At 45.8% G+C, this 72,089-nt stretch overlaps 1 long non-coding RNA gene across 1 annotated transcript; it reads left to right on the top strand.

The window, feature by feature from the left end:
- The first annotated feature begins 16,709 nt into the window (after window positions 1-16,709).
- On the top strand, window positions 16,710-57,667 carry LOC119968737. The gene is made up of 4 exons (XR_005461194.1): window positions 16,710-16,863; window positions 17,758-17,855; window positions 57,202-57,368; window positions 57,479-57,667. It is a non-coding gene; the product is annotated as an uncharacterized LOC119968737 (long non-coding RNA).
- The last annotated feature ends 14,422 nt before the right edge of the window (window positions 57,668-72,089 follow it).

Raw genomic sequence — 72,089 nt, 5'->3', positions numbered from 1 at the left:
GCGGTCAATTCCAGCCCCACAGACCCAACATAAGTGAATTAACTAATACCTTTGACCCTTGAGTTACAGGCACCAGATTTGTAAGTAAAATATTTTAAAACTGTTAATTTTAACAAGGGAAAAGAATGGAACAATGATCTGCTAATCTAACTATTCCCCAAACCCAGTCCCAACACCACCATAACTGGTATTCCAAAATCAGGCACCCTTAACTAGTGAAGTTAAAGACCCCCTTCCATCCCACACATCTGCCCGCCCCCCCCCGGGACATCGGGACCCCCAGCAGAGGGCCAACCTTTCCAACCAACCCCACCAACCACACCCCCTGCCACTCAATGGTCGGGTCACCCCCTCCCCAAACCATGCAGGCAACAGGGTGACTTGACCTCTGCCCCTCCCCGCCCCCCAATCCTTGTCGGCATTGATGCAGCCCCCATTCTAAGTGTCCGTTCCCTCGCATGCAGGCTCAACAACTCCTCACCCACCTGGGAGCTCCCTGGAGGCCATGCGTCTGACCCCACCTCCTGGATCTGCCTACCTGGCAAAGCCCCTTGGCATTACCAACCTGGCATTGCCACTGCCAGGTTGGAACTGGCAGGGGAAGTACCAGGGTGCCAGAGGGCTGTGCCAGGACACTGCCTGGCCATGTCCCTCACCACCCAGGGGCTATATTCACCTCTGCACCTCCGGCGTGGTCATCATGACTGTTTTCCGTTTTTAGAAACCAGTAGTGATTCCTACCGACATTGTGTCACACCGGGGGGGGGGGGGGGGACGGGGGGGACACACACCTGATGACCCTGGAGCAAGGGTGTTAAGCCCATTATGAATATTAAAATGAATTCCAATTCATGGTAACCGGGTTCACGCTGTCGCTGCCGTAAATTCCGTTACGGCCCTTTCGAGAGAGTGCGTCCACGGTGAACAGGTGCTGAAAATCGCAGCCCATGTTGCTGAAAGTAAGTTATTATGAGGGCATGGAAGCAGAGCTGCCTGAAGAGAATTGGCGAATTAGATTAAGGAATAGGTCAATAATATGCAGTGGCAAACATCTAAGAGGATAGTTTCAAAAGCACAGAATAGATACACACCAATGACTAGTAAGAAAAAGTCCAAGGGACGGGCACACCATCCGTGGTTAACTAGAAATGTTAAAGATAGAATCAAACTTAAAGATGAATCACACAATTGTGTAAATGGGTGGAAGGTCAGAGGAATGGGCAGAATATAAGGAATAGCAAAGGGTGATTAAAACATTAATAAGGGAGGAAGCATAGTATGAGAGAAAGCTAGCCATAATATAAAAACAGATAGTAAGGGCGAGATTCTTGGACCTCCTCACAGCATGTTTCCCGGCTGTGGGTGGCGCCCCCTTGTTGGCCAGTGGCGGGATCTTCTGGTTGGGCTGCTGTCAATGGAATTTCCCACGCTGCCGGGAAACTGGCGGGGTACGCTCTCGGCAGAACCGAAAGATCCCGCCAGCGTGAACAGCTGGAAGATCTCGCCCTAAGGGTTTCTAAAGAAAGGAGTTATCAAAATGAATGTCGGTCCTATACAAGGTATGGCGTCTGGAGAATTGATAATGGATCACAAAGAGAGGGCAGATTAATTTAACAGACATTTTGCGTCAGTTTTCACCATAGAAGATGGAAGTAACAGTCCAGAAGAAGCTATAAATGGAAGGGAGGGAGGAACTCAAGAAAATGACAGTCACCAGAGAATTGGTACTGAGTAAATTGTTGGAGCTGCGAACTGACAAGAGCCCGGATCCTGAAACTTCATCCGAGGATCTTCAAATAAGTGGCTAATCTGATAGCTAATGCCTTGGTTTTACTTTTCCCAAACTCCTGAGATTCGAGAAAATACTCCATTCAATTGGAAGACTGCAAGTCTAACTGCATTATTCTAAAAGGGAAGGAGACAGGAAGTAGAAACTATAGGCTAGTTAGCTTAACATCTGTCATAGGGAAAATGTGAGAAGCTATTATTAAAGAAGGTATAACAGGGCATTTGGCTAAGTTTAAGATAATCAGACAGAGGCAACATGCTTTTGTGAAATAGAAACCATGTTTAACCATCTTATTGGAGTTCTTTGAGGAAGTGACATGCTGTGGATAAAGGGGAACCAGTGGATATACTGTACTTAGATGTTATTACACAAAATAAAAATTCATGGTATAGGGAGTTACATATTGGCATGGATTGAAGTTAGGTAGCACGAAGCGACAATCCTTCAAAACAGAGATGAGGATGAATTTCTTCAGCCAGCGGATGCTGAATCTGTGGAACTCTTTACCGCAGAAGGCTATGAAGGTCAAGTCACTGAGTGTCTTTAAGACAGAGATAGATAGGTTCTCGGTTAATAAGGGGATCGGGGTTATGGGGAGGAGTCAGGAAAATGGAGATGAAAAAGATATCAGCCATGATTGAATGGAGGAACAGACTCGATGGGCTAGTGTGAAGCAGAGAGAAGGCATAAATTGTTTTCTTTCAGGTCGGCAGGATGTAACAGGTGGTGTGCCACAGGGACTAGTGCTGGGACCTCAACTATTTACAATTTATATAAATGACTCGAGTGAAGGGGTGGGTGGGATGGTTGTCAAATTTGCTGATGACACAAAGATATGTAGGAAAGGAAATTGTGAAGTGGACATAAGTAGGCTACAAAAAGAGACAGATAGGTTATGTAAGTGGGCAAAGAGCTGACAAGTGGAGTACAATGTGGAACAATGTGAAACTGTCCAATTCGGCAGGAAGAATAAAATATAAGCATATTACCTAAATGGAAAGAGATTGTAGAGCTCTGAGATGTAGAGGGATCTGGGTAGCCAAGTGCTTGAATTGCCAAAGGCTAGTTTGCAGGTACAGCAGGAAAGCTAATAGAATGTTATCATTTATTGCGAGGGCAATTGATTATAAAAGTAGGGAAGTTATATTTCAGTTGTACAGAGCCCTAGTGAGGCCACATTTGGAGGATTGTGTACAGCACTGGTCAACTTATTTAAGGAGAGATGTAAATGTGTTGGAAGCCGTTCAGAGAAGGTTTTACCAGAACTAATGCCTGGAATGGGCCTGTCAACTTCTGAGGAAAGGTTGGACAGACTAACCTTATATCCATTAGAATTTAGAAGAGTAAGGGGCGACTTGATAGAAACAGATAAGATCGTGAGGGGTCCATAAGACCATAAGACATAGGAGCAGAATTAGGCCACTCGGCCCATCGAGTCTGCCCCACCATTCAATCATGGCTGATATTTTTCTCATCCCTTTTTTTCTGCCTTCTCCCCATAACCCTGATCCCCTTATTAACCGAGAACCTATCTATCTCTGTCTCAAAGACACTCAGTGACTTGGCCTTCACAGCCTTCTGCGGCAAAAATTCCACAGATTCACCATCCTCTGGCTGAAGAAATTCCTCCTCATCTCTGTTTTGAAGGATTGTCTCTTCAGTCTGAGATTGCGTCCTCTGGTTCTAGATATTCCTACAAGTGGAAAGATCCTCTCCATATCCACTCTATCCAGGACTCATCCCTCATCAGAATACATCCCTGGCTTGCAGTCATATTTCATCTTCTCCCCCCTTATTATTTTTTAAGTTGTCCTCTGCTCACTTTTAAAGGCTTCCCAACCTTCTGGTTTCCCACTAATCCTCGCCACTTTGTATGCTTTTTCTTTTGCTTTTATGCTGTCCTTGACATCCCTCGTCACCATGGATGCCTTGTCCTCCCCTTAATATGTTTCCTCCTCCTTGGGATGAATTTCTGCTGAGCCTCCCGAATAACCCCCCAAAATTCCTGCCATTGTTGTTCCACTGTCTTCCCTGCTAGGCTCCTTTTCCAATCAACTCTGGCCAGCTCCTCCCTCATGTCTTTGTAGTTACTCTTATTTAACTGTAATACCGTTACATCTGATTGCAGCTTCTCCCTCTCAAATTGCAGGGTAAATTCTATCATATTGTGGTCACTGCTCCCTAAGGGTTCCTTCACCTCAAGATCCTAATTAAGTCTGCCTCATTAAACATCGCCAAATCCAGAATTGCCTGTTCCCTAGTAGGCTCTGTCTCAAGCTGCTCCAAAAAACCATCTCAAAGACATTCCACAAATTCCTTTTCTTGGGATCCACTACCAACCTGAGTTTCCCAATTCACCTGCATAGTGAAGTCCCCCATGATTATTGTAATATTGTCTTTTTTACATGCCTTTTCTACCTACTGATTTATTTGATGCCCCACATCCTGACTGTTGCTAGGGGGCCTGTAAATAACTACCATCAGGGTCTTTTTACCTTTGCGATTCCTCAAGTCTACCCACACTATGCCTTCTGATCCTATATTGCTCCTTGCTATCGATCTAACTTCATTCCTTACTAGCAATGCAACCCTGCCCCCTTTTCAAATCTGCCTGTCCTTTTGATAGCATGCATATCCTTGTATATTTAGATCCCAGCTCTGATCCCCTTGCAGCCATGTCTCTGAGATGCCCACATCGTACCGCCCAATTTCAATGTGCGCAACAAGCTCATTTACCTTGTTCCGTATACGAAGCGCATTTAGGTACAACACCCTCAATCCTGCACTGACCACCTCCCTTTTCACACGTCCCCTGTTTTGCTCTGCCTGAGGGTGATGTTGTTCTTTTATTTTGGTTCTCTATTTCCCCTTCAGTTATTACACCTTCTAAGCTCTCATTCTGGTTCCCACCCCCCTGTTATACTGGTGTAATTCCTCCCGAGTAAATTTAGCAAACCCCCCCGGCCAGGATATCAGTGCCCCTCCAGTTTAGATGCAACCCGTCTTTCTTGTACAGGCCCCACCTGCCCCGGAAGAGATCCCAAAAATCTGAAATCCTCCCTCCTGCACCGCCAGTTTCGCCACATGTTTACCTGCACTATCCTCCTATTTCGAGCCTCACTGACACTTGGCACAGGGAGCAATCCTGAGATTACAACTCCAGAGGTCCTGCTTTTTAGCTTCCTGCCTGACTTCCTGAACTCCTTCTGCAGGACCTCATCACTCTTCCTGCCTATGTCTTTAGTACCTATATGTCCTATGGCCTCTGGCTGTTCACCTCCCCCTCAAGATGCCCCGTGTTCGTTCAGAGACATCCTTGACCCGGCACCAGGGAGGCAACATACCATCCTGGAGTATCTTTCACATCCACAGAAGCGCCTGTCTGTGCCCTTTACTATAGAGTCCCCTATAACTATCGCTCTCCTGCACTTTGCTCTCCCTTGCTGAGCAACAGAGCCAGTTGTGGTGCCACTGTTCTGGCTGCTATTGTTTTCCCCTGATAGGCTATCCCCCTCAACAGTATCCAAAACGGTATACCTATTAAGTCTTTTCAGTGTGGATGTGGAAAGGATGTTTCCTCTTGTGGGAGAATCTAGAACTAGCATCAGTCCATCACGAGAATCTGCCTCCCATCCAGTGACTCTTTCTACACCTCCCGCTGCCTGGGGAAAGCGGGCAGCATAATCAAAGACCCCTCCCACCCGGGTTATTCGCTCTTCCAACGACTTCTATCGGTAGGACATACAAAAGTTTCAGAACAGGCACTAACAGCTTCTTCCCTACTGTTACCAGACTCCCAAATGACCCTCTGATGGACTGATCTGATCTCTTCTCCACTGAGTAGTACTACACTCCTGTATGCTTCACCTGATGCCTGTGCCTATATATGTATTTATGTTGCTATGAGTTATGCCCTATGATTTCTTTTCATGTATGGAATGATCTGCCTGGACTGTGTAAAAATAAGCGGTCGTCCATTTAAAATGAGGCAAAATTCGTTCTCTCAGAAGGTCATGAGACTTTGGAACTTACTTCCTCAAAAAGCGGCGGAAGCAGTCTTTGAATATTTGTAAGTCAGAACTGGATAGATTCTCAGGAAGCAAGGGGGTGATGGGTTATTTGGGGGAGACAGGATGCAGATTTGAGGTTACTATCAGATCAACATGATTGATTGACTGACTGATTGATTTTTTGATATTTATTGTCACATGTACCGAAGTACAGTGGAAAGTATTATTCTGCAGCCCAGGGAACATGCACAGTACGTACATAATAGACAAAAGAATAATCGACAGAGGACATTGACAAATGGTACTTCAATAAACAGAGATTGGTTACAAAGAAACAAAGAAAAGTACAGCATAGGAACAGGCCCTTCGGCCCTCCAAGCCTGCAGCGACCATGCTGTCTGTATAAACTAAAATCTTCTACACTTCTGGGGACTTTTGTCCGGATTAAACTCCATCTGCCATCTCTCTGCCCAAGTCTCCAAACAATCTAAATCCTGCTGTATCCTCTGACAGTCCTCATCGCTAATCGCAATTCCAACAGCCTTTCAGTCGTCTGCAAACTTACTAATCAGACCAGTTACATTTTCCTCCAAATCATCTACATATACTACAAACAGCAAAGGTCCCAGCACTGCACCCTGCGGAACACCTGTATCCCGCTATTCCCATCCTATTCATGTATTTGTCAAGATGCCCCTTAAACGCCACTGTCGTCCCTGCTTCCACCACCTCCTCTGGCAGCGAGTTCCAGGCACCCACTACCCTCTTTGTAAAAAACGTGCCTCGTACATCTCCTCTAAACCTTGCCCCTCGCATCTTAAACCTATGCCCCCTAGTAATACCCCCTAATAGTGCCCCCTAGATGGATCCAAATCCATCCAAAATCCAAATCCAATTGACCCCTCTACCTTGGAAAAAAGTCTCTGACTATCCACTTTGTCTATGCCCCTCATAACTTTGTAGGTCTCTATCAGGTCGCCCCTCAACCTCCTTCCTTCTAGTGAGAACAAACCAAGTTTATTCAACATCCCATAGCTAATGCCCTCCATGCCAGGCAACAAGCTGGTAAATCTCTTCTGCACCCTCTCTAAAGCCTCCACATCCTTCTGGTAGTGTGGCAACCAGAATTCAACACTGTACTCCAAGTGTGGCCTAACTAAGGTTCAGTACAGCTGTAACATGACTTGCCAATTGTTATACTCTATGCCCCGGCCAATGAAGGCAAGCATGCCGTATGCCTTCTTGATTACCTTCTCCACCTTTGTTGCCCCTTTCAGTAACCTGTGGACCTGTACACCTAGATCTCACTGCCTATCAATACTCTTGAGGGTTCTAACATTCACTGTATATTCCCTACCTGTATTCGACCCTCCAAAATGCATTACCTCACTTTTGTCCAAATTAAACTCCATCTGCCATCTCTCTGCCCAAGTTTCCAAACAATCTAAATCCTGCTGTATCCTCTGACAGTCCTCATTGCTATCCGCAAACTTACTAATCAGACCAGTTATATTTTCCTCCAAATCATTTACATATACTACGAACAGCAAAGGTCCTAGCACTGCACCCTGCGGAACACCACTAGTCACAGCCCTCCAATCAAAAAAGCACCCTTCCATTGCTACTCTCTGCCTTCTATGACCTAGCCAGTTCTGTATCCATCTTGCCAGCTCACCTCTGATCCCGTGTGATTTCACCTTTTGTACCAGTCTGCCATGAGGGACCTTGTCAAAGGCCTTACTGAAGTCCATACAGACAACATCCACTGCCCTACCTGCATCAATCATCTTTGTGACCTCCTCGAAAAACTCTATCAAGTTATTGAGACATGACCTCCCCTTCACAAAACCGCTGCCTCTCGCACGTTCACTTGCTTCCAAATGGGAGTAGATCCTGTCTCGAAGAATTCTCTCCAGTAATTTCCCTACCATTGACGTAAGGCCCACCGGCCTTAGTTCCCTGGATTATCCTTGCTACCCTTCTTAAACAAAGGAACAGGATTGGCTATTCTCTAGTCCTCCGGGACGTCACCTGAAGAAAGGGAGGAACAAGTGCCAAACAAGAGCAGCATATGGCGTTGTGATCTTATTAAATGGCGGAGCAGGCTTGAAGGGTTGAATGGGATATTTCTGCTCCTTCTTGGTATGTTTGTATGAGTTGATTCAGAGATGACTGACTAGCTTTAAAGGGGAGCTGGGTGGATATTGCTGAGAAATTGATTTTTTGACAGATTTTTAATGAGCACGTTTATTAAGGTTTTTGGAAGCAAGGTGGTAAATGGTTAAAATACAGATTAACAATGGTGGGAGCAGGATGGAGATGCTAAATGATGTCCTCCCCTCACTTGTTCTGATCATCATGTGTAGATTCTGGGTTTGATTGAGCTGGGCAAGACAAATTGTCTTTTTGTCATCCGGAATCTCTTACCCCAGTCGAAACCTTTGTGTCTGAAAAGTCACAGATGCAGTGAAAATGCTGGTTTTTCAATGGATCTCACTGACACCATGCCACTTTACTTGTCAACAGATGACTTACCAGCCGACCATGCACAGAAGATTTGACTGCCACATGCTGCGTTAAGGTGTGCTTTGAACAATAGATCTCCAAGGTCTCCGCCAACAATCATCAATAGCAAAATGCCAAATGCATGAAGGCTGGGGCTGGGGGAGGGGATGTAGACTTAAATTCAGCATTGTGGAGAGGAAGGTATTGACCCAACTGCTTTCCTTTGACAAGAAGCATCAGCTGTTCCTTTTTTTCATAGATATCATAGAATTTACAGTGCAGAAGGAGGCCATTCGGCCCATCGAGTCTGCACCGGCTCTTGGAAAGAGCACCCCACCCAAGGTCAACACCTCCACCCTATCCCCATAACCCAGTAACCCCACCCAACACTAAGGGCAATTTTGGACACTAAGGGCAATTTATCATGGCCAATCCACCTAACCTGCACATCTTTGGACTGTGGGAGGAAACCGGAGCACCCGGAGGAAACCCACGCACACATGGGGAGGATGTGCAGACTCCACACAGACAGTGACCAAAGCCGGAATTGAACCTCGGACACTGGAGCTGTGAAGCAATGGTGCTATCCACAAGGCTACCGTGCTGCCCTTTTGATTGATTGGCATTTGTCTTCCTCCATCCCTCTATATTTGTTTTTATTTAATTCGAAGTGCCCAATTTGTTCTTTTCCAATTAAGGGCAATTTAACATCGCCAACTCACCTACCCTGCACATCTTTGAGTTGTGGGGGTGAAATCCACGCAGACAAGGGAAGAATGTGAAAACTCCACGCGGACTGTGACCCGGGGCCGGGATCAAACCCAGGTCCTCGGCGCTATGAGGCAGTAGAGCTAACCACTGCACCACCATGCTGCCCTATCCTTCTACATTTGAATGGGGGTTGGGGAAGAGGACATACTTTTCACTTCTTTTCCATGACTAAAGCACATCAGAGTCGAATCACATTTGAAATAAAATGAAATGAAATGAAAATGAAATGAAAATCGCTTATTGTCACAAGTAGGCTTCAAATGAAGTTACTGTGAAAAGCCCCTCGTCGCCACATTCTGGTGCCTGTTCGGGGAGGCTGGTACAGGAATTGAACCGTGCTGCTGGCCTGCCTTGGTCTGCTTTAAAAGCCAGCTATTTAGCCCAGTGTGCTAAACCATTTAATTTAATGCCAAAGTGAGCATTGCGCATTGCTTTATTTTCATCCTGAGGTCTGTTAACCTCAAATGCACCTCAACTTTCCCCGTGAAATCACGAGAGATGACAGCCCACCTGCATTTCAAGTAGGTGTTCATCTCATCTTTTATACACGGGTGCCAACGAGTCTTTTATTTTCAACATAGACCCCCCCCTTGTCGTGCCTGCATGTTTCCTGTGTGGTGGCCGAGCACTGTTCCCAGAAACTCTGATTCATTGCTTTCCACCCAGTCCTCTCACTTGGTCTCCGTGTGACTTCCCCCACCTCCATCAGCAAACACCTGTCGACCACAGTCACATCACAGAGCTAATGCTAATATGTAGGAGCTCATCAGAACTCAAAACCCCTATCACAATTAGCATTAAGTCCATAAAGACTTCAGTAGGAAGAATTAGCCGCCTGACTCACTCCTCGAAAGTGCAGTGCCTGTAGAAAAAGAGAAAGACATGTGCGATGAATCCAGTGTCGGCAATTTTGATTGACGCTGCATGATTCTTCCCTATTTTCTAGCCTACAACTCACCATCAGCCATTAAACCTCTCGGTTTGGATTGTAAATCCAACAGGATTAAAGATTGGGTGGAGCATGAGGCGAGGCTCCAGCTTCACGCTATTGTGTAATGACAATGCTGCCAGATAGCCTCTGGATGTTGAGCCATTTAAGTCCAGGGTTCAGCTTTCAGTCTGCCCAGCATTAATTGCCTAGGCTCTCACTGGTGGATGGCTTCAGGGGGGAGTGGGCCGAGGTATGGCGCTCTTTCAGAGGGTTGGTACAGACTCGATTGGCTGAATGGGCCAACTGTGAATAGAACTGTCGGGGTTCTATGAAACTATTTGAGTAGAGAGGACATCCTGAGGATGTACAATTCTACCCTGTCGTGATCTTCATACACGTACACCAGCTGCCAGCAGGAACCAGTGCTGATTTTCTCCCCTGACTCACCAATTTTATTTTTTACCTCCCCCACCGTTGAGACAGGTGTGCCTTCCACCTACAAGATTTGGATCACTTTTGTGGCATAGAAACTGTTTCAGGCATGACAAGCCCATTGGTCCATAGCAATTGCCAGATGGAACCCGAACGGGCATCTAGGCCGTCGCCTTGTACCGCAACGCAGGAGTTGTTGACTAACGATAACTATCAATCTCTAAAGATTAGTCTACGCAGTCCCAGACATGAAGTGAGGAAGTCGCCAGTGGTGGCGAACTTTACAAACCAAGGTCCAAAGTTGTATTTTTATTATTTGTTCAGATGATGTGGGCATTTATTGCCCATCCCTAATTGCCCTGGAACTGATTGGTTTGCTGGGCCATTTCAGGGGTCAATTGAGAGTAAACCACATTGCTGTGGGGCAGGTATCACACGTAGACCAGACCAGAGGGAGGCAGATTTCCTTCCCTGCAGGATTATTCATGAACCCCATGGGTTTTTCCGACAACGGTTTCATGGCCATCATTTCGATTTCAGATTTCGATTGAATTTAAATATCACCATTTGCCCTGGCGGGATTCGAGCCTGATCCTCAGAGAATTGCCCTGGGTCTCTGGGTTACTAGTCCAGTGACAATACCACTACACCATTGCAAAATTACCCGTTCTAAAGCTGCCAAGCTTACCATGATGCCACAAACTATCCATACACCGTATGAGTTTTTAATGAAAGCAAATGGATGTAATCATTCACAGTGATCTTTATGAATTTCGAAGAACTATAAATCCCATTTAGAACATAGAACATAGAACAGTACAGCACAGAACAGGCCCTTCGGCCCTCAATGTTGTGCCGTGCCATGATCACCCTACTCAAACCCACGTATCCACCCTATACCCGTAACCCAACAACCCCCCCTTAACCTTACTTTTATTAGGACACTACGGGCAATTTAGCATGGCCAATCCATTTTGTGGACTAAAACTCAGAATTATTTAGTTCCTTCTTAAAAGCCTTGAAGTGTTTAGTTCCTCTCACAGCGCTGATAATCTGTTCAACATACTTACAACCCTTTTAGTAAAAGCTAAGTTCCGCCTCCAGTTCTTGCACTTTGAAAGTATTGTTCGCACAAGGCCTCCAGGCAACAAGCATTGCAGAGTAGAATCGTACATCCTCAGGATGTCCTGGGTATGAGCGTGCGGCTGGAAATGCCCCTGTTGGAAGTTAGAAGCCCTCCCTTTATAAATCAGAGGGAGTGACGGCCTGCAGTAATGGCAGGGATTCAACTATTGGGAATGCACCATGGAGTTCCCCATGAGCTGTCTGCGGTGTGCTGATTCACAGTATCGTTCGAAGAAAACAAATGTCAGCCAGCCTCTGTGTACTCGTTCCCCCACCCCCCCCCCCCTCTCTCTCTCGCTGACACATGTTTAAAATTAGCCAATTGATATTAATGATAGATATTTAAGTGGACGAGCAAATTGGGTGAGAGAGAGAGAGAGAGAGAGAAAGCGAGAAAGGGAGAGGATGTCTCCAACTTTAGCACTCCTCACAAGGCATCGACATGGTCCACTTTCAACAGATGTTTCTGTGATATAATTGCAGGAGCAGCAGGTACGTGGCGGGAAATGAAAAGGGAAATCATCGCCCCCACGTTTCGTGTGCAGTCAGGTTTTTAAAATGAGAAATCGATCTTAAAGATTCTAATACTTGAGTCATTGCGAGAGTAAAAATATGTAACCTGACAGCAAGGGGAATTTCTTTTGACTATAATGCTTGTTTCTAATGTCGGATTTAATGGTTTGAACTTTTCCTGGAGGCAGTAGGAAGAATGGAGAGATTTAGCTCTTTTTCTCTTCAGAATGACTGAATAAACAACATTTGTATGTGAGTGTGTTTGTTTTCCTTTGATTGTTGAAGCAGGTGTTAGCTGTTATTTATGAACTGCCACTCCAATAAACACACCGCAATATTGTGCTTGGTACTTTATCTGCTTCAATCTGGCAGGTGGCATTTCATGGTGGTGTACGGTTTCACTGGCAGTGGTTGGCACCACTGCCGTGCCAACCACACCCACCCCCACCAACTAGATCCTTCAACTACCTGGAAACCTAACTCTTCACTTCAATCCTCCCACGCCTCCCCTTCCCCCTCCCTGTTCCTTGGGGGCAATTGTTATGCCTAGTGACTGCCATTACTGGAGACTAGCTCAGTCATTGTAGACTTGGGTGCAAATCTTTCCGAAGCTGTGTGGCCCAGCATGTGGCTGCTTAACCATTTCAGCTCCAATAGTTATGGAGTCTTGCAGTAGACAAGAAGCCCTTCGGCTCATCGAGTCTGCACCGACAAAACTACACTAAGTCTACACGAATCCCAGTTTTCAGCACTTGGATGTTGCGACGTTTCCAGTGCTTATCTATGCAGAAGTCATAGAATTCCTACAGTACAGAAGGAGGCCATTCGGCCCATCGAGCCTGCACCAACCCTCTGAAAGAGCAGCAGACCAAGGCCCACACCCCCGTTCTAGCCCTGTAACCAATGCATAGTCAATGCAGCTAACCTGCACAGCGATGGACTGTGGAAGGAAGCTGGAGCATCCGGAGGAAACCCAGGTAGTCACGGGGTTGTGTGGGGGGGGGGGGGGGGGGGGGGTGGAATTGCAAACTCCACACAATCACCTGAAGACGGAATTTAGCCTGGGTCCCTGGCACCATGAGGCAGCAGTGCTAACCACTGTGCCATCCTTTTAAACATTTGTGAGGTTTTCGCCTCTAGTGAATAGTGAATAAAATAAATCTTCCTGCCCTATTTACACTGCCACCAATACCAACCAGGGAACGTCTCCCGGCCCCCACCTCAAGGCATTGAAAGGAACGGTAGCGACCCAGCCAATGGTCACTTCACTCAGTACACTGAGACCTGGGACAAACTTGGGACCCTCCAAAATCGCATTTATAGAGCTGCTTCCATTACCTCCAGCCATCCCAAAACCTTTTACAGTCAATGAAGTACTTCTGTTACTGTTGGAACATTGGAAACACAGCAGCCAATTTGTGGATAGAGTCTGCCACAAAGAACAATGTGACACTGACCAGATAATCTGTTTTCAGTGTCGTAGGTAGAAGGATAAATATTGACCAGGCCATTGCCAAGAAATACCCAGTTCTTCTTCCGAACTATGCCAAGGGATCTAACTGAGAGGAGGCTTCAGTTTAATGTCCCAAAGACGAGAGACAGCACCTCCATCAGTGCAGCATTCCCTGAGTGTATTGATTCAGGAACTTCTACCCGTACCCAGGACTTGAGCGCACAATCTTCGGCCTCAAAGGCAGGTGTGTAGCCCCCGGAGTCATAGCTCAGTCTAACGACTCCGCAGCACAGCGTAATTACTCACAGAACTAGCTCGTAAGTCTTTACTGTAGTTTTATTTTTGTTACAGTTTTTTTTAAATGCGGGGAGAAATGTTCAGACTTTATCCGTTTTCTATTCTCGTACAACAGGAAGTACAGCCTGAGCTCATTGATGATTGGAAAGAAACAAAGCACTGCACAGGAAGTGAGGCCCAGGATGCACCTGCTTTCACCTTACCATAGTAACCAACTAACAATGAATCCACACCAACATGAGAAGTAAATTGTTTCTTGCCAAATGCATCGTGGAAATTGTGAGGTGAATTGAAACGGTTCTGTGCGTAGGAAAAATAGCGTGGTTTCTCTTATTGGGAAGTGGGTAGTTCTACAAATAGAAAGTTATATATAGTATCAGAATGATTCTATTTTAATTTTTACATAAGCATTTTTCTAAAAACGTGTTTTCTTCAGCTCTCATCCCTTTGGGAAATCCACCATTACGTTCTCAGTTTCATTGTGTGACTGCGCCCTTGGGTTAGTGAACAGGGGACGTTCTCCCCTTCTCTGCCCACATCCCGCACTCCCGCCTTCCCCAGATTCTGTCAGGTTGCACAAGCGGTCAGACACCTGCTCTGTGGATTTTGACTATTTGTTATGGAGTGTTAGCCAGTTGCTCCAGAACTGATCCTCCCTTTGGACTCCAGTTATTCTCCCCTCCAACTGGACAGAGGTACACGGCAGCCCTCTGCCATCTCTGTGTGCCGGCTGGATGCATCTGGGGGATTGACAGAGGCTTTGCCCTCTCTACCAGTTTATGCTTGGCTTGTGCAGAGTATTACAATGAAAGGAAGCACAACAAAGTCAGCTGGAAGCCAAGGCATATCCAATACCTGGGAGCAGGACAAAGAGTCAAAGGCGACCGAGCTAGATGAAGAGAAAAGGCCCACTGAGCACGACAAAGTATCAAGATTCGAAGAGTCAGAGACCATCAAGGTTGATAAGAGTAAGAAAAGGGGAATTATGTAAAATCAAGAAGTGATGGATTGTGATTACAAGGGGGTGATTTTCTATGGTGTTTTCATGACTGGTCACTAGAACTTTGGAGAACAGAGCTATTGTGTAAATTCAACCAACCTCCTCACCCCTTCCAAGTTCAGTCTCTTTTCCAGCTGGAAAGGTGTGTGTCCTGTTATTATCCAATTTGTTCCATTTAACTTTATTTTTCCACACCTCTAACAATCTCACATCCCTCAATATGAATAATTCCCAGATTATTTCCTTGCCAAGCTGTAAAGTTCAAGCTTCACCAGGCATTCCGCATTTCCCATCCCCCTGCGAGTAGGGATCAGATTACAACAGAACCACGCATGAGGAGATGTCGCCTCTCTGATTGGCCTGCTCTGGAATTACAGTCAAAGACGCTCATGACATGAGCTACAAAAGTGACCCAGCAAACTGATGCCACGCCGATTGTTACATTTTCAATTCCAACCTCTTGAGCATTGTTCGACCTCAGCAAAAATTGCTTGTAACCCAGTCTTCAAAAGTAGGACATGTGCACAAGAAAGGGGAGCATGAGTGGGCCATGCAGCCTCCCGTTCAGGCATACTCTGCTTTTCATCAAGCACAGGGTTGATCATCCAACTCAACTCTACTTTCCTGCGCTGTCACCATATTCACTCGCCTATCAATCCTCTGCCCTGAATATACTCAACCACCGAACGTCCCCTGGGGTAGAGAATTCCAAAGATGCACACCCCTCTGAGTGAAGAAATTCCTCCTCATCTCAGCCCAAGTGGATGACCTCTAATCCTGACACGATGCGACTTAGTTCTGGGCGTGGCCGAACATGGGGAAACAACCCTCTAAGCAACCTCCCTGCCAAAGTCGCACATGGGACTGTACTGGGAATTCCTTATTATTTTTGTTGCTTAAACTAATTTTTCTTCCAGCCGCCCCATCCACCGTAATGCCACCCTGTTTTTTTTAATGCACCGTTTCATTAATTCTTCCGAAAGGATGATGTTTGAACTTGGAGAGTCAAACACTTTCCCATTTTGGCCTATATCACTACCTGGAGAGACGTAAAACTTTACACTCTTTCAAGTCTCGATCAACACTCCTCCCAACCTGAGTTACTCCTTACAACAACTTAAACAGTTAGAATGCGACAAGGAATGAGTAAAACTCTTACATAGTCTTTAAGGTTAGGAACGGGTTTGACGGGGTAGACTAAAAAGAGAACATTTCCACGTGGGGACAAGTTCAGAACTAGGGGCCGTGAATATACGCTAACCACGAATAATTCCAATTCAGGAGCAGTTTTTCTCTCTGAGAGTGGTTAGAAAGTGGAACTCTTTACCACATCGAGTCATTGAGGCAAAGAGTGTAGATGCATTTAAGAGGAAACTAGATAAACACATGAGAGAGAAAGGAACAGAAGAAAATGCATAAAGGGTTCAATAAAAGGTTGGAGAAGGTTGTGCAGAACATTAATAAAGCTGTTGATTGGCCTGTTCCTGTACATTGTAATACTTTACAAAAGTTAAATAAGGATATTTTCTAAAATCTTTATGAAATAGCAGCAGTAGGGCGATTTTGCTCTCTTGCAGTTGCAAAATACACTTTCGTGAAAAGGTGGCCTTTATACATATACGTTTATTATTGCGCCTTCGAACCGTTTCTTCTTAACTTTGTCAGTGTGTCTTTCAGACAAATGTGTCAGGAAGCACCACAGTAACCGCACTATTTCCTACTGCAGCACATAAAAGTTAAGAGAAACATTTTAAGCGGAGCCACAGTGCTGGGTGCCTGTAAAGCTTCAATTGCGTCAGTGCACCCCCCCTCCCCCCTCTCTCCCCCCCCCCCCCCCCCCCCCCCCCCCCCCCCCCCCCCCACCAACCCAACCTGCAGCGTGCTGCTTCCTGCGTGGACCCCGAATGCTCGTCAGTCTCTCTCTCCTCTCAATTGCCAATGACAGCCTGAAACAACTTAAAATACAGTTCTAGCAGGTTGGAGAGACTGCGATCGCACCCCACAACGTTCTGTCCAAAAAAAGCGTTCACAGAACATGTGAGTAGATTCATTCTTTCGGCACGACCTCTGTCGATAAATCTTGGTTCAATTTCCACCCAAACCAACCGCACCCTCTGCAACGCTAGACTTACCTCTTCTGATCAACGCGTTCGCTTCCTGCCAGCCGCTTCACTTGCTTAAGTGATGGGACGGGAATCTCGCTTTGGCGCACGGAATCACCGCAGTCAGCAGGCAGCGGTAAAGTTGTCCCCATGCAATCGCTGCCAGTTGCAGTTAAAGGGGAGAGCGAGGGGAGCAGCAGCGAACTAGCAAAGCTTCTCCCAGATGACTGTCCTCTCTTTATATGATTCTCAGTGATGAGTCATTCTTGAAGACGGAGAGGATTCTCAGAATCACCAGGGGAGTGGGCTTTATCGAGAAACATATTGCACCTGTGAGCCGAGCGCGTGAATTCCATTTCAATTTCCTATATATTTTTTGGGTCCCGTAACAACATTAAAGTAAATGACAATGTTGCCAGCGTGGCCTTTTTTTAAAGGGCAACTTTAAAAGTTTGAGGTGTAATAAATTCCTTTCTCTTGGCGAAGGGGGCACTGAAAATCGGGAACTCTCATCCACTGAAAAACTGTGCAACCTGTGGGCGAATGGAAAATTCTTACAGTTCTTTTAGGCAAGGGCATGAAAGTGCAACAGGACCAAGACAGGTAAATGGAGTTAGGAGACAGGTCAGCCATGATTTAACAGAATGATGGAACAGACCCGAAGGGCCGAATGGCGTACTTGAGAAGCCTTCCCAAATGTGGTCGACAGAAATGTAATACAAGTGACTTTGCGTCAGCAATTTCTTAGCCTAAACTCATTTATTTTAATTTGCGTGAAAGTAAGAGATGTGTCACCATGGATTTTCGTTTTTCTCTCCCATATATCTAGGTACAAGCAGCAAGAAACATCCTGGGTTCGATCCCCCGACCTTAGTCTCATCCAGATCAAGGGTCAGCGTGGCAACTGACCTCAGCACTGTGGGCTGGGTAAGGCTAAGGGTAGAGTGGGGGGTGGGGGGAGTTGGTTGGTCAAAACAATGACTTCCCCTTCTGGTTGCGGATCAGGGACTCCTGGATGGGAGCTGATGGGGTGTCAGATGCAGGAAGCATCGGTTTGGCTGTGAGGTGCTGTGTGGCCAAATAGCCCTCCTGGGCTCGTGACCTCGGGTCCAGACATGACCCTGGACAAGAAGCCAGGGACATCTTGGAAAGATTGGTAAAACTGAAAGGAGATTGGAAGTTGAGCCTGTAGGACATGAGCATCGCTGGCAAGAGCGGAATCTACTATCATCCCTAATTGCCCTTGAGAAGGAGATGGTGAGCTACCTTCTCGAATGCATTAGTCTATGAGGCTATTTCAGAGGGTAATTAAGAATCAATCACATTGCTGTGGAGTCACACATAGGCCAGACCAAGTAAGAACCAAGGGCATTAACAAATCAGATGCATCTCATGTAGATACATAGAAGAAGATAGGAGCAGGAGGAGGCCTTTTGGCCCTTCGAGCCTGCTCCGCCATTTATCACGATCATGGCTGATCATCCAACTCAATAGCCTAATCCTGCTTTCTCCCCATAACCTTTGATCCCGTTCCCTCCAAATGCTATATCTGGCCACCTCTTCCAACAGTCTGATTTCTTTAATTCCAAATTTAATTAATTGAATTTTCAGTTTCCCAGCTGCTCTGGTGGGATTTGAACCTACAGCTTCTGGCCCTTAGTCTGGGCTATGGGCTACCAATCCAGTAACATAACCCCTGTCCTCTCATACTCTCCAATTCTACAAACCCAGTGGAAACCTATTTGTGATATGATATCAGCTTACTTTTACTTTTTGCTGGTTTCACCTTGCACCTTTTGTGAAACAATAGACTCTCACAGTAACTTCTTGCCTTTTGTGTGTTGCTATAATCTTCACAATTCCCTGCTTGCCCTTTCTCTCACTATCTGTTCAGAGTGCTGGGCGTCTGCCTTGGGGACTTGAGCATCAAATCCAGGCTGATACCCCAACGCGTAATGAGAGAGTTTTGCTTCCTCAGTAAACTGAGGCCCTCAGATGGATGTCGAGGATGCCATGCTTCGAAGATGAGCAGCGGATTTCTCCCCGCCATCCTAGATAAATATCTAGACAGACAGAAGATAGATGGACATCGAGACAGATAGACAGACTGATAGCTAAGTATCTAGATAGATAGACAGATGGGTGACAAATAGACAGACAGACCGTCAGACAGACCGTCAGACAGATGGACAGACTGATAGCTAAGTATCTAGATAGATAGACAGATGGGTGACAAATAGACAGACAGACCGTCAGACAGACCATCAGACAGATGGACAGACAGAAGGACAGATAGATAATTGGTTTAATTAAAAATTGTCATAGTGGTGAGTCATGATGATGAAACAAATACCGGTGACACATTGGTTAACACTGCTGTCTCATAGCGCTAGTGACCTGGGTTCTATTCTGTTTTCGGATGACCGTGTGTGTGGTGTTTGCACATTTTCCCTGTGCCGACATGGATTTCATCCGGGTGCTCTGGTTTTCTCCCACAGTCCAAAGATGTGCAGGTTAGGTGAATTGGCCATGCTAAATTTGCCCAATGGTTAGGTGGGGTTACGGGAATAGGAGCAGGGGATTGGGTCTAGGTAGTGTGTTCTATCGGAGCAGGGGCTGGTGCAGACTCGATGGGCCGAATGGCCTCCTTCTGGACTGTATGGATTCTATGATTTCTATGAAGCAATTATAATTCATAAGATAGTTGTAGCTAATCATCAAACTATGAATAAAATCAAAAATAATAAAAGGATTGCGCAATTACAAACCTTTCAGTATACAAATCATTACAATACATTGCGCAATGCAGGTCTCCTTAATTTACACAATAAAAGTGAACGGTCTGCATTCTGCATTTTGTACTGAAGTCCATATGTTGTCAGGCTGAGTTTATTGAATTCTCAATCATTCACATGCTATTTCTTTAAACTGGCCAATTATCCCTCCGCGCACTTCACTAAAAAGGTATCTGGTCAAACACTCTTAGCTCTTTGTGGGATCTTGCTGTGTGCAAATTGGCTGCTGCGTTTCCTACATTTCAACATTGACTGTACTTCAAAAGAACCTTAATTGACTCTAACGGGCTTTGGAGACATCCTGAGGTTGTGAAAGGTGCTAACTAATTGCAAGTTGTCTGCTCCTCTGATTGTTGCTCTTCAATTCATTTTCCTTCCAAACTTTCTCTGGTCAGGGTTACAGTTCTGCTGGGCAATTTGTCAAACACTGATAATCTCCCCACCCTACCTCAGTGACGAACCTTCAGGTGTGAACATAAAAGTGGCAAATGCCTGAAGGCTATAAGTCTGCAAGAGGGCTTCACCCCATCATCTTTGCGCTTGTATTTTGCAACAGAGTGCAGGAACGGGAACTCCATCACCCCCAAGTTCTCCTCCAAGTCATGTGCCCCCCTGACTTGGAAATACATGGTCATTCCATCATTGTCGCTGGGCTGAAATGCTGACATTTTTTAGCTGATGGCATTAAGGGAGTATCTTCATGTCAACTGCAGAGGTTACAAAGAAGACCCACTAGCACCTTCTCAAGAGCAGCTAATCAATAGGCAATAAATGCTAACCTGGCTAACAGAACCTGAGTACTAATTATGTGCACTAATTATTAGTCGTTTGGTAGTGGCGAACCGACGTATTGCTGAAAAATTATATTTTGTCGAAGCTTTTTGTCTTACACCCATCAGGCATTCACAAGAATACTAAAGTCAGGAGAAACAACCACTTTATGTAACTCTCCTCCTCTCCTACAGTATAAACGTTGTTTCCCCTGACATTGGTATACTTATGATTGTCCTGATGAGTGTAAGACAAAAAGCTTCGACAAAATAATAATACTCTGTAAATGAACAAGAATGTTTTTTATGACTAGTCGATGGTAGTGTTCTTCGGACAACTGGCAAACCCTAAGGAAACCCCATCTAGACCCTGAACTTAAGCTGAAACAGATAGACAAGGGGGAAAATTAGAAAAGGTGGCAGTAGTGATCAATATGCTGTTACAGCACCAGAAGGGTGTAGGCTGGTTGAGGATGGAATCTATTTGGTTAGAATTAATGAATAATAGAGGACTTGTTACACTGCTGTATATTAGAACATAAGAACATAAGAACTAGGAGCAGGAGTAGGCCATCTGGCCCCTCGAGCCTACTCCGCCATTCAATTCGATCATGGCTGATCTTTTGTGGACTCAGCTCCACTATTATAGGCCATCAAACGATGGGGAGGAGAAGGGGAAGCAAATTTACAGATAAATTGCAAAAAGGTGAAGGAAATTAAATGTGGATGATGTGAGGCTTCAATTACCCTGATAAAGACTGGGACAGTAACAGTGTAATGGAACAGGTAGGGGAAGAATTCCTGAAATGAGTACAATAGAACTTTCTTGATCAGTTCCCATCTTTAGTCACCCAAGGAACCTTAGTTGCCCCTGGCAGGAACATGTCTATTCTGTATCCAAATCATCTACACTTGGAAGGACTCTGATTGTACTATTTCCTTCTGTACTTTTTTGCCTAGCAATTTTGGATTCCGCTCCACCTGCGCCAGGTCCCTTTTCCTTCCTTCTCCAAAGTATTTGATGCCTGATTTTTCCTTTTTTCCTATATTTACTCTAAACCTGATGATATTGTGATCCCTTTATTCCAAATGCCCTCCATTGAAAATGCCCCGCTTCATTCTCCAGAACGAGGTCCACCATTGCTTCCTTCCTCGTTGGCCTGGGAACACAGTGATCAAGGAAATTCTCTTTGATTCATTTCAATAATTCCTCTCCAGCTTTGACAGTCTATATCAGACTAATGAAATTCCCCATTGTTGCAATTTTGTAGTTCTTGCACCTCCCTGTAACTCCTGCAAATTAGGTTCTCTTCTCCCTTCTCATTATTTGGAGGTCCAATTAATTCACTCTGCACCTAAATGATCCTATGCGTTATGGTCTTGTGTGAATCAAGGGTTATGGGGATAAGGCGGGAAAGAGGAGTTGAGGATTATCATATCAGATCAGTCATGTCTCATTGAATGGCGGAGCAGGCTTGCTGGGCCAAATGCACTACTTCTGCCCCTATGTCTTATGTTCTTATGGCTAACCAAATGAGATTCTTTCTTTGATCCCTCAACAACACTAATCTTTTCCAGAGCTACTGTAGTTTATCAAATCATTACTTTAACTTCTTCCCTTTATATCCTTCTCTATCTTTCCTGAACACCCTGCATTCAGGAATATGAAGTTACCAATCCTCTAATTCTTTCAGCCAGCTTTCTGTTATTTCTACTATTTCAGAGTCCCATGTGACAAACTCATGTGGCACCTCACCAACCTTATCTATCACTACGCACATGCATTTCAAACTCACCTTTGGCTGCCTCTCATTTACCCCACAGGATGTTGGCATCACTGGCTAGGCCAGCATTTATTGTTCACCTATAATTGTTCTTGAGAAGGACTCATCTCTTTCTGAACTATTCCACTAGCATATGATCAACTATGGTTTAATGTAACAGCACAGTAGCACAGTGGTTAGCACTGTTGCTTCACAGTGCCAGCGTCCCAGGTTCGATTTCCAGCTTGGGTCAAAGAACAAAGAATAACGAAAAGTACAGCATAGGAACAGGCCCTTCAGCCCTCCAAGCCTGCACTGACCATGCTGCTCGTCTAAACTAAAATCTTCTACACTTTCGGGGTCTGTATCCCTCTATTCCCATCCTATTCATGTATTTGTCAAGATGTCCCTTAAACGTCACTATCGTCCCTGCTTCCACCACCTCCTCCGGCAGCGAGTTCCAGGCACCCACTACCCTCTGTGTAAAAAACTTGCCTCATACCTTGCCTCTCAACTTTGCCCCTCGCACATTTAACCTATGCCCCCTAGTAATTGACCCCTCTACCCTGGGAAAAACTCTCTGACGATCCACTGTGTCTATGCCCCTCATAACCTTGTAGACCTCTATCAGGTCGCCCCTCAACCTCCTTTGTTCCAGTGAGAACAAACCAAGTTTATTCAACCTCTCTGTCTGTCACTGTCTGTGCTGAGTCTGCACGTTCTCCCCGTGTCTGTGTGGGTTTCCTCCGGGTGCTCCGATTTCCTCCCATAAGTCCTGAAGGAAGTGCTTGTTAGGTGAGTTGGACATTCTGAATTCTCCCTGTGTGTACCCGAACAGGCGCCGGAATGTGGCGACTAGGGGCTTTTCACAGTAACTTCATTGCAATGTTAATGTAAGCCTACTTGTGACAATAAATATTATTATTATTCAAGAATTTGTTAATAGATAGAAACTGTATATATTGAACAATAACTCACAGCGGTGATCTATAACAAATGTAGTGCTATGATGGAATAAAATATCCATTGTCCAGCATTTTGTAATTTAGGAGTAGTGATCTGGCTTAAGAATTGACATGTTATTATTCAGAAACCAGAATTGTGCCTGCTTCTGGGATTTTGAAACAAATTTTCTTATTAACATGGATGTGACCAGGTAGCAGGTTTGATTGTTACATTGTGTTTTGCAAGTTCAGCAATTCCCAATAGAATGTGATAGAGAGCGGGGAAGAAACCAAGGACATCATCCTGGGGAACGTCATTGTGAGGGACTAATTGGTACTAAGTGGTTAGACTTGTTTAGAAATCCAGCTGGGAAGGGTGGTACGGGAAACGATGCAGTAATGGTAGGGTGTCCTCCCTTGTTGGGGTATAAAACGTGCAGATAGTTTAGGGTGTGTGTGGGTAGCATCCTTATCTTTGAGCCAGAGGCTCTGGGTTTGTGACCCACTGTAGGACTTGATGGCCACATAAGGTGCATTCTTGACATGACCAAACAGTTTGTTATCAACCTGCAAATCGTTCCAATACACCAATGACAGATGATAAGAATGGGAGACTCTCCTCAGTCAGCCAGAACCCGCAGAAGGCAACAGAAAACCACTGGAGTACCTTGCCAAGCATAACCATGGACAAACACCTGGAAGCCGATGGTCGTCATTGCCCTCTTAGGAGATGGCACCTGATGAGAGAAAGAGATGGTGTAGAGTTTGGGGACGTTTACTTAGAGTCACAGAGTTATTATGACAAAAAAGGAGACCATTCAGTCCATTGAGTTCATGCTGGGTTTCTGTAGAGCAAACCAGTCGATCCCAATTTGCTGTGCTATCCCTGTAGCCCTGAAATTCTATTTCCCTCAAGTGCCCATATAACTTTCTTTGAAATAATTTAACATCTCCACTTCCATCACCATTGGAGGCAATACGTTCCAGGTCATTGCCACTCGCTGTGAAAGGAAGTTCCTCCGAATGCTACCCTTACACCTCTCACCACAAACCACAAATCTGTGTCCCCTATCCTTATAGAAATCATAGAAATCATAGAATTTACAGTTCAGAAGGACACCATTCGGCCCATCAAGTCTGCACCAGCCCTTACAAAGAGCACCCTACTCAAGCCCACGTCTCTACCCTATCCCTGTAACCCAGTTAACCTTTTTTTGGACACTAAGGGCAATTTAGCATGGCCAATCTACCTAACCCACACGTCTTTGGACTGTGGGAGGAAACTGGAGCACCCGGAGGAAACCCACGCAGACACGGGGAGAATGTGCAGACTCCACACAGACAGTGACCCAAGTCGTAAATCGAACCTGGAACCCTGGAGCTGTGAAGCCACTGTGCTAACCACTATGCTACCGTGCTGCCCCACTATGCTACCGTGCTGCCTCACTATACTACTGTGCTGCCACACTATGCTACTATGCTGCCACACTATACTACCGTGCTGCCACACTATACTACCGTGCTGCCACACTATGCTACTATGCTGCCACACTATACTACTATGCTGCCCCACTATGCTACCGTGCTGCCACACTATGCTACTATGCTGCCACACTATACTACTATGCTGCCCCACTATACTACCGTGCTGCCACACTATACTACCGTGCTGCCACACTATACTACTGTGCTGCCACACTATACTACCATGCTGCCACACCATGCTACCGTGCTGCCACACTATACTACTATGCTGCCACACTATGCTACTATGCTGCCACACTATGCTACCGTGCTGCCACACTATACTACCGTGCTGCCACACTATACTACCATGCTGCCACACTATACTACTATGCTGCCACTCTATACTACCGTGCTGCCACACTATACTACCGTGCTGCCTCACTATGCTACCGTGCTGCCACACTATACTACTATGCTGCCACACTATGCTACCATGCTGCCACACTATACTACCATGCTGCCACACTGTACTACTATGCTGCCACACTATACTACCGTGCTGCCCCACTATACTACTATGCTGCCACACTATACTACCGTGCTGCCACACTATACCACCGTGCTGCCACACTATACTACTGTGCTGCCACACTATACGACCGTGCTGCCCCACTATACTACTATGCTGCCATACTATACTACTGTGCTGCCCCACTATGCTACTATGCTGCCACACTATGCTACAGTGCTGCCACACTATGCTACCGTGCTGCCACACTATACTACTATGCTGCCACACTATACTACTATGCTGCCCCACTGTGCTACCGTGCTGCCACACTATACTACCGTGCTGCCCCACTATGCTACCATGCTGCCACACTATACTACTATGCTGCCTCACTATGCTACCGTGCTGCCCCACTGTGCTACCGTGCTGCCCCACTACGCTACCATGCTGCCACACTATACTACCATGCTGCCACACTATACTACCATGCTGCCACACTATACTACTATGCTGCCACACTATGCTACCGTGCTGCCCTACTATACTACCGTGCTGCCTCACTATGCTACCGTGCTGCCACACTATACTACTATGCTGCCACACTATACTACTATGCTGCCACACTACACTACCGTGCTGCCCCACTATACTACCGTGCTGCCACACTATACTACCGTGCTGCCACACTATACTACCATGCTGCCACACTATACTACCATGCTGCCACACAATACTACTGTGCTGCCACACTATACTACTATGCTGCCATACTATACTACCATGCTGCCACACTATACTACCATGCTGCCACACAATACTACTGTGCTGCCACACTATACTACTATGCTGCCACACTATACTACTATGCTGCCACACTATACTACTATGCTGCCACACTATACTACTATGCTGCCACACTATACTACTATGCTGCCACACTATACTACCGTGCTGCCACACTATACTACTGTGCTGCCACACTATACTACCATGCTGCCACACTATACTACTATGCTGCCACACTATACTACCGTGCTGCCCTACTATACTACCGTGCTGCCTCACTATGCTACCGTGCTGCCACACTATACTACTATGCTGCCACACTACACTACCGTGCTGCCCCACTATACTACCGTGCTGCCACACTATACTACCGTGCTGCCACACTATACTACTATGCTGCCACACTATACTACTGTGCTGCCACACTATACTACTGTGCTGCCACACTATACTACTATGCTGCCACACTATACTACTATGCTGCCACACTATACTACTATGCTGCCACACTATACTACCGTGCTGCCACACCATGCTACCGTGCTGCCACACTATACTACTATGCTGCCCCACTATACTACTATGCTGCCACACTATACTACTATGCTGCCACACTATACTACTGTGCTGCCCCACTATACTACTATGCTGCCACACTATACTACCGTGCTGCCACACTATACTACTATGCTGCCACACTACTACTGTGCTGCCCCACTATACTACTATGCTGCCACACTATACTACCGTGCTGCCACACTATACTACTATGCTGCCCCACTATACTACTATGCTGCCACACTATACTACCGTGCTGCCACACTATACTACCGTGCTGCCACACTATACTACCATGCTGCCACACTATACTACTATGCTGCCACACTATACTACCGTGCTGCCACACTATACTACTATGCTGCCCCACTATACTACTATGCTGCCACACTATACTACCGTGCTGCCACACTATACTACCGTGCTGCCACACTATACTACTATGCTGCCACACTATACTACCATGCTGCCACACTTTACTACTATGCTGCCACACTATACTACCATGCTGCCACACTATACTACTATGCTGCCACACTATACTACCATGCTGCCCCACTATACTACTATGCTGCCACACTATACTACCGTGCTGCCCCACTATACTACTATGCTGCCACACTATACTACTATGCTGCCACACTATACTACCGTGCTGCCACACTATACTACTGTGCTGCCCTACTATACTACCATGCTGCCACACTATACTACCGTGCTGCCACACTATACTACTATGCTGCCACACTATACTACCGTGCTGCCACACTATACTACTGTGCTGCCCTACTATACTACCATGCTGCCACACTATACTACCGTGCTGCCACACTATACTACTGTGCTGCCACACTTCACTACTATGCTGCCACACTATACTACTATGCTGCCACACTATACTACTATGCTGCCACACTATACTACTGTGCTGCCCCACTATACTACTATGCTGCCACACTATACTACTATGCTGCCACACTATACTACCGTGCTGCCACACTATACTACCGTGCTGCCACACTATACTACTGTGCTGCCACACTATACTACCATGCTGCCACACTATACTACCGTGCTGCCACACTATACTACCATGCTGCCACACTATACTACTATGCTGCCACACTATACTACTGTGCTGCCCTACTATACTACTATGCTGCCACACTATACTACCGTGCTGCCACACTATACTACCGTGCTGCCACACTATACTACTCTGCTGCCACACTATACTACTATGCTGCCACACTATACTACTATGCTGCCACACTATGCTACCGTGCTGCCACACTATACTACTATGCTGCCACACTATACTACTATGCTGCCACACTATGCTACCGTGCTGCCACACTGTACTACTATGCTGCCACACTGTACTACCATGCTGCCACACTATGCTACCGTGCTGCCACACTATACTACTATGCTGCCACACTATACTACTATGCTGCCACACTATGCTACCGTGCTGCCACACTGTACTACTATGCTGCCACACTATACTACTATGCTGCCACACTATACTACTATGCTGCCACACTATACTACCGTGCTGCCACACTATACTACCGTGCTGCCCTACTATACTACCGTGCTGCCACACTATACTACTATGCTGCCACACTATACTACCATGCTGCCACACCATGCTACCGTGCTGCCACACTATACTACTATGCTGCCACACTATACTACCGTGCTGCCACACTATACTACCATGCTGCCACACCATGCTACCGTGCTGCCACACTATACTACCGTGCTGCCACACTATACTACTATGCTGCCACACTATACTACTATGCTGCCCCACTATACTAGCGTGCTGCCACACTATACTACCGTGCTGCCCCACTGTGCTACCGTGCTGCCACACTATGCTACAGTGCTGCCACACTATGCTACCGTGCTGCCACACTATACTACTATGCTGCCACACTATACTACTATGCTGCCCCACTGTGCTACCGTGCTGCCACACTATACTACCGTGCTGCCACACTACTACTATGCTGCCACACTATACTACTATGCTGCCACACTATACTACTATGCTGCCACACTATACTACCGTGCTGCCCCACTATGCTACCATGCTGCCACACTATACTACTATGCTGCCTCACTATGCTACCGTGCTGCCCCACTGTGCTACCGTGCTGCCCCACTACGCTACCATGCTGCCACACAATACTACTATGCTGCCACTCTATACTACTATGCTGCCACACTACACTACCGTGCTGCCCCACTATGCTGCCATGCTGCCACACTATACTACTATGCTGCCACACTGTACTACTGTGCTGCCACACTATACTACTATGCTGCCACACTATACTACTGTGCTGCCCCACTATACTACTATGCTGCCACACTATACTACCATGCTGCCACACTATACTACTATGCTGCCACACTATGCTACCGTGCTGCCACACTATACTACTATGCTGCCACACTACACTACCGTGCTGCCCCACTATACTACTGTGCTGCCACACTATACTACTGTGCTGCCACACTATACTACTATGCTGCCACACTATACTACTGTGCTGCCCCACTATACTACTATGCTGCCACACTATACTACCATGCTGCCACACTATACTACCATGCTGCCACACTATACTACCGTGCTGCCACACTATACTACCGTGCTGCCACACTATACTACTGTGCTGTCACACTATACTACCATGCTGCCACACTATACTACTATGCTGCCACACTATACTACCATGGTGCCACACTATACTACTATGCTGCCACACTATACTACCGTGCTGCCACACTATACTACTATGCTGCCACACTATACTACCGTGCTGCCACACTATACTACCATGCTGCCACACTATACTACCGTGCTGCCCCACTATACTACTATGCTGCCATACTATACTACTGTGCTGCCACACTATACTACCATGCTGCCACACTATACTACTATGCTGCCACACTATACTACCATGGTGCCACACTATACTACTATGCTGCCACACTATACTACCGTGCTGCCACACTATACTACTATGCTGCCACACTATACTACCATGCTGCCACACTATACTACCGTGCTGCCACACTATACTACTATGCTGCCACACTATACTACCATGCTGCCACACTATACTACCGTGCTGCCACACTATACTACCGTGCTGCCACACTATACTACTATGCTGCCACACTATACTACTATGCTGCCACACTATACTACTGTGCTGCCACACTATACTGCTATGCTGCCACACTATACTACTATGCTGCCACACTATACTACTGTGCTGCCACACTATACTACCGTGCTGCCACACTATACTACCGTGCTGCCACACTATACTACTATGCTGCCACACTATACTACTATGCTGCCACACTATACTACTATGCTGCCACACTATACTACTATGCTGCCACACTATACTACCGTGCTGCCACACTATACTACTATGCTGCCACACTATACTACTGTGCTGCCCCACTATACTACTATGCTGCCACACTATACTACTATGCTGCCACACTATACTACCGTGCTGCCACACTATACTACTGTGCTGCCACACTATACTACCATGCTGCCACACTATACTACTATGCTGCCCCACTATGCTACCGTGCTGCCACACTATACTACCATGCTGCCACACTATACTACTATGCTGCCACACTATACTACCATGCTGCCACACTATACTACTATGCTGCCACACTATACTACCGTGCTGCCACACTATACTACTATGCTGCCACACTATACTACTATGCTGCCACACTATACTACCGTGCTGCCACACTATACTACTATGCTGCCACACTATACTACCATGCTGCCACACTATACTACCGTGCTGCCACACTATACTACCGTGCTACCACACTATACTACTATGCTGCCACACTATACTACTATGCTGCCACACTATGCTACCGTGCTGCCACACTACTACTATGGTGCCACACTATACTACTATGCTGCCACACTAAACTACTATGCTGCCACACTATACTACCGTGCTGCCACACTATACTACCGTGCTGCCCTACTATACTACCGTGCTGCCACACTATGCTACCATGCTGCCACACTATACTACTATGCTGCCACACTATACTACCATGCTGCCACACCATGCTACCCTGCTGCCACACTATACTACCATGCTGCCACACTATACTACTATGCTGCCACACTATACTACCATGCTGCCACACCATGCTACCGTGCTGCCACACTATACTACCGTGCTGCCCCACTATACTACTATGCTGCCACACTATACTAACATGCTGCCACACTGTACTACCGTGCTGCCACACTATACTACTATGCTGCCACACTATACTACTATGCTGCCACACTATACTAACATGCTGCCACACTATGCTACCGTGCTGCCACACTATACTAACATGCTGCCACACTATGCTACCGTGCTGCCACACTATGCTACCGTTCTGCCACACTATACTACTCTGCTGCCACACTGTACTACCGTGCTGCCACACTATACTACTATGCTGCCACACTATACTACTATGCTGCCACACTATACTAACATGCTGCCACACCATGCTGCCGTGCTGCCACACTATACAACCGTGCTGCCACACTATGCTACCGTGCTGCCACACTATACCACCGTGCTGCCACACCATGCTACCATGCTGCCACACTATACTACTATAGAACAGTACAGCACAGAACAGGCCCTTCGGCCCTCAATGTTGTGCCGAGCCATGATCACCCTACTCAAACCCACGTAGCCACCCTGTACCCGTAACCCAACAACCCCCCCTTAACCTTACTTTTATTAGGACACTACGGGCAATTTAGCATGGCCAATCCACCTAACCCGCACATCTTTGGACTGTGGGAGGAAACCGGAGCACCCGGAGGAAACCCACGCACACACGGGGAGGACGTGCAGACTCCACACAGACATTGACCCAGCCGGGAATTGAACCTGGGACCCTGGAGCTGTGAAGCATTTATGCTGACCACCATGCTACCCTGCTTCCCCTATGCTGCCACACTATGCTACCGTGCTGCCACACTATACTACTATGCTGCCACACTATGCTACCGTGCTGCCACAATATACTACTATGCTGCCACACTATGCTACGGTGCTGCCACACTATGCTACCGTGCTGCCACACTATACTACTATGCTGCCACACTATACTACTATGCTGCCACACTATACTACCGTGCTGCCACACTATACTACTATGCTGCCACACTATACTACTATGCTGCCACACTATGCTACCGTGCTGCCACACTATGCTACCGTGCTGCCACACTATGCTACCATGCTGCCACACTATACTACTGTGCTGCCACACTATACTACTATGCTGCCACACTATACTACTATACTGCCACACTATACTACTATGCTGCCACACTATACCTCCGTGCTGCCACACTATACTACTGTGCTGCCACACTATACTACTATGCTGCCACACTATACTACTATACTGCCACACTATACTACCGTGCTGCCCCACTATACTACTATGCTGCCACACTATACTACCGTGCTGCCCCACTATACTACTCTGCTGCCATACTATACTACTATGCTGCCTCACTATGCTACCGTGCTGCCCCACTATACTACTATGCTGCCACACTATACTACCGTGCTGCCCCACTATACTACTCTGCTGCCATACTATACTACCATGCTGCCACATTATACCTCCGTGCTGCCCTACTATACTACTATGCTGCCACACTATACTACTATACTGCCACACTATACTACTATGCTGCCACACTATACTACCGTGCTGCCACACTATACTACTATACTGCCACACTATACTACTATGCTGCCACACTATACCTCCGTGCTGCCCTACTATACTACTGTGCTGCCACACTATACTACCGTGCTGCCCTACTATACTACTATGCTGCCACACTATACTACTATGCTGCCACACTATACTACCGTGCTGCCCTACTATACTACTATGCTGCCTCACTATACTACTATGCTGCCACACTATACCTCCGTGCTGCCCTACTATACTACTATGCTGCCACACTATACTACCGTGCTGCCACACTATGCTACCGTGCTGCCACACTATACTACTATGCTGCCACACTATACTACCGTGCTGCCCCACTATACTACTATGCTGCCACACTATACTACTATGCTGCCACACTATACTACTATGCTGCCACACTATACTACCATGCTGCCACACTATACTACCATGCTGCCACACTATACTACCGTGCTGCCACACTATGCTACCGTGCTGCCACACTATACTACTATGCTGCCACACTATACTACCGTGCTGCCCCACTATACTACTATGCTGCCACACTATACTACTATGCTGCCACACTATACTACTATGCTGCCACACTATACTACCGTGCTGCCACACTATACTACTATGCTGCCACACTATACTACCGTGCTGCCCCACTATACTACTATGCTGCCACACTATACTACTATGCTGCCACACTATACTACTATGCTGCCACACTATACTACTATGCTGCCACACTATACTACCATGCTGCCACACTATACTACTATGCTGCCACACTATGCTACCGTGCTGCCCCACTATGCTACCATGCTGCCACACTATACTACTATGCTGCCACACTATACTACTATGCTGCCACACTATACTACTATGCTGCCACACTATACTACTATGCTGCCACACTATACTACCATGCTGCCACACTATGCTACCGTGCTGCCACACTATGCTACCGTGCTGCCACACTATACTACTATGCTGCCACACTATACTACCGTGCTGCCACACTATACTACCGTGCTGCCACACTATACTACTATGCTGCCACACTATGCTACCGTGCTGCCCCACTATGCTACCGTGCTGCCCCACTATACTACTATGCTGCCACACTATACTACCATGCTGCCCCACTATACTACCGTGCTGCCCTACTATACTACTATGCTGCCCTACTATACTACTATGCTGCCACACTATACTACCATGCTGCCACACTATACTACTATGCTGCCACACTATACTACCGTGCTGCCACACTATACTACTATGCTGCCACACTATACTACTATGCTGCCACACTATACTACTATGCTGCCACACTATACTACTATGCTGCCACACTATACTACTATGCTGCCACACTATACTACCATGCTGCCACACTATACTACTATGCTGCCACACTATACTACCGTGCTGCCACACTATACTACTATGCTGCCACACTATACTACTATGCTGCCACACTATACTACTATGCTGCCACACTATACTACCGTGCTGCCACACTATACTACTATGCTGCCACACTATACTACTATGCTGCCACACTATACTACTATGCTGCCACACTATACTACTATGCTGCCACACTATACTACCATGCTGCCACACTATACTACTATGCTGCCACACTATACTACTATGCTGCCACACTATACTACTATGCTGCCACACTATACTACTATGCTGCCACACTATACTACTATGCTGCCACACTATACTACTATGCTGCCACACTATACTACTATGCTGCCACACTATACTACTATGCTGCCACACTATACTACTATGCTGCCACACTATACTACCGTGCTGCCACACTATACTACTATGCTGCCACACTATACTACTATGCTGCCACACTATACTACCGTGCTGCCACGCTATACTACTATGCTGCCACACTATACTAACGTGCTGCCACACTATGCTACCGTGCTGCCACACTATACTACTGTGCTGCCACACTATACTACCGTGCTGCCACACTATACTACCGTGCTGCCCCACCATGCTACCGTGCTGCCCCACTATACTACTATGCTGCCACACTATACTACTATGCTGCCACACTATACTACTATGCTGCTACACTATACTAGCGTGCTGCCACACTATACTACTATGCTGCCTCACTATACCACTATGCTGCCCCACTATGCTACCGTGCTGCCCTACTATACTACTATGCTGCCACACTATGCTACCATGCTGCCACACTATACTACTATGCTGCCACACTATACTACTATGCTGCCTCACTATACTACCGTGCTGCCATACTATACTACTATGCTGCCACACTATGCTACCGTGCTGCCACACTATACTACTATGCTGCCACACTATACTACTATGCTGCCACACTATACTACTATGCTGCCCCACTATACTACTATGCTGCCCCACTATACTACTATGCTGCCACACTATACTACTATGCTGCCTCACTATACCACTATGCTGCCCCACTATGCTACCGTGCTGCCTCACTATACTACTATGCTGCCACACTATGCTACCGTGCTGCCACACTATACTACTATGCTGCCACACTATACTACCGTGCTGCCACACTACGCTACCGTGCTGCCACACTATGCTACCGTGCTGCCTCACTATGCTACCGTGCTGCCTCACTATGCTACCGTGCTGCCTCACTATGCTACCATGCTATCAGTTACTGGAAACAGCTCTTTCTTGTCGACCTATTCAAATGTTTTCTTATCATGCATTCCTCTATCAAATCTCTCCTCAGTCTCCTTTGCTCCAAGGAAAACAACTCCAGCTTCTCCAATCTAATCATGTAGCTAAAATCCCTCAATACTGGACCATTCTAGGAAACCTCCTCTGCACCCTCTCAAGGATCCTTACGTCCTTATGAAGGTTCCTCACTATTGTACTCACTATTTCTATTTATGAAGCCCAAGATCCCATATGCTTTGTTAAATACTCTCTCAATTTGTCCTTCTCCCTTCAGTGATCTAGACTAACGAACCCCAGCTCTCTGCCCCTGGACACACTTTGTATCAAAGCTCTCAGCTGTCAAACCAGCATGTCCAAGAACAGGTATAATCTTAATTTGGGGGCAGCATGGTGGCACAGCGGTTAGCACTGTTGCCTCACGGCACCGAGGTCCCAGGTTCGATCCCGGCTCTGGGACACTGCCCGTGTGGAGTTTGCACATTCCCCCTGTGTCTGCGTGGGTTTCGCTCCCACAACCCAAAGATGTGCAGGGTAGGTGGATTGGTCAAGCTAAACTGCCCCTTAATAGGAAAAAATGAATTGGCTACTCTAAAACTATTTTAAAACAATCTTCATTTTGAGGCGCACTTAACACGTGATTTATTATCAACCAGGCTTGCCAACTTTTCTTGGCGGCGGTTTCATCACATGCCATTTGATCTTCAACGACTCCATCCAGTCAAATAGCCCCTTTCCCCTTGTCTCCAATGTTTTTGTAACCAATCAGTGAAAGTGAAAGAAGATAAAAAATATTATGTTTTTTTAAGTTCATTCTTTCGTGGGATGTGGGTGTCGCCGGCGAAGCCAACATTTAGTGCCCATCCCTGATTGCCCTTGAGAAGAAGGTAGTGAGCTTCCTTCCTGAACCGCTGCAGTCCATGAGGAGTAGGTACACCCACTTGCTGTTAGAAAGGGAATTCCAGGATTTCTGACCCCGTGACAGTGTAGTAATGACCATTATTTCCAAGTCAGAATGGTGAGTGACTTGGACAGAACTTGCAGGTGGTGGCGTTCCCATGTGTCTGTGGCCCTTATCCTGGATGGTAGTGGTCATGGGTTTGGTAGGGGTTGTGAAAAGAAACTTGATGACGTGCTGCAGTGCATCTTGAATGTGCTGCACACTGCTGCCAGCGTGCGTCAGTGGGTGAGGGAGTGAATATTTAAGGTGGTGATGACGGCTGCTTTATCCTGAATGGTGTCGAGCTTTATCAGTGTTGTGGGAGCTGCACTCATCCAGGCAAGTGGAGAGTATTACATCACAATCCTGACATGTGCCTTGCGGATGCTGGACAGGCTTTGGGGAGTCAGGAGGTGACTCAAAACAGAATCCCAGTCTCTGAACTGCTCTTGTTGCTACCATATTTATATGGTTGGTCCAGTTCAGTTTCTGGTCAATGATAACTCCATCGTTAGTGGGTAGATTCAAAGGTAATGCCATTGAATATCAAGAGGGGTGGCTTGATTCCCACTTGTTGGAAACAGTCATTGCCTAGCATTTAGAACATAGAACATAGAACAGTACAGCACAGAACAGGTCCTTCGGCCCTCGATGTTGTGCCGAGCAATGATCACCCTACTCAAACCCATGTATCCACCCTATACCCGTAACCCAACAACCCCCCCCTTAACCTTACTTTTTAGGACACTACGGGCAATTTAGCATGGCCAATCCACCTAACCCGCACATCTTTGGACTATGGGAGGAAACTGGAGCACCCGGAGGAAACCCACGCACACACGGGGAGGACGTGCAGACTCCGCACAGACAGTGACCCAGCCGGGAACCGAACCTGGGACCCTGGAGCTGTGAAGCATTTATGCTAACCACCATGCTACCGTGCTGCCTGTTCGGGTACACAGAGGGAGAACTGAGAATGTCCAGGTTACCTAACAGCACGTCTTTCAGGTCATGTGGGAGGAAACCGGAGCTCCCGGAGGAAACCCATGCAGACATGAGGAGAATGTGCAGACTCCGTACAGTGACCCAAGCCGGGAATCGAACCTGGGACCCTAGCAATGTGAAACAACAGTGCTAACCCACTATGCTACCCTAAACCGTTTTGCCTTGATATGAAACCATACTCTGATCTTAATTTTCGTTTGTGCTGACGAGCATGGCCATAATGGTTACTGACAGCAATCATCTTTATATTGGCCCCTGTAACACTGCACCTCAACAAATGTTAATGCGAAGAAGAACTCACTTGACCTCATGCGTGTTACAGAGAATTAATAGCCTTCCAAGCATCAAACTTCACTTATCTCCCCGTCCATTTTTCCTGTAATCATCGACCCCGCTAATACATTGCTAATTTTCTTTGCATAACCAGCAATGTATTCATAAAGGACAACATTTTTCACTACAGAGACAATTCTTTACACCGTGGGGCAAAGGGATGAGGCATAAAAGGGCAACGTGTAGGTGGGGAATTTTCAATGATATCATTGGCAGTTTTCCTCTAAACAAAACTGGTGTGACTAATTGATCTGGGTGAAATAATGTTTCTAATTTAAAAAAAAATTGGGTTTCTTTTAATGGTCTTCAGTTCCAGTTTTGTGTGGTTGCCATCATTTTGTTTGATTTATTCAGAATTTTCCTAGATATGATACATCAAACAGCCTGATTTGTTAGAGAGATAAACTTGCTGTGTGTGCTAATTTTAGCACGCAGGGTAATATAAAAGAACAAAAAGACTCACAATCGTACAATGTCTTAACTTTTTTCCCCCCCACAGAAATGTCTTACAGTGGTTCGCACGCAAGGTGGGTTGGTTATGAAGCAGAGTGCACCAAGTGTTTTGCATTGAGCTATATCCCCAAAACTGACATAAGTAAAAATTTATTGCTGGGAGCTTAATGAATGTGAATCATTGGAACTTACAGATTGCGAAGTTGCAGTCTGTTCAACTCTGTAGATCCATACAAGTCTCCTCACATCTTTCTTCATCTCACCCCATCATGTCCTTCTATTCCCCCTCATGCCCTCCAATCCACCGTCCCAAAAGTGGCCTTATTGCTTTCCCACGAAATTCACCTCAACTATTTGCTTCCATTCCTAGGAGACAAAAACACAAGTAAAACCTGGAAATGAAGGGTACAAAAAACAAAGAAATGTACAGCACAGGAACAGGCCCTTCGGCCCTCCAAGCTTGCGCCGACCATGCTGCCCGTCTAACCTAAAGCCTTCTACACTTCCAGGGTCTAAAATCATCTATTCCCATCCTATTCATGGATTTGTCAAGACACCCCTTAAATATCACTATTGTGTCTGCTTTCACCACCTCCTCCGACAGCGAGTTCCAAGCTCCCACTACTCTCTATGTAAGAAACTTCCCTTACATATCTCTAAACTTTGGCTCTCGCACCTTAAACCTATGACCTCTATTATTTTACTTTTCCACCCTGGGAAAAAGCTTCTGACTATCTTCTCTGTCCATGTCCCTCATAATATTGTAGACTTCCATCTGATCACCCCTCAACCTCCATCGTTCCAGTGAGAACAAACCGAGTTTCTTCAACCGCTCCTCATAGCTAATCATAGATTGACTTTTTAATACTAGATATTTTATTGAGTTCAAATTCCATCATCTGCCATCATGGGATTTGAACCCATGTCCCCAAATCATTACCCTGGGTCTCTGGATTACAATTGTCCAGCGACAATACCGCTATGCCACCGCCTCCCTCCATATCAGGCAACATCCTGGTAAATCTCTTCTGCACCCTCTCAAAAGCCTCCTCATTCTTCTGGTAGTGTGGCGACCAGAATTGAACACTATACTCCAAGTGTGGCCTAACTAAGGTTCTATACAGCTGCAGCATGACTTGCCAATTCTTATACTCAATGCCCAGGTCGTTGAAGGCAAGCATGCCGTATGCCTTCTTGACTACATTCTTCACCTGCATTGCCACTTTCAGTGGCCTGTGGACCTGTATACTGTTATGGGCCAGGATTTAGAGAACCCCAAAGTGTATCATGGAGTTCACCTGACCCACAACTTTTAATAGATTGTGGTTGTGCGGGCACATGGGCCAACCTTACAGGTGTAGTGCAACAGGGCTAAAGTACTTTTAAATTAAAACACTGTTTATTTATGAAACCAGTTCACACTTTATAAACCCACAGTAAACATCTTAACAATTATCAACACCAATAAATTAGGGCAGCATGGTAGCATAGTGGTTAGCATAGTTGCTTCACAGCTCCAGGGTCCCAGGTTTGATACCCGGCTTGGGTCACTGTCTGTGCGGAGTCTGCATATCTCCCCGTGTCTGCGTGGGTTTCCTCCAGGTGCTCCGGTTTCCTCCCACAGTCCAAAGATTAGGTGGATGGCCATACTAAATTGCCCTTAGTGTCCAAAATTGCCCTTAGTGTTGGGTGGGGTTACTGGGTTATGGGGATAGGGTGGAGGTGTGCGTTTGGATAGGGTGCTCTTTCCAAGAGCTGGTACAGACCCGATGGGCTGAATGGCCTCCTTCTGCACTGTAAATTCTATGAAACCCCCCAAAGAATACAGTATTCTATAAGTAACTCTTAATCTTTCCTTGCAACATCCATAAGACAAAAAAAAAACCCTTTTTACAGAAAGACATCAGGTTTAACTTCTCTATTGAGAGCAGTTACCACTTTTCAAATCACCAAATGAACATTCTTTAGCTTGCAGAGATTCATACACATCTTGCTGTAACTGCAGCTTCTCCTAATCTAAAACGAAACTAAACAGACCCTGTAGCAGACAGCCCAAAACGAAAGTAAAAGCAGACAGACACCTAGCTCCACCTACTATCTGACATCACTGATAAACACCCATTTCTTAAAGGTACATCCACTACAGCTATTTTATAAACATCCATTTCTTAAAGGTGCTCCTACATGACAACACCCAGACCCCTCTGCCTGTCAATACTCTTAATGGTTCTCCTATATACTGTATATTTCCCACCTGTATTAGACCTTCCAAAATGCATTACCTCACATTTGTCTGGATTAAAGTCCATCTGCCATTCTCCGCCCAAGTCTCCAATCAATCTATATCCTGATGGATCCTCTGACAGTCCTCATCATTATCTGCAATTCTCACAACCTTTTTGTCATCCTCAAACATACTAATCAGACCAGTTACATTTTCCTCCAAATCATTTATATATACCACAAACAGCAAAGGTCCCAGCACTGATCCCTGCGGAACACCACAAATCACAGCCCTCCAATCAGAAACACACCCTTCCACTGCCACCCTCTGTCTTCTATGATGAGCCAGTTTTGTATCCATCTTGCCAGCTCACCCCTGACCCCGTGTAGCTTCACCTACTGTACCAATCTGCCATGAGGCACCTTGTCAAAAGCCTTACTGAAGTTCATGTCGACAACATCCACTGCCCTACCATCATCAATCATCTTTGTCATTTCCTTGAAAAACTCGATCAAGTCAGTGAGACACAAAAACTTTTCACTAATACATCCATTTGCTTCCAAATGAGAGCAAATCCTGTCTCGAAGAATCCTCTCCAATATGTTCCCTACCACTGACGTAAGGCTCACCAGCCTGTAATTTCCTGGTTTAGTCTTGCGACCCTTCTTAAACAATGGAAGTGCATTAGCTAGTCTCCAGTCCACTGGAACCTCACCTGTAGCCAGTGAGGATACAAAGATTTCAGTCAAGACCCCAGCAATTTCCTCCCTTGTCTCCCTCAGTATTCTGGGGTAGATCCAATCAGGCCCTGGGGACTTATCTACAATAATGTTTTTCAAGAGGCTTTGACCCAATGTATCTGCACACCTTCCCCAGACTCATTATCCACCAAGTCTTTCTCTTTGATGAATACTGACGCAAAGTACTCATTCAGTACCTTGTCCATTTCCTCTAGTTCCACGCATAGATTTCCTCCCCTGTCCTTGAGTGGGCCAACCCTTTCCCTGGCTACCCTCTTGCTATTTATATATGTATAAATTTCATATTTTATACATATAATGTGATGGGATTTTCTTTAATTTTTTTGCCAATTACTTTTTTGTGACCACTTTTAGCCCTCCTGACTCTTTGCTTAAGTTCCTCCCTACTTTTCTTATATTCCTCATTGGCTTCGTCTGTTCCCAGCCTCCTAACCTCGATAAATGCTTCCTTTTTCTTTTGGACTTAGCTCACAATATCCATCGTAGCAAAGGTTCCCAAAAGAATGCCAGTCCTGAATTCCTATCAACTGATATTTGAAAGCCTTCCACATGCAAGATGTTGATTTACCCTCAAACTTCTGCCTCTAATCTAGATTCTTCAGTTCCTGCCTAATATTGTTGTAATTAGCCTTCCCCCAATTTAGCACCTTCACCTGAGCACTACACTTATCTTTATCTAACAGTACTTTAAAACTTACTGAATTATGGTCACTGTTCCCAAAATGCTTCCCGACTGAAACTTCGGACCACCTGGTTGGGCTCATCCCCCAGATCCAAAATGGCCCCTTCCCTAGTTGGACTATCTACATATTCTTTCAAGAATCCCTCCTGGATGTTCCTTACAAACTCTGCCCCATCCAAGCCCCTAACGCTAATGAGTCCCAGTCAATATAGGGGAAGTTAAAATCACCCACTACAACAATCCTGTTGCTTTACATCTTTCCAAAATCTGTCTACAATACTGCTCCTCTATCTCGTGCTGGCTGTTAGGAGGTCAGGAGTAAAACCCCAACATTGTGACTGCAACCTTCCTATTCCTGAGCTCCACCAACATTGCCTCACTGCGTGAGCTCTCTATGGCGTCCTCCCACAGTACAGCTGTGATATTCTCCTTAACCAGTAGTGCAACTCCCCCACCCCTTTTACAGTCCCCTCTACCCCGCCTGAAACATCTAAATCCTGGAACATTTAGCTGCCAATCCTGTCCCTCCCTCAACCAAGTCTCTGTAGCGGCAACATCATAGTTCCAAGTACTAATCCAGGCTCCAGTCCATCTGCCTTACCTGTTATAAGAACATAAGAACATAATAAGAACATAAGAACATAAGAACTAGGAGCAGGAGTAGGCCATCTGGCCCCTCGAGCCTGCTCCGCCATTCAATGAGATCATGGCTGATCTTTTGTGGACACAGCTCCACTTTCCGGCCCGAACACCATAACCCTTAATCCCTTTATTCTTCAAAAAACTATCTATCTTTACCTTAAAAACATTTAATGAAGGAGCCTCAACTGCTTCACTGGGCAAGGAATTCCATAGATTCACAACCCTTTGGGTGACGAAGTTCCTCCTAAACTTCTCACATTGAAACAAATGCACTTCAGTCCACCAGTCCCACTGTGTTTTGCAACCTCTCCCTGCCTGCTCTTCCTCGGAGTATTACTAGCCCTATTCTCTAGTTCCCCCTTAGTTATTTCACCTTCTGACCTGTTGCTCTGGTTCCCACCCTCCTACCATACTAGATTAAACCCCCCGTGTGACATTGGCAAACCTCGTGGCCAGGAGATCTACGCCCCTCCAGTTTAGGTGCAACCCGTCCTTCTCGTACAGGTCCCACCTGCCCCGGAAGAGATCCCAATGGTCCAGATATCTGAAACTGCTACGAATAAAAATTGTCCTCGCTGGTCTGTTACACTCTAAAGTCGAACCCCAGTATTACTGGTTGCCAGTGTTACCGGCTCTTACTGGGACTCTGAACATTTTGAACGGGTTTTTTCTTCCAACAAGGTCTGCATTCCAACCACTTTTCGGATAAAGAAGTTCCCCCTGTGTTTCTCTGTTTCATTCATTAGTGACTGCTTTTATATTTATGGCCTCTCATTCTGATCTCGACCACAAGTGGAAGCATCTTCTCACAAGCAAACTATCAAAGCTTCTCACAATGTTAAAAAATTGCTATTAGGTCATTCCTCACACTTCTCCTTTCGAGAGAAAAGAATCTCAGCCCATTCATGATTCCTTGTGAAGTGTAATGAAGGTTGGGTCATGGTTTTATGATCCTTCGGATGACAATGCACTTATCGGTGCATTATTCCCTCAGTTTAACATTGAAGATATCTTTAGTTATGTGTAGAAACTCTGGAGGGGAGAGTCCGCTTTATATTCACTTCACCTTCTGTGCTAAACAAAGTGCATGGAGCAAATTTTACACCATAAACATGCGTTTAGATAGCACCTTTCTCAACCAAGTGCAGGGGATGGGGGTAACCAATGACGTGGTGGTGATGCCGCTGAACTAGTAATCCAAACTTCCAGCCTAATTCTCTGAGGACATAGGTTCAAATCCCACCACTGCAGCTGGTGTTATTTAAATTGTTATTTGATTAATTAAATCTGGAATTGGAAGTTGTCTCAGTAATGGTGACCATGAAGTCATCGATTGTTGTAAAAAAAATCCTCTGGCTCACTAATGTCCTTTTGAGGAGGAAATCTGCCGCTTTTACCTGGTCTTTCCTACATGTGACTCCAGAGTAACGTGGTTGACTCTGAAAAGGCTGAAGAATCCACTCAGTTCAAGTAAAACAGAGAGAATATCTTTCTTTCTGTGTTGTTAAAAGCTGTGTCTCCTTGCAAGTAAAACCGACGAGAATAAAGATTACCCATGTTTAAGTCTTATTTGAGAGAATTTCTTTGACACTGACTGGTGGCGATTTAACCTGAGCATCACCACACCTCAGGCGAGGGGCAAAGTTGAGAAGGTGGGACCTTCATGAATAACCTCAGCTCGTACGGGCCTTAATCTGCTTCACAAACCAGCTGTCCAGCCAACTGAGCTAAACCGGCAGCGTACCCTAGTGTTAGTGACCAACTTTAGAGGGAAGAAAGAGAAAGAAATTAAACTTGGCTTGCACTTCCAGAAATAATCAATTAGTATTCACAGGAGTGTCAGCCACTTCAATCGGAAAAACTGGGTGAAAACAAAAACAAGTTGCCTCCATTTGTAACACTGATGAGTATATGGAAGCTCAGATAACGACAACCAATTAATCAAGTCTCATTAGCTTGCAAATTGCTCCACCCAACTGCTCACATCAGCAAACTCTGTGTTTGTTCATGTGAACTCCACTTTTACAAATAGGATCCGCTCACAGTTCAAATTACATGCAAGCCTAGATTTTTTAAATCAGTAAGTTTTGTGAGGAGGGGTTGTTAGTTACAATTGTTGTGTGTTGCCATGACTGTGGGGGCCCTGGGTTGAAGCAGTCCAAATTCTGCAAGTGTGGCTGGATGTTGGATGACAGGGAAAATCTGGTCCTCAGACACCCTGGGCGGGATTCTCCGAGCCCTGAGCCGGGCCGGAGAATCGCTGCAACCGCGCTATGCCGCCCCGCGCCGGCACACGATTCTCCGGCGCCATTTGCGGTGGCACGTTTGGCACGGCGCCGGTCGCCTATTCGCGGCCGGGCCGCTGATTCTCCGGCCTTGATGGGCCGAGCGGCCACGCGGAAACGGCAGAGTCCCGCCGGCGGCGTCCACACCTGCTCGCAGCCGGCGGGAATTCTGTGTGCGGGGTCGGGGGTCGCATGTGATGGTGGGGGAGGGGGGGCTCCTTTACCGGGCGGGGGGGGGGGGGGGGGCTCCGATGGGGTCTGGCCCGCGATTGGGGCCCACCGATTGGCGGGCTGACCTCTCCAGCCCCGGCCTTATTTTGTTACGCAGCCGGCCCCTGAACCCCCATGCCATGTTGCGTCAGGGCAGGTGAGTTGAGGAAGTCCCCCGTGCATGCGTGGGTTGGCGCGATGCCACTGCGCATGTATGGGTTGGCATGGTGCCCAGTTGCCACCAGGAAGGGAGGCTGGAGCGGCATGAACCACTCCAGCGCCATGTTGGCCCCCTGTAGAATCGGTAGTGCCCTCGCCCCTTTCGCACCGTCGTGAAACGCGATGGCGCGAAACGGGCGAGGGCACTACCGATTCTGGCTCCCACAGGGGGCCAGCATGGCGCTGGAGCAGTTCACGCTGCTTCAGCCGCCCTTCCTGGCGACAACTGGGCGCCGCGCCAACCCCCGCATGTGCAGTGGCACAGCGCTAACCCACGCATGCACGGGGGGCTTCTTGCGGACATTCTGCCTCCATTTCGGAGAATCCCGCCCCATGGCTGCCATAAAATGTGTGTTTTTATGTGTTAATCATGGTTAATTGCAAAGCCAGTAGCAATGAAATAACGTCACTTGAACAACTAACTGCATTGGTCGTAGCACATATAATGGTGTGATGCAGGCACTGGTGTAGTGGTATTGTTACTGGGATAGTACTCCAGAGTCCCAGGTAAGTGAGGCGGCAGGTAACACTGTTGCTACACAGTTCCAGGGTCTCAGATTCCCGGCTTGGGTCACTGTCTGTGCGGAGACTGCACATTCTCCCTGTGTCTGCATGGGTTTCCTCCGGGTGCTCTGGTTTCCACCCACAGTCCAAAGATGTGTTAGGTGGATTGGCCATGCAAAAATTGCTTTTAGTGTCCAAAAAGGTTAGGTTAGGTGAGGTTATTGGGTTACAGGGATAGGTTAGAGATGTGAGCTTAAGTAGGGTGCTCTTTCCAACGTCCGGTGCAAACTCGATAGGCCGAATGGCCTCCTTCTGCACTGTAAATTTGATGATTCTATGTGGTCTGGAATTAAAAGCCTGTTGATCACCAAGAAAGTATTGTTGATGGCTGTGAACCATCTGGTTCATGAATGTCCATTTAGGGAAGGAAATCTGCCACCCTTACGTTGTCTGGCCTACATGTGACTCTTAAATGCTGAATCACTCAGTTGTATCAAATTGCTAAAAAGTCTCAAAGGAATGAAACCGAACAGACAGCCCGGCAATGACCTCAGCAGAAACAGCAACGGCAGCCTCAGCCCAGCCTTGTTGACCCAACAAAGTCCTCACTAATATCCGGAGGCTTGTGCCAAAATTGGTAGAGGTTTCCCACAGATTAGTCAAGCAACAGTCTGACAGTCATAATCACAGAATTATACCTTACAGACTATGTCCCAAACACCATGATAGTCATCCCTGGGTATGTCCTGTCTCACTGGTAAGTCAGACCCAGCATAGTGGTATATGGGAATCCTCAAGATCGGCTCTGGATCCCATTAGGTTTCATGGCATTAGGTCAAACATGGCAAGATAACCTCCTACTGATTACTGCATACCCGGCCAACTCGATCAGTAATGGAGCCATCTTAACTGATGAATCAGCATGCCTCCATGTGGACCAGCACTATGTAGGAAGCACCGAGGGTGGCAAGGGTGCAGAATGTGCTCTGAGTGAGGGCCTTCACTCTCCATCACTAAGAGTGGCTCGGTCGCAATGCTGCTGACCCAGCTGGCCGGGTCCTAGAAGACATGGGCCGGGATTCTCCCCTACCCGGCGGGGCGGGGGGTCCCGGCGGGACGGAGTGGCGTGAACCACTCCGGCGTTGGGCCTTCCCAAAGGTGCGGAATTCTCTGCACCTTTGGGGGCTAGGCCCGCGCGGGAGTGGCTCCCGCTCCGCCGGCTGGCGCGGACGGCATTTGGGGTCCCGCCAGCTGGGGCCGAAAGGCCTTTGGCCGGCGGAGGTCCGCGCATGCGCCGGTGCGTCAGCGGCTGCTGACATCATACCGGCGCATGCGCAGGGGAGGGGGTCTCTTCCGCCCCCGCAATGGTGGAGACCGTGGCAGAGGCGGAAGAAAAAGAGTGCCTCCACGGCACAGGCCCGCCCGCCGATCGGTGGGCCCCGATCGTGGGCCAGGCCACCGTGGGGGCACCCACCGGGGCCAGATCGCCCCGCGCCCCCACCCAGGTCCCCGGCGCCCGCCCGCGCCGCCAATCCCGCCGGCACCAGACGTGCTTTGATTCCCGCCGGCGGGAAAGGGTTGTTAGCGGCGGGACTTCGGCCCATCGCAAGCTGGAGAATCGCCGCGGGGGGCCCGCCGACCGGGGGGATCGGAGAATTCCGCCCATGGTTGCTAGACAGGGTGATTATGATTCAACAAGAGGGAAAAACCTACTTGATCTCGTCCTCACAGACCTGCCTGCTGTAGACCAATGACAGTATCGGTAGGAATGATCAACATACAGTCCTTGTGGAGATGAAGCCCCGTCTTCACATAAGGTTCCCATCGTCACATTGAGAATACCCACTATTGTGTAATGTGGCATCACCACCCATGCTAAATGGGATAGATTTCAAATAGATCCAGTGGGCAACCATGAGGCGCTGGGGGGCCATCAGCTGGAGCAGAATTGTACTCAACCACAATCTGTAATGTCAAGGCCCGGTATATGTCCCATTACCACCAAACCAGGGCATCAACCCTGGTTGAATGAACAGTGCAGGAGGGCATACCAGCAGAAACACCAGGCATACTTGAAAACGAGATGCCTACATGGTGATGGAACAACACAGGACTCCTTGCCTACTTGCGTGTCAAATAAGATATGCAGCAAGTGAGAGTCTAAGCTAGGTGATACCATAACCAAATGGATCAGATCTAACCTCTGCAGCACTGCCACATCTAGCCACGAATGGTCCTGGACAATTAAACAACTAATTGCCACGTTTCCCAACAATACAGCAATGGCTCTTGAATTTAATGTGGGATTTTATTGGACAATTATGCTTTCAACTGTTTCCCTTAATTTAGGGTGAAATAGGGTGTCCTGAATAGGGGGATGGTGATCATACCAAATATTATCCATAGACAGGACCATGTGATCTTGAACAAAAACCCATTGAAAATCAAGTGACAGTTTTTACACCTTGACACACATTAGGTGCAGCTGTTTTTCTGGACACAGGTACTGTGATAGAGTGACCCCTTTAAAGAGTGATCCTTTGTGGATCATGTGACCCATCTGGAATCTATGGGATAGGAGAGTATAAACCTGGGCCTATCGGGTGCCCGGGTCTGGACGGGTCAGAGTAAACCTTGGTGTTGGTGGGACCAGACCCGTGTTGGAGTTGTGTTGATCTGTACATATAAAGTTCTTCCATTGTTAGTAAAACACAATTGTGATTTAACTCTGCCTCATCATGGTGCCTTGAGCTTCAACATTGGTGATGAGAATAAATCAGACCAATTGAAAAAAGACAAAACTGTCAACTTTTGAAGGAGGGGAGGAATGGCGTCTTGGAGACCTGAAAAAAAGGTAAGGAATCCCCACAGTCGAATAGCCAAGCCACTATTCGGGAAAATCGATCCATTTGATCTGGAGGTTTGGGGCAGCACGGTAGCATTGTGGATAGCACAATTGCTTCACAGCTCCAGGGTCCCAGGTTCGATTCCCGGCTTGGGTCACTGTGCAGAGTCTGCACATTCTCACCGTGCCTGCGTGGGTTTCCCCCGGGTGCTCCGGTTTCCTCCCACAGTCCAAAGATGTGCGGGTTAGGTGGATTGGCCACGCTAAATTGCCCTTAGAGTTGGGTGGGGTTGCTGGGTTATGGGGATAGGGTGGAGGTGTGGACCTTGGGTATGGTGGTCTTTCCAAGAGCTGGTGCAGACTCGATGGGCTGAATGGCCTCCTTCTGCACTGTAAATTCTATGATTCAATGAAAGTTGGGGCCATTATGTTGAAAGGCATTGATACTTCATCACTGCTAACAAAATCACAGCAGAAGACGAGCAAAACATTATATTACTCAGTTTGCGGCCTCGGGTGAGGCCTAACATATCTGGAGGCTCCAGATATCAAATCCTTTGATCAATTAGTGCAACTAATGAGGAACCAACACAAATCCTGACCCTCCATTATGATGCAGCATTAGAAATTCCATTCAGCCATTAGGGGCCCTGGGGAAACAGGATCTGCTTTTGTAGCCAGGTTTCAACAGATGGCTGAGCACTGTGAACTCGGTCCAACTCTCAGTGATATGTTACGTGACCATTTGGTCTGCGGTATCCATTATTTGAATATTCAGCAGAAGTTTCTGGCAGAAACCAGAATAACCGTAGATTGAGGGTTCAATTGGCTCAGGCGACTGAAAGCGTTGAACGAAACGCTTTTGGACTGTAAGGTGTGCAGTTACGGCAGTAAATAGCTGCTGCTATAGTGTGGGTGCTGGCACCAAGCCACGTAGCCACTCTTTAGGGGAGGCATGGCGTAGTGGTATTGTCGCCCAACTATAATCCATGCTCTGGGGACCTGGATTCGAATCCCGCCATGGCAGATGGTGGAATTTGAAATCAATTTAAAAAAAGATCTGGAATTAGAAATCTAATGACGACCATGAAACCATTGTCATAAACACCCATCTGGTTCATGAATTTCCTTCAGGGAAGAAAATCTGTCACCCTTACCTGGTCTGGCTGACATGTGACTCCAGATCCACAGCAATGTGGTTGACTGTTAAATGTCCTCAGGAATAGACAATAAATGGTGACCCAGCCAGTGACACCCATATCCATGAACGAATATAAGACTTTGGTTTGGCCACATTTGGAAAACTGCGTACAGTTCTGGTCGCCACATTACCAGAAGGATGTGGATGCTTTGGAGAGGGTGCAGAGGAGGTTCACCAGGATGTTGCCTGGTATGGAGGGCGCTAGCTATGAAGAGAGGTTGTGTAGATTAGGATTATTTTCATTAGAAAGACAGAGGTTGAGGGGGGACCTCATCGAGGTCTACAAAATCATGAGACGTATAGACAGGGTGGATAGCAAGAAGCTTTTTCCCAGAGTGGGGGACTCAATTACTAGGGGTCACAAGTTCAAGGTGAGAGGGGAAAAGTTTCAGGGAGATATGCGTGGCAAGTTCTTTATGCAGAGGGTGGTGGGTGCCTGGAACGCATAGCGTTATTTAAGATGTATCTAGACAGATACATGAATGGGCAGAGGGATACAGATCCTTAGAAAATAAGCGACAGTTTTAGATAGAGGATCTGGATCGGCGCAGGCTTGGAGGGCCGAAGGGCCTGTTCCTGTGCTGTAATTTTTCTTTGTTCTCTTTGTTCTTTGAATAAATAAACAACACTGTAGGGATTCTATAATTCAAAGGTGTAATTCTATAATTCATGAGGTTGCCTTTTCTGTTTCAACTTCCTGCATGATATTTCAGTGCACAATGAGAGCCTTTTACAAGGGATCCCAATGGTTGTCATGCATCTGGATGGTGTCTTAGTAACGGGGGCATCATCTGAAGATCATAGTGCCAATTTGGAAGAAGTCCTCAGGAAATTCAAACAGCCTGAAACATGAAAAATACACATTACAGACCTATGAGGTCACATATTTAGGTTTCAAAGTTGATACAAAAGGCTGACATCCACTCGAGGTCAAGGTAAAAGCGATAAAAAGGGGACTCGCACCAAGGAGCGTGACTGAGCTGAAGTCCTTTTTAGGGATGGGCAATTACTATGCATGTTTTTTTACCTATGGGTACATCAAGCAGCAGCTGTTTCCTGCGTAACTGCACACCTTCCAGTTCAAAAGCGCTTTGTTTTTTAACCCAACTTATCTACAATATTGGCGCCTTTCCACCAAATGTTGAAGAAGATTCAATGATGGAAGTGGGAAGACTCCCAGTGAAAATCTCTTGACCAAGTGAAAAAGGCTCCGCAATCATCGGACTTACTTGTCCACTTTAACCCCGACCAGCCCGGAGTAGTGACATTATCTTATGGCATGGGGCGGACTTTCACATAAGTTGGAAGATGATGTGGAGCGGCCTTCCGTCTTTGCTTCCAGAACCACGTCTTTGCTTCCAGAACCTTCCAGAAAGCAAATATGTTTATTGCTGCCACTTCACCATCATCTCGGACCATAAGCCCTTACTTGTCTCTTCTGTGAGGGTAAACCGGTTCCGTTGATCGCATAGGTCAGAATACAAAGATGGGCATTATTAGCGGCTGTGTACTGTTACACTTTTCAACACAGACCAGTTACACAGATCTTAAATGCCGATGCTTTAGGCGGTTTCCACTTCTGCAGAGGGTATCTGTGCCTCCCTTTCCACAGGAGATAGTCCTTGCTCTGAATTTTCTCGACACTTTAATGCTTGAGGAGATGGGATTTGCAGAAATTTAAGTAAAAATGCATCACTGGAGTGGACCGTTCTGCAGGAAGTCAATTCAGGGCTCGGGAGAAGGCTGTCAAGGACACATGAAGATTCCCCTTGGCATGGCAGAGAGAAGGGAACACGCTGGAAAGATAGGAGGAACTTAGAACAAAATCTTCAAGGGTACATATCTGCTGGAAATGTGGTGTAAAATAAAGTGTTTGGTCGTATTAGTTAGCTAATGGTAAAATACTCTTTCTTTAGTTTGATGTATTCAGTGCCCATGAAGTAATGTTTACCCTCTGTTTATTTAGTTGGTGTGTTATAGTAAAAGTCTTAAAACAAAATCTTGCCATTCAGTCATTACTGTTGGCCACTGGTGAATTCATCTCTTTTATTTGAAGTTATTGAGCTCACTGTGGATTGCAACATTATGCCTCCCTTCATTGACTTTGGGCCACCTTATACAAAACTGCCTTTCATCTTATTTTTCCTTCATCAGGTGGCGAGCTTTTAAACCTTAGTGAGAGACACAACCATCGTCTTTTTAGATAGTTTGTGATTGAGGGTGACTTTCCTCCACTCTGAATTGATGGGTTCTGAGATGGTTGATAAGTCCATTGCATGATTTGTAGACTTGCCTCATGGGATGCAGGTGGTGCTTGAAGAGTTGAGTGGATGAGGTCTGTGTGCTCTCTCTGATGCCTCAACCTCTCCTCCGAGTATTCCCAATAAAGTTCTGCAATGTGGTTGAAGCCTTCCTGAATGAACCTTCTCCATTTTGGTCAGTTTCAGGCTAACACCTCCCTTGTTTCAATGAGGATACTTATTTGTGCAAAGACATATTTGTGGTCACCCTTGACCTGGGAACTGAAAATAATAATAATAATCGCTTATTGTCACAATTAGGCTTCATTGAAGTTACTGTGAAAAGCTCCTAGTCACCACATTCCGGCGTCTGTTCGGGGTGGCCGGTACGGGAATTGAACCTGCGCTGCTGGCCTTGATCTGCTTTACAAGCCAGCTGTTTAGCCCACTGTGCTAAACCAGACCCTAAAATGCCTCAAATCAAATAAACCCAGAGACAGGCTGCCAGTGAGGGTAACGGGTGATTGACAAAGCAACGTAACAGGGAAAGGCCTATAACGGAGGCTCCACTAAAATGGGATAGAATAAAGGAGAAGACTTTTTAAATCAGGAAATATAGAGGTTGGATGATGCTAAACTGGGTTTTCAACATTCCCAGCTTGTTGGAGGAAGAGAAGACTGAGGTCAGGAAGATATTTAGCCATTTTGGTGTCTTGAGAAAGAATAAGTTACCAAAAAAAGAGCTTCTCACTTTGTGCTGTTCCCCAACTTACGTCATTTGTATTCACAGCTGCCAGTTAGTTTCTAGAAGTGATTTTGCAGGTCCTGTTAATCTGATTTATTGTTACCATGGCACCTCAGGTAACATTCTCATCTGTGAGTTAGAAAGTTGTTAGCTGTTACGATCCTATTTGATGTTATAACTGGTCTGGAAGATCCCAGAATGGAACCTTGGCTCAAAAGACCGTAGCTTTTATTTTCGTTTATAAAACATGGAGGGACTGCAATAATTATTTTTAACAATTAAGAACAAAACATTTATTACACATGGAAAATTGGATTGTTATATAATGCACCTTTACTTCCCCCCTTGGCTTAACAATTACACACAGGTTTTAGGATTAATACTGATTTCAAAGTACATCTTAATTTACAATGGTATCATTAACACATTTGAGCACACAAGACGACTGAGGTCAAATATACGTTCCACTTTGAACCCCAAGTGAATGTTTGTGGATGCCTCCCCAGAATCCCCACAGATGATTGTCACATAAGAGTTTCCAAACTCCATTTCTAAAGACACACTTTAAAGTCTTCTTTCATAAACCTGGGCCAGGTTTTCCAATTGACACTTTTAAACAAAGCTTTTGTTCCATTTTAACAGTGAATCTGGTCCAGGATTTCACATGAATTCCTTTAGGATTTCTTCATCTTAACTACTGTGCAAACTGTTCACGATTGCTATAACTCTCGATTCCCAGACTGTATTAAAATGACATCCAACATTTCATCGACCTCCAAAGATTGCTGTCCCACTTGAAATCTAGTTACTGCAATTGTCTCTTTAATTCAGAACACTCCTTGATCCTGAACAATACCTTGGTCTCTGTTCTCTTAAGTTCAGGTGCCTTGAACATTCTTTCTGTCCCAAATTTAAAAAAAATACTGGATAATCTCAGCAAGTCTGACAGCATCTGTGGAGACAAAGGGAGCTAACGTTTCGAGTCAGGATGACTCTTTCTCAAAGTTAGAGAGAACTGGAAATGGGGTCAGTATTTTCTGCTTTTGTTTCAGACTCCAGCATCCGCAGTAATTTGCTTTTATTTCTGTCCCAAATCCCTGGTTATCTGGACTGTATCTTGTTCCTTCGAATGGTTGTATCTTTGCAACTCCCTTGTCCTGTTCAGCTTCTCCTGGCAGAGTTGAAAGAGGTTCACTGCCCAACTGCCAACTTCCCACAAATTCAGTTATAACTTAACACCTTCTCTACCTTGCAAGGCCCCAGTTGCTAAGCAACAGCCACGTGCTTATGCCTTTTATTTATTATTCATGCTGTAGCCCTCTCTAAGCACAATAGAGACACAGTTAACCAACCTGCACACCCAAACACCTTTTCTAGCATAGGCTTTACCCTTCCAGGCACAGAAACAATGAATTAAACCCACTTAAAACTATACCTTATGTCTAATGCTTACCAATGTGAATATTAATCCATTAAAACTACCTTTCTTTTCCTAACAGGGTCCATAGGAGGAAAGAAATCTGACCCCAGAACTTCAATATATCAGACCTCACATACTGTGCCAAAAATGAACAATAACTTTCGCACAAGAATGCTCATATTGTCCACTCCTTTAGCTACATTGAGCATCCCAGAAGATACCAAGATTTGACCATATATTCCCATAACTTCCATCTAAGTGAATGAAACTTTATGGAAATTGATGTAAAATTGATTACATTTAAGCCCTATTGTCTTTTTTTTAATAAATGTTTTTTATTGGGTTTTTGAACAAAGTATATTTACCGTTATGTACACAGGATAAGAGACATATATATATATATATATATATATATGCATACACATATATAGAAGAGAAGGGCACACCCAAACATACCAAAGAAAATAAAATAGTAAATAATAATTTACAAAAATACAATAAAAATTAAAATAGAATAACTGGTAGGGTATTGTGCCCCAGCTCAACAGCAGCAACTCTGTACACCTGGCAAAATTATTTACAACACATAAGTGGGCGACTGTTGGAGGGGGGGTTGGGGGTGGGGTGGAGACTGGGGAGGTAAATATATATTTGGGTGCCAGAGAAACAATTACAGTGGGCAATACTCGAATGTGTTTGGTGTTGTCGCTTGCTTCTCCTGGATGGATCTCGCTGCCGTCTCGCGCTCGCCTCCGCTTCTGCCGTTCCTCCCATCTTTCGTCTTTATTCTCCTTGTTCCCTGCTCCTGGAGATGCCATGTTCATTATTGTATCCCGTGCCTTCCTTCCGGCTCTCATTTCCCTGCCTCCCCCCCACCTCCCTGGTTCTCCTCTCTTGTTCCCTGCCTCTTCCCTCTCCCCCCCCCCTCCTGTGATTCACCTTTCTTTCCTCTTAGGTTTAGCTGTGTGTCACCCCCCCCTCCCAGTCTATCTCTCCCTCTCATGCTTTGGCGACTTTCCCCTGATTCTTGGCTACCTGGCTATTCTTCTGCTTGTTCGTTGGCCATAAACAGGTCCCGGAACATTCGCGTGAATGGCTCCCACGTTCTGTGGAAGCCGTCGTCTGACCCTCGGATGGCGAATTTGATTTTCTCCATTTGGAGAGATTCCGAGAGGTCGGACAGCCAGTCTGCAGCTCTGGGTGGTGCTGCTGACCGCCAAGCCCTATTGTCTTGAATGGCGGTGGATAATTAAATAACTCACTGGAGGAGGAGGATCTACAAACACCCCCATCTTTAATGATGGGAGAGCTCAGCACATCAGTATAAAAAAATCACTGCTGAAGCATTTGTAGCCATCTTCAGCCAGAAGTGGCAGGTAGATAACTCATCTCAGCCTCCTCCTGAGGCACCCCAGCATCACAAAAGCCAGCCTTCAGCCATTTTGTTTCACTCCATATCACATCAAGTAATGGCTGAAGGTACTGGATAGTGCAAAGGCTGTGGGCGCTGACAATATTCCCACCCACAACAGTGCTGAAGACTTGTGCTCCAGAACTTGCCTCCAGCACTGTGGATGTACCTACGCCTTGTAAACTGCAGCAGTTTGAGAAAACAGATTATTGAACTGCAGCAGTCCTTGTAGTGTAGGTGCACCCACTGTGCTGTTAGGGTGGGAGTTTCAGGATTTTGATCCACCTTCTCAAGGGGACTAAATGCTGGTCTAGTCAGTGATGTTCACATCCCTTGAATGAATAAAGAAAAAATGTGGGGCATCTTTGCATGACCGAGAGGACCAAAATGGCCTTAGGGTCCATAGGTCTCTCAATACAGGTGGACAGGTAGGTAAGCAGCTAAGAAGGAATATGGGGTACTTGCCTTTATTAGCAGAGGCATAGAATATAAGAGCAGTGAGGTTATAATGGCACTGTATAAAATGCTCATTGGGCCACAGCTAGAATACTGTGTGAAATTTTGGCTGCAAAACCATAGTAAGGATGTGATTTCATGAGAAAGGCTGCAGAGGAGATTCATCAGGGTGTTGCTTTGGCTGAAGCATTTCAGCCATGAGGACAGGCTGGTTCGGCTAGGGTGGTTCACCCTAGAGCAGAGAAGGCTTTGGGGCTACCTGATTGAGGCGAACAAAATTATGAAGGACATAGATAGGGTAGCTAGGAAGAAACTTCTCCCCTTAGGAGAAGGGTCGACGACCAGGGGTTAGATTTAAGGCAATGGGCCGCAGGTTTAGAGGGGATCTGAGGAAAAAAAATCTTTGCACTAGAGGGTGGTGGGAATCTGGAATTCACTGCCAGAAAGGGTGGGAGAGGCAAAAGCCCTCACAACATTTAAGAAGTATTTATACGAAGTATTTTAAATGCCTCAGCACACAAGGCTACAGAACAAGTGCTGGAAAATGGGATTAGTATAGATGGGTGCTCGATGACTGGTGCAGAAACAATGGGCTGAAATGTCTAGATACTGTGCTGTATGACTCTATGACTAAATGGATCAATGTGGGTTGAGAGTGGTATTCATGGTACAGACGTTCTACACTGCAGATTCTATGATTCAAGTTTCTCATTTTCTGGCAGAGTGGTGGGGTGGGCGGGAAAAGCACGTTGGAAGTCGTTGACCTTCAGAGCAGCTTCCTCCGGCGTAATGTTTAGTCTCTTAGAGAAAAAGAAAATGAAGGGGCAGTTTCCACGAGGTCACACTGGCAGGGTAGGCACTGATTGGGTTGTGCCCGGGCTTGACCCTCTCCCCCTTGGGCTGCACTCACCTCTGCCTCCGGCGGGTACTGCTCGCCAGGCGTAGGTCATGGGGGACCTGTCATGAGTCACGTCGATATGGGGTGAATGGACAATTTAACGGTGGGGAGAGGGGAACGACGACTATCAGGTGTAAAGGCCTGGGGTTTGTATTTGAATATATTCAAATGGAGAAGCCGACATTCAACTTTGGGGTACCCGTTACATCGTTGAGGGGACCATTTGCAACGGTAGATCCAGACGGCGTAAAATGCATTTTGAGACTCCTGGGGGATTTTCCAGCCCTGCCACCAATCCGCACCCTGAAAATGGGAGCGGAAAATCACCCCCCTCCATCGCTAATGTTAGAACTATTTATTTTGTACACCTAACAAAAAAATATCCAAGGCTATTTGATGTCAAACAGACAATCTAATAGAGCAGAGGTGGGTCTGAGGAGGTGTTGATTAAAAACATAGAAATAAGGGAAAAGGAGGAGGTAATTTAAACCTAGAGCAGTTCTCTCATTCAATGAGATCATGGCTGGTAGGTGACCTGACTCTATATGCATTCCCTTGCCTTATACCCCTTAATACCCTTTTAAAGTTTTAAAAATTAATAATTAATCTGTCACTTTGACAAAGAGTCATCCAGACTTAAAAATTTAGCTCCGTTCTCTCTCCACAGATGCTGTCAGACCTGCTGAGATTGTCCAGTATTTTCTGGTTTTGTTTTGGAAAATTATAATTAGTGCATGTGGAACATTTTCATTGACTTCCTGCCGGACGCTGGGTTGGAAGCCATCTGGTCCCTTTGATTGTCACTCTTCAGTGTCGTTATCTTCTTCATCACTGGTACTTTGCTTATGTTAACTTTGGCGGGCGTCTGTCCCCAATTCCATTTTAAATATTGCTGAAGAAAAGAGAGACATATTGTTGAAGTTTTTTTCTCTTTCACTCATCAGGACAAGCAGCAAGCATTCCAAATATCAATAAAATCACAGCAATTTATGCTACAGGAGATAAATCGGTGCAGATTGGTTGGAAAATTGACTCTGATTGGCTGAGGTGTTGTCATGGAGAAAGCAGTGCGGAACTCTAAGCTCCCCAAGACTCTGGGTAATTCAAAATAAAAGGCACAAGACTTGACCATATTCCTTTTGTTTGCAGAGAATGAATGAATGCATGTCACTTTCAGCAAGTGTAGAACACAGAACATATAACATAAAACATACAGTGCAGAAAGAGGCCATTCGGCCCATTCACTCTGCACCGACTCACTTAAGCCCTCACTTCCACCCTATCCGCGTAACCCAATAACCCCTCCTAACCTTTTTTTTTGGGGTCACTAAGGGCAATTTATCATGGTCAATCCACCTATCCTGCACGTATTTGAACTGTGGGAGGAAACCGGAGCACCCGGAAGAAACCCACGCAGACACGGGTAGAATGTGCAGACTCCGCACAGACAGTGACCCAGCGGGGAATCCTAGCTGAATATGGTCTGTACTATTATGAAGAACTTAAGGAAAGTATTGTTTGATTCGATTGGGCAATCTCTGGGAAAATATAGCCCACCTATCTGACATCCTTTCTGTCCATGAGTTCAAGAGGCGCTGGCTAAGATGCCTCAGACACATGCTAAGGATGTCCCAAGAGTGAATACTAAATGTTTTTCCAAGGTGGACACCAACTGAGAAAAGCAAATGGGGCAGTTCAAAAACAACATGGCATTGGACTGTGATGACAGGGTTTACATGGGGGGAGGCACAAGCCACACCACAAGACAGGGTCTGATGGAGGAAATTGTTCTGGCCTTATCCATGGTGAGGTGTTCAGTTCTGGTCACCCTATTATGGGAAGAATATTGTTAAATTAGAAAGAGTGCAGAAGAGATTTACAAGGATGCTACCAGGACTTGATGGTCTGAGTTTAAAGGAGAGGCTGAATAGGCTGGGACCTTTTTCCCTGGAGCATAGGAGGCTTAGGGGTGATCTTATAGAGGTCTATAAAATAATGAGGAGCATCGATAAAGTAGATCGTCAACATCTTTTCCCAAAGGTAGAGGAGTCTGAAACTAGAGGGCATAGGTTTAAGGTGAGAGGGGAGAAATTCAAAAGAGACCAGAGGGGAAGTTTTTCACACAGAGGGTGGTGAGCATCTGGAACGAGCTGCCAGAGGCAGTGGTAGAGGTGGGTACAATTTTTTTGTTTAAAAAACAGTTAGACAGTTACATGGGCAGGGTGGGTATAGAGGGATATGGGCCAAATGCGAGAAAGTGGGGCTAGCTTAGTGATAGAAACTGGGAGGCTTGTACAAGCTGGGCTGAAGGGCCTGTTTTCATGCTGTAAATATCTATGACTCTATAATTCTTATGTTTCCCTTGGGAATGGAGGAAGAGAGCAAGAGAGAGCAGGAACCCCACCGGAATTGAAATTCATAGACAACCTTTCTCAATTGTGCCCAGTTTATTCAACATTAATTTCCTTGGGATCTCTGGCATACTGACATCTTCCTCCACTGTAAATACATATTGATGAGAAGTAAATAATAAACATGTCTGCTATTTCCATATTCCCATTGATGACAAAAATGGGTGTGGGGGCGGGGGGGGGGGGGGGTGGAGGACAGTGATGTGTTGGGTACTCTGGATCCATGGAGACTGCGTTTACCACAGCAGTAACACATACAGGCTACCAACACTTGAAATAGTACACCACTGTTGAACATACTTTCACTGTGGGTCGACACTATGTTAGATTAAACTAAAGACCTATGCCTATCCTAACCAGTCTATGCACTCAGCACATGGTGAGGATCTGTGCTGCAAGCTGTGAGCTCTGTACTTCTGAGAGGCTGCATCCCGAATGAACGGGAAAACTGATGCCCTCTGTCTTTATAGTGAGTGTGCTCTGACTGGTGATTGGGTGCGGTGTTGTGTGTGTTGATTGATCTTGCTGTGTGTCAATCTGTGTGTCTGCACCATGATATACTGGTGTATATTATGACAGATAGATTCTTCATAAATTGTGAAGTGAACAGGGCAGGAAAAGGAGGTCAAGGTGGATATTTTGCGTAGGAGTAGGACTGAGCTGAACAACAAGGCTTATGCAGAGCGGTCAAGGGGAAAAAGGATGGTTTAGGTGCCGGGAATATCATGTGGGGGCTAGACCATGGCAACTGGTGACCGGGACTCAAACGTAACAGAGAGCCTTGGTTATGAAGCTGGGAGACAACGATACTATCAAGGGAAGTTTGATATGTGGAGGTAGTTATAGAAAACATGGAGAGAGCAAAGTTTAATATTTGTTTTGTGGAAGAAATAGCAAAGCTGATTTTGAACAGGAAATGGGCACTGAATACTGACACTTCACAAGATTCTTGAGAAATGTAAATGGGTAGAGCATCGAAAGGTCACTGCAAAAGTTTTTTTAAATGATGTGTTCAAGGTAATAAATCGGTCAGGCTATCTGCTGCCTGAAAACTGATCCCGGGCTAAAGTCACAGTAAGTCCTTTTGCCTTTTGTGTAAAAGTGCATCCGTGCCTAGCCTCCAGAGGGATAGCCTTGTGTGCATCTGAATCCTATGGTCCAATCAAGGAGCTGCTTCTTAAGCCAGGTATAACTGGATCTCAGACGCTGTGAGATTGCAGTTGTATGTATTCTTGAACACCATGCAATGGGGTCTTAGGTATCGGATTTGCTTCTAAGTACCCTATCAGAAGATTGAATGAGTGGAACATATCACAAATAGATAAATACGTTTACCACATTCTATAGCTTTGTATTACAATTTTAGGAACATTTCTCACCGGAAATTTGAAAGCTGAAATTCTTCTCTCCGAAGCCATCTTACAACACAGCAGTAAAGATGCAGCATGTTTGTAGGAAGGAAAATTCCGGGATTTTGCTCTGCGTATGGGGCCGAAGCATGTTATTGGAGCTGGAGTTTTCACTGGTTTAACCACCTAGACACAGAAACAAAGAGAGTGTCCCTGGCCAGCAACCAGCGGGTTCAGTACTTGCTCACTAACATTGCTGCGGTCTTGCCTCCAGTTCCCGGGAAATCTTTGGGAGTTTCATCGGAGATTTTGCCCATTTGGAATGTGTTCATTAAATTTCTCAGGAACTGCAGAGTTTCTAGCTGGGACTTTCTTGGCAGGAGAGAAGGCCTATGTGTGAGTGCGTGCCCGCACATTGTTGGGGTGGGAGGGGGCTGGACTTTCCCAATGATGGCAAATTAAGAGGCCCCTGCTGGACTGCCATGCAGGTATCCAGCTGAATCAGAGGATAGGCAGCTCAGCATCGAGAGAGAGAGAGAGAAGTGGCTGCTGTTAAGAATGAACGGAGAATGAGAGGTTACCTCCATTTTGATTTGTCCTCACAGAGGAGGAATGTAAATCATTTTTCTGTGGGTGGGCGAGGGGGAAGGTCAGGTAGGAAGGCCCTTGCAATCAGAGGGGAAACCCTTCCTGGTGGTATCAGGGCCAAGGGTGGGAAACCATTGTCTGCCGGGTGACCTGTCCTTGTCATGGAGATTTTGGATCTGATGGGATGGCACTGGGAGGCAACCTCCATGAAACTAATGGCCATGTGGTGGGGGTGGGAGTGGGATATGGGCTCCCCTTGCCATAGCCTGGGTAAAGGGTCTTCAATTGTGCCTTTAATAATGCAAATTGGCTGCTCACCTCAATCAGTGTGTGAAACCAGGCATTGGTGGAATGGCTCGACAGGGGGATGCCATCCTGAAGCTGCTTCTCGCTATTTTACCATGCCCCCTCATGCCAGTAAAAATGTCACTACCAACGCCTGCTGGGGCTCGGGGAGCGAACTTGAAAAAGGCAGTGTCTTATTGGCATGTACAGGGTTAATGATTTAGTGGCTGGGAAATATTTGCTCCCCCTTGCATGCAGTGGCACATATTTACGTTACATTGCGAACTGTGAAAGTGACAAATATTCAGATTTCCGTGGTGTGGGAATATCCCTAAATTTTACAGTTTTACACACATTAATTCCCCTCTTTGGATAGCCACATTCGATACTCGTTTCGTGTCTGGTTTGTCAAAAAGCGTATTTTTGGAAATACCCCCAAAAAATACTGGTGCACCATTTTGACAGCTTGATGGCAAAGCTGCTAGCCCCATGATTAATTATATAACTTTCACTTCTGCTTCTCTTCGGCATCGGTGCAAACGATCAAAGTAGTTAAATCGAAAGTGAAACATAGGAAAATGGATTGAAAGCATTCAGTCCCTTGGGTTCGTTATGTTGCTCATAGCTGGAATCATGAAGGGCAAATACTTGGCCTGGAATGTTAAGACGTTGATGTGGAATTCAACATGAGATGCTATGATTATAAGATGAACGTAACAATTATTATTAGGAGCAGGAGTTGGCAATTCAGCCGCTCGAGCACATCATGCCTGATCTCATCTCTGCCTCACCTCCACTTTCCTGCCCGTTCTCCATAACCCTTCAGCCCATTGCTAATTAAAAACCTGTCGATCCCCTCCTTAAATTTACTCAATGCCCCGGCATCCACCGCATCCTGGGGTAGTGAAGACTCACGACGCTTTGACGCGAGAAATTTCTCCTCATTTCTGATGTTATCTCTGCCCCACTTGATTGCAAACTCTAGGCTGAGACATCAGTGCATTATTGAGGGAGTACTGCAGTGGTCAGCAGCGCTTGTCTTTCTGAAGAGACGTGAAGCCACGGTGCCCTCTGACCTCTCGGGTTGATGTAAAACGTCTCAAGGAACTATTTGAAAGAGAGGAGGGGAGTTATCCCCAGAGTCTTGGCCAACATCCTGTGGGGCTATTCTCTGAGGAGAGGCTGAGTGAACTGGATTCAGATTTTCTGGAGTTTAGAAGAATGAGTGGTAACCTGATTGAAACATAGAGGATTCTGAGGGGGTTGCTAGGCTACACTTTGCGAGATTGTTTCCGCTGATCGGAGAATCTAAAACATGGGGCAAAATCTTAGGTTAAAGGTACCGGTCATTTTGTACTGATATGAGGAGAAATTACTTCACTCTATGGGCGGGATTCACCGTTCCCCGACGCCGATTTCGTAATCAGTGATCAGGCAGAGCATTCCTTCGGATGCCGAAATCGGGGGCGGGGCCTGTTTGACGGAGGTTTTGTATCCACCGCCCCCTCCAGAATGGCGTCATCACGTCGCGTACCGCAAGCCATTGGGACGACATTAGCGCGTCTCCTGAAGGCCCTCCCCTGATGCTTCGCTCCCCCGATGGGCCGAGTTCCCGACCGCGCGGTTGACGTGTGGTCTCAGTGGTCGAGAACCTGGCGCGGTGGCTGCCATACTGCTGGCCGGAGGGGGGTAGGGGGGGGCGGGGGCTTCCACGAGGGTTGAGGAGACGGGTGGGGGGTGACCAGGGGGTGACCGGGGTTGCACTATCTGGCAGGTCGGGTCCACGCATGGCCGGCCCCATGTTTTACAGCACGACCGCTGCCGGTCGACGCCGTGTGCATGTGCGGTCATGGATCCGGCCATTCTCCAGGCATTTGTACCGTGGGAGCCGGAGATTTTACTCAGCGCGGCTACTAGCCTCTCACTGGTCGCAAGATCAATGAGAGGTTGGCGCCGATTTCTTTGCTGTAATATGCCACAGTTCCTCCGCTCTTCGTCTCAAAAATAGTGAATCCAGCCCGATGAGTTTGTGAATCTTTGGAATTCTCTACACCAGAGCATTGTGGATGTTCCATTGTTGAATACATTTAAGGCCGGGACAGTCAGAGTTTTCATCTCTCAGGCAATCAAGGGACATGGGGAGGGGGCAGGAAAGTTGAGTTGAAGTGCAGGATCTGTCACAATCATATTGAGTGACTGAACAGGCTCAACGGGCCACAAGATCTACTCCTGCCCAATTTCCTGTCTTCAATGTTTGTCATTCAACCAAAATCATTGCAACAGATTAACTGCTTAGGGCTGGGGTTTCTGGCTCCTCTGAGGTGGGACCCGCCACCGGGAACGCAGACGGGCAACTAAAGGTCCCTTGGCTATTGGTGGGATGAGAAGATCCCGGCGATGGGCTGAGCTGGGAAATCAACGGCCCAGCTGTGGTTTCCTACACTTCAAAACTAACGAAAGTAACTTCATTGGCTGTGAAGCTACTGAAAATTGTTTTGGCAACCATCAGGTGAAGAGGTAGCAGCATGATGATGACTGGACAGCATTGGAACCAATTTATTTGTCCTTGTTGAATCAGGTGAGGCCCAGGTGAAAATTTCACCCAAGGACACTGAATGATGGGCTTTCAATATAGTTCAGGGAGTCTGGAATATGGATCAACTTCGGGGGCTACAGTTTAGCCCAAACATCTCAATTGCTCTTTTTCCTAGCTTCTATTTTTCCATTGAATAAAACCTCTTCCCATTCCTGACCAGCCAAGGCCGTACTTTCTATTTCCTGTATTCTATTCCTAGTCTATCCAGTGGCTTGTTAGTACGCACATTTGTACTTTGGATGAGATGCTAACCAGGGGTCCTATCTGCTCTCTCGCATGGGTAGAAAAATTCCATGGTACTAATTGAAGAAGAGCAGGGCCGTTCTCTCCAGTGCTTTGGCCAATAGTTATGGCTCCAATAATCCCTCAAACAAATGATCTGCTCAATATAACATTGCGCTTTGCGGTTCCACCCTGTGCCAAAATCGGCTGCTGTCGCTCATACACTACAACGGTGATCATAAGTATCTCGTTGGCCGCAAAATGCTTGGGTGTGTTGTGAGGTGGTGAAAGACAAATGATACGAGTTTTTTCTCTCTTTACTTCCTCCTTCTGCAGCCAAAGACAATCCCAAGAGGAATCGATTTAGTAGGAAGAACCAATCATTCATTCAATGGTTCTGTTATAAACTGTGAAGTTTTTCTGCTTCCCTGTTGGTTGTTGGAGAACTTTGAGTCTTAGTAGAATTTCCCTGATTCCTGTCACTAAGGAGTGAATAGTTCTTAGTCTCAGTCTAGGGCAACCAGACAGCCATTAAAAAATGGGAGAGTCTCACAGGGTATTGGTGTATTAGTAGGCCTTCAAATACCATTGCCCTCCTGACTGCCTAAACCCACACGTGGTCCTAGATCATGACTTCACCTTGTACACTGGGCCGGAGACATATTCTCCCATCTCATAGAATCATAGAATGTACAGTGCAGAAGGAGGCCATTTGGCCCATCGAGTCTGTACCGGCCCTTGGAAAGAGCATCCTACTTAAGCCCACGCCTCCACCCTGTCCCCGTAACACCACCTAACATTTTGGGACTGTGGGAGGAAACCGGAGTACCCGGAGGAAACCCATGCAGACACAGGGAGAGCGTGCAGACTCTGCACAGACAGTGACCCAAGTCGGGAATCGAACCTGGGACCCTGGAGTTGTGAAGCAACAGTGCTAACCACTGTGCTACCGTGCCAACTGACTTAAAATAAAACGGAAACAAGCGCAAAAATAAACAATCCTTAAAATTCCAGCTCAACCTTTTGTTTAGCAATGCTAATAGCTTCTTCTGTGACTTGGATGCCAAATTTCTATTGATAACAATGTGAGGAAAAACCTTTTCACCCAGAGGGTGGTGGGAATCTGGAACTGGCAGCCTGAAAAGGTGGCAGGGGCAGTGACCCTCATAACATTTAAGAATTATTTAGATGTGCACTTGCAATGTCGAGGCATGCAAGGCTCTGGGGCAAGCACTAGAAAAGGGATTAGAATACTTTGGCAGTTGTTTTTGATTGCAGCAGATGCAATGGATGGGCCAAAGGGACATGTGGAGCGGGCGCATGTAGGGTTGGGTACATGGAGATTTGTCTGCTCCCTCTGACGCCTTGACTTCACCTCTGATGAAGTCTCACAAAGTGTTTGATGCCTTCCTGAGTGAAGCTTCACCACTTTGGTTGGTCCCCCATGAGTCAAGGGACATGTTTGACCTCTTCGGGGGTGCTTGGATCTCTATGACTCCAAGACTCTAATGCTTGGTAAGTGTGTTGGGTGCGGGAAGAGAACTGGCATTGGAAGCATGTTGGGATAATTTGCTTTGTTAAAGACACTACGTAAATGCAAGTTGTGTAGTTCTTGCTGAAATGGAGTAGTGGGAGGAGGTGAACACAAAAGTTGAGGAAAATTGGACACCATCCACTGAATATCCTCTCAGACTGAAATGCCTGTTACCTGATTGCATTCAGATAGTGTTCGTACATTCATTGACTGATTATCAATGTAAATGAATGTGAAATTCTGATGTTAATTGGTGCACAAACATGTGAAACGTGCTGAATCTTCAAATGGCAGAGCATGGTTTCAGCCTGTCTTTGAGTTATTCATCTCTGCTGGTTAATCAACAGCTTAATCATGAGGCGGGCAGAAGGAGTAAATGCACCATGTGGTACAGTAACAGACTTGACAAAAGAAGTAAAGAGTTGTACAAATATAGCAACTTTCACAACCTCAGCTTGTCCCAAAGTGTTCACGGCCAATTGAGGTACCTTTGAAGTGTTCTAACGCAGGTAGACTGGCAACCAATTTTGGCCCAGCACGAGCCCATGTACAGCATCCAGATAATCTATTTTTTGGGATCGTTGCTGATGGATAAATATTGGCCAGGACACAGGGCAAACTTTCCAGTTCTTCAGATAACATCATGGCACCTTTCACTTCTGCCTGACAGGACATATGGTATCAACTATTAATAGCCGTTGTGGTTACAATTTAGCAATCCGGAAAATCAACAAATTGCACCTTGGAGTCAACGCATTCCATTGACTTGCTGTAAATATAAGCCAATAATCAATCATGCTGTTTTTATTTTGTTGATGCACTTTGAAGTGTGGCGGCTACTGTTTCTTCTCTGAAAGCCTCCTAAGCAATCCTTCGGGATCTAGAAAGACTTGTTTCCACTCAGGTTCAATGAAGTTCTGTAATGGCCGATGTGTCCAATGTACGATGTGCAGACTTTGCCCCACATGGAGCGGGCGCATGTAGGGTTGGAGATTTGTCTGCTCCCTCTGACGCCTTGACTTCACCTCTGCGTCTTCCTGATGAAGTCTCACAAAGTGTTTGATGCCTTCCTGAGTGAAGCTTCACCACTTTGGTTGGTCCCCCATGAGTCAAGGGACATGTTTGACCTCTTCGGGGTGCTGTGAGGACATGGCTAAAATGTTTCTGCTCTCCCCTTGGGAGTCTCCCGTAGTGACAGTTGTAATGGAAAAACAGCAGGCACTTCGCACGCAGAAAACTCCTCTGTCTCAGGTGCAGGTTGAGGAATAAATATCGACCAGGTCGACTCCCCTGCTCTTCATCCAAATAGGGCATGAGGTCTTTTATGTCTCCCGAAGAGAATAGGAATCTCAGGCGGTATTCTCCAGTCATCCAGCCGCGTTTATCCCAGAGTCACGCCAATTGCTGGCGGCGGGATTTTCTCTTCCCGTTGCTTGTCAATGGGATTTCCCATTGAAGCCACCCCCTACCCCCCCGCTGCCGGGAAACAAATGGGTGGGGGTGCGCTGCCAGTGGGAAAAGATAATCCCAATGGCTGGAGAATTCCCGCTCTCCTCTGAAATGCAGACCTCTGACAGTGAAGAACTCGAGTGTCATCCAGGATTTTGTGCACAGGTATCCTATGGAAATTGTTATGGGCCAGGGTTTAGAGAACCCCAAAGTGTATCATGGAGTTCACCTGACCCACAACTTTTAATAGATTGTGGTATGGGGAGCACACGGCCCACTCTACAGGTGTGGTACAGCAGAAATCTAACAGTACTTTCTAAAGCAGAACAATGTTTATTCTATGAACTCAAGTTAAGTTTTTTAAAACATACAGTGAACATCTTAGCAGCCATTAATTCAAATACAGCCCCCAAATAATACAACACTAAGTAATCCTTAATAACTTCCCAAACAACATCCAGAAGACAAAAGAAACACCTTTTAACAGGACATCAGGTTTAAATTCACTACTGAGAACATTTATAATTCTGAATTCACCAAATGATCAAGAGATAGTCTTTTCATGGCAGAGAGAACAACAGTACACCTGCTTTGTCTGGCTTCAGCTCCAACACTGAAACAAAACCAAAAAAACAGACACACCCAAGCTTTTCTCAAAGTGAAACTAAAAAGCAGAGCCAGAGCTCAGCTCCACCCACACTCTGACATCACTGCAGTCACATGAGCAGCCAAACATTTCTTAAAGTGACATTCTCATGACACCTCCCCCTCAAGAAAAAATAAATAAACCATCAACTTCAAGATGGTTTCATTTTTCACCTTTTCACTATCCTTTAAGAAATCACATAGTAAATATACTTTTTAGTTTAAAAAAATAACACACACAAACAGGTATAATAATATCATCTATTTTTGTTCTTCCTCCAACTGGTATCCCTCTCGATTGACAGTCTATTTGAACAAGGAGGTCTCTGCACGATCCATCCATTTCTCTACGCCTCAGCATTTCTCTTTCAAATGAAATACGTTAGTTTAATCTGATCACAGAGTCCCTTGTAATTCTCCAACACATGAGCATTGGTTATCAGCTGTCCACTGAAATTTTCGACGTGTCTTCAGCAAGTCCATCAGTGGAGCAACTACGCTACAAAGGTTTTTCACAAATGTTCGATCAAATCCACTCATGCCAAGAAATTGCATTATTTCCCGTTGTGTCGAAAGTATTGGAAACTCCCCAATAACTGTTGGTTTCACATCCCGTGGGACCATTTGACCCTGTCTGATTGTATGGCCAAGGAAAGTGACTTGGGTTTTTCCAAATTCACTTTTGGCTAGGTTTATCACCAAACCCGCCTCCTGAAATCGATCTAATAACTCCATCAGATGTTTTAAATGTTCTTTCCATGTCTGGCTGAAAATGATCAGATCGTCGATGTATACCGCTCAAGTGGGTAATCCTGAAATGACTTTGTTAGTTAACTGTTGAAATGTGGCTGGGGTGTTTTCATGGCATAACTTTGAATTGGTATATACCATCTGGAGTCATAAAAGCTGAAATCTCCTTCACCCTTTCGGATAAAGGTACCTGCCAATGACCTTTAACTAAATCCAGTTAAGAAATAAAAGCTGATTGACCCACTTTCTCAATGCAATCCTCCAAACGTGGGATAGGATAAGAGTCTGTTCTTGCAACTGCATTAACCTTTCTATAGTCCACACACCATCTGGTTTAGGTACCATCACTATGGGTGAACTCCATTGGCTGCATCCCACTTCAATTATGCCATTTTTAAGCATACTCTCAATCTCTTTGTTAACCTGTGCCAATTTTAAAGGGTTAAGTCTGTATGGATGTTGTTTGGTTGAAACAGCATTTCCCAGATCTACATCATGCATAGCCATTTGAGTACTTCCCAATTTATCTCTACAAACTTGCCCATGTGATATCAATAACTCTTTCAGGTCAGTCCGTTTTTCCTCTGGAAGGTAACTCAACAATTTATCGCAAATTTTAAGAACATCCTCATTTTCCAATTTAATTTGAGGTATGTCAAATTCACAGTCATCTGGATTTGGTTCGTCACTTTGAGTTCCAATCATTAAAACCGCCTCCTTTTTCTCTCCTTCCCTTTCAAAGTACCTTTTAAGCATATTCACATGACACACAATGAGTTTTCCTTCTATCTGGTGTTTTTACAACATAATTCACCTCACTTAATTTCCTTTTAATCTGATGAGGTCCACAAAACCTTGCTTTTAAAGGTTCTCCTCCCACTGGTAACAACACTAAAACTCTATCTCCACTGGCAAAACTACGAACTTTGGATTTCTTATCCGCGACCCGTTTCATCACATTTTGTGCAACTTTTAAATGTTGTCTAGCTAATTCACCTGCTCTGTTTAATCGTTCCCTAAAATTTGGCACATAATCTAATAATGTAATTTGCAATTTCTCACTCACCAATTTTTCCTTAATCAATTTAAGTGGTCCTCTGACCTCATGACCAAAAATTAGTTCAAAAGGACTGAATTTGGTTGACTCATTAGGTGCATCCCTTATTGCAAACAGTATGAGTGGAATTCCTTTATCCCAAATCCTCTGGATAATCATGACAATAAGCCCTCAACATTGTCTTTAATGTCTGATGCCACCTTTCTGATGCTCCCTGCGATTCTGGATGGTACGCAGTTGATTTAAATTGTTTTATTCCTAAGCTATCCATAACTCCTTTGAATAACCTTGAGGTAAAATTTGATTCTTGATCCAATTGGATTCCTGTGGGTAGTCCATATCTAGTAAAATATTTAAGTAACTCCTCTACAATTTTTTTAGCTGTAATATTACGTACTGGAATGGCCTCTGGAAACCTAGTAGACACATCCATTATCGCCAAAAGATATTGATTCCCACTTTTCATTTTAGGAAGCAATCCTACGCAATCAATTAGGACCCTTGTAAAAGGTTCTGAAAAATGCTGGAATGGGTATTAAGGGCGCTGGTTTTATCAATGCTTGAGGATTCCCTATCACTGGACATGGGTGACATGATTGACAAAATTTAACTACATCTTTATGTAGTCCAGGCCAATAAAAATGTTTTTGGATTTTAGCTTGAGTTTTCCTAATTCCCAAATGACGTCCCACTAGTGCCTCAGAAGCAACTCACAACACCTCCTTTCTATGACCTACCGGCAATACTACTTGATGAACTTCTGCCCACTTTTCATCCGCCTGCATATGTAAAGGTCTCCATTTTCTCATCAAGACATCACTTTTACGGTAATAACACTCTGGTACACACTCAGATTCCTCATCTGTATATGCTTTCTGATACATTCGTTTTATTTCTACATCTTTCTGTTGTAACTCCGCCAATTTTCCTGAACTAAAAATATCCGCCTCATCCTCCACCTGTTCTTGTTCGTTTTCAACCATCTGATCAAAAATTGTTTCTGATAATTGCACTTCAACTTCATCTTCACTCTTTGATTTATCCTCTTGTCTTAACCTGTGACTTTGCGACCTTGTTACTGCACAATCCGGGAAAATCCCAGAATACTTGTTCTTCAACACTTCAGTTGTCTGATTTACTAGCTTATCAACCACAGTAGGCATCACTCCCACCTGCGATCCAGCTGTATCATTACCCAAGATAAACTATTCCTGTACAAGATAGTTTCTCTATTACTCCTACGACCATTTCACCACTCTTCACTGGACTTTCCAATCTTACCTTATATAATGGAACACTACTCCTCTCACCCACCTTTTCAGGCAATAGCCTTCCCAAACTACATAACTCCTCATCTCTTATCATTAAAGATTGACTAGCTCCCGTATCTCTTAAAATTGTGACTTCTTTACCTGCTTCTCCTGATACACATGAGTAAACTTTACCCACACAAGTAAATTCTTTAAAGACATCTGGCACCTTCTTATCAATCACCTCTTGATCAGGTTGTACAATATTTTGCACCTCTTTCTCTTCACATGGTCTTTCCTTTACCACTTTAGCAAACCCCACTGTCTTATCCTGTTTTACCACACCAGTCTTCCCAGTGCTTTTCTTCAACCACCAACATTGTGACTTTACATGGCCTAGTTTGTTACAGGGAAAACATTTGAAACTTTTCATGTCTCTTCCACCCTCCTGGATTTCTTTTTTAATCTGAGGTACACTCTCCTTATTATCTCCCATCAGATCACCTTTAATTTTACCACTTGAGTATTTTTCATGTCCCCAGTTTCTATCCTCCACAGGTTGAAACTGATGTCGGAAACCAACCTTTGATTTATGAAATAATTCATAATCATCTGCCGTTTCTGCTGCTAATCTCACAGTTTTAAACTTCTGCTCTTCCACATGAGTTCTCACTGCACCAGGAATTGAATTTTTAAACTCCTCCAAAAGTATAATTCCTCTGAGAGCTTCATACGTTTGGTCTATTTTAAACACCCTTATCCACCTATCAAAATTACTCTGACCTCAAATGAAATGAAAAAGGCTTCCACCTCCTTCTCGTCAAACCTTGGCAATGCTTGGACATATTTAAATAGATCCCCAGCAAGCCTTTGACTATGACGCTCTTTCTCACTATCCTCATCACTATCATCCAACTGTACATTTCCCTTTACGTCTGCCAATTTTAACTGACTGTCATGTTTCATGGCCATTTTCTGAAGTTCAAACTCTCTTTGTCTTTTACCCTGATCTGTATCTCCCTTTCTCTTTCTTTTTGTTCTGCTGGGGCTATTCTTTCTTTTCTTCTTTCTTCTCTCTCCTTTTCTTTTTCCTCTCTCTCTCTTTCGTATTCAAGCTGCTTTAATTCTTTCTCATGTTCCATTTGTGTAATTTGTAACTGAGTTTTTGCCATTTCTAATGAGTCAAACTGTATCCCAGGAAACTTTAAATGCTTAGCCACCGCCATAATTACCTCACCTTTTCACATTTTGTCAGGTAATGTTAACTGCAATGTTTTTGCCAAGTCTAACAGTCTACTTTTAGTCTCTGTCCTTAAGGTACTGCGTGTGACCGTCTCCACCCCCCAAAAGTGGCCCAGGCCCTGGCTGACTGAAGGTGGGTGACAATTAACGCAATTAATAGGCCAAATAAGGTCCAGC

This window comes from Scyliorhinus canicula, chromosome 7 (assembly GCF_902713615.1).
Source record: "Scyliorhinus canicula chromosome 7, sScyCan1.1, whole genome shotgun sequence".
NCBI lineage: Eukaryota > Metazoa > Chordata > Chondrichthyes > Carcharhiniformes > Scyliorhinidae > Scyliorhinus > Scyliorhinus canicula.
The sequence above is the reverse complement of the archived record's forward strand: the minus strand, read 5'-3'. Positions and strand labels throughout refer to the sequence as shown.